This window comes from Lagenorhynchus albirostris, chromosome 6, assembly GCF_949774975.1.
Source record: "Lagenorhynchus albirostris chromosome 6, mLagAlb1.1, whole genome shotgun sequence".
Classification (NCBI taxonomy): domain Eukaryota; kingdom Metazoa; phylum Chordata; class Mammalia; order Artiodactyla; family Delphinidae; genus Lagenorhynchus; species Lagenorhynchus albirostris.
The window spans coordinates 34,154,435-34,225,600 of NC_083100.1; the positions used below are offsets into that span (position 1 = coordinate 34,154,435).

At 37.0% G+C, this 71,166-nt stretch overlaps 1 protein-coding gene across 1 annotated transcript; it reads left to right on the plus strand.

The window, feature by feature from the left end:
* The first annotated feature begins 22,176 nt into the window (after nucleotides 1–22,176).
* On the plus strand, nucleotides 22,177–58,643 carry TRAK2 (trafficking kinesin protein 2). Its single transcript, XM_060151357.1, has 15 exons — nucleotides 22,177–22,401; nucleotides 29,242–29,436; nucleotides 37,625–37,701; nucleotides 39,246–39,362; nucleotides 40,353–40,562; nucleotides 41,230–41,308; nucleotides 42,738–42,868; nucleotides 43,299–43,373; nucleotides 44,312–44,449; nucleotides 46,933–47,012; nucleotides 47,317–47,514; nucleotides 49,170–49,468; nucleotides 50,833–51,099; nucleotides 54,659–54,764; nucleotides 57,291–58,643. The coding sequence occupies exons 1-15, from the start codon at nucleotides 22,311–22,313 to the stop codon at nucleotides 57,967–57,969; spliced, it is 2,742 nt and encodes a 913-aa protein (XP_060007340.1). The 5' UTR covers nucleotides 22,177–22,310; the 3' UTR covers nucleotides 57,970–58,643.
* Nucleotides 58,644–71,166: the final 12,523 nt, after the last annotated feature.

A 71,166-nucleotide genomic window follows, 5' to 3' on the forward strand; every position in this document is an offset into this window, starting at 1 on the left:
CAAAGTATGTTTAAACACTAATATAAGGAATGAGGCAGATGATATTATTTCATGTTTATTTTGATCTTTGTTTATATCATCCGTACCAGTTTTTGAACCTCTTTAGTTACTATCCTGTTTAGTGGTAAGAAATCTGAGGCATTAAAGTAATATTCACATTTAAAATAACTTCATAATTGAATGAACTAAATTATTCATGATTTCCAGTCATATTAGTTCAGATCTGCAGTGATCATATAATAGGAAACATTTGTATAGTACTTATAAGTGTTAGATACCCGTCTAAATATTTTACCTATATTAACTTATCCTCACAGTAGCAGTGTGAGATGTTCTTAATAGATAAGCAACTGAAGCAGAGGATAAGTTAACATACCCAAGGTCATTCAGCTACCAAGTGGTGGAATTGGGTGTCAAACCCAGGCAATCCCAGAATCTGTACTCTAACATTTATTGAGCACCTACTATGTACCAACCCTACAACTGGATGCTTTTATTATAATTAAGTCATTTATCTTTATAACTGCCTTATGTAGAATGGAAGGTCAGCATTTAGTGACTTGTCGAAAGCCACAAGATAAGTAAATGGTATAGCCAGGATTTGAACTCACGCTTGCCTTTCTTCAAAGTCCATGTTCTTCTACTTTCCCTAAATAATCAAATCCTTAGTAAATACCTTCAGTGGAACAGACACTGTGCTAAGTGCTAGAGATTTAGTCTCTGCTTTTAAGGAATACAGTCTGAAGAAGGAAGAGACAACTGGGATAGTGTGTTAATGGGATAGCAGCATACAGAGAGCAGCATGCAGAAGTACTATGGGAACACAGAGACAGGGCAGTGAAATCTGCCTGGATGGGAAGGCTTGGGCCAGTCTTGGAAAAACAAATGGGAATTAGCCTGGCTAAAGAAAAGGAGAAGGGGTTGTTGTGGGCTGAACTGTGTTTCTCCAAAATTTGTAAGTTGAAGTCCTAGCCCCCATAACCTCAGAATGTGACTGTATTTGGAGATGGGGCCTTTAAAGAGGTAATTAAGTTAAAATGAGACCTTTAAGGTGTGTTATAATTCATTCTGACTGGTAACCTTATAAGAAGAGGAACTTTGGACACAAAAAGACACCAGGGACATGTGCATATAGGAAAAAAAAAACCACGTGAGGACACATTGAGAAGGCAGCCATCTGCAAGCCTCACGAGAAACCAGTGTTGCTGACATGTTGATCTTAGACTTCTAGCCTCCAGAACTGTGAGAAAATAAACTTCTGTTGTTTAAGCTACCCAGTCTGTGGTATTTTGTTATGGTGGCCCTAGCAAACTAATGGAGAGATGTTCTAGCAAAAGGAATGACATACAAAAAGCTTTTGAGATGTGGCCGGGTGATTAGGTTTTATGGTAAAAAGTGTTGAGAGATGAAACTGGAGACTAGGCAGGGTCCATATTTGGAGGAATTTGTATGAGACTCTAAGGATTTTAAACTTTATCCTAACGGGGATGGAATGGAGGGGGTTTGTAGCAGTGGGAAAACATTAGAAAGATAAGAAAGATGCATTAGAAAGATGCATTTTAGAAAGATACTCTTTGAGCCATGGGAGGATGGATTAAAGGGGGTAAGACTGGAGGCAAGAAGATCAGTTAGGTGTCTTATTGTCACAGGAAGCTGAACTAAATATTTTCTCAGAAATTGAAATGTCAAACTACAACAGAACCATTGTTAACATAAGGAAGACTTTAAAGGACACAGCTAACCCTTAGGGAATACATAAGAAGATTTAGGAAGAATTTGTATATACCTATTTAGTACCTAGAGACTGGCTTCATTTTGCTTTCCATAGATAAATAAAGCTTTACTCACGTATCACAGAATATTCAGTATTTTTCCACTGTATTTAATAGATACTTTTATGATGCTTATACTGTTCTAAGCCAAGTTCTCTGACAACTTTATGAAATATCTACTCTTATTATCTCCATTTTATACATAAAGATATTGTAGCATACAGAGATTAAGTAACTTGCCCATGGTCACGTAGCTAATAAATGGCAGTATTAAGATTCAGATTCAAACAGTCTGTCTTCAGAGTCTGTGCTTTTAGCCATTATACTGTGCCGTTGCCATATATTATTTATCAAGATCTTCAAGTACCTATGAAAAGAGAAGGAAGGAATACAGAAATAAATTGGCTATGTTTACCATGGGGAGTATATAGTTTACCAGAGGAGATAAGGAACAATTGCAAGGTTTTTTGAAAAAAGTGTTTCAGAGAAAAATGGAGAGTATTGGGAGACAACACTTACTTTGAGTTGGGGCCTCTGAGAGAGCTTGGTGGGAAAAGTGGCATTGACCTGGGGTGTGAAGAATGTCTAGACTTTGAGTACGAAGAACAGAGAGAGGACATTAAAGACAACATAGCATGAACAAAGTCATTGGTTTGGGAATTTCCTGGTTTGTCTAGGGAACTAGTAAATATAGTCCTTTGTTTTGGCTGGAATATATTATGTGGTTGGAGAAGCCAGTTTGGGGGATGGTAGGTGGGGGGCAGCAAATGTCTGAGAAAGAGCACTCTTAGGGGAGTGAGGGACAAGGAAAATTGTGAGGTTTTTAAGCCAAATGATTGAGGTGTATACTAGAAGTAATTATCTTTTAGGAGAGGATCAATAAAGTTCATCTAGTCCCAACTAAACACGTAAGTCCTATTTTACTGTCTCACAAATTCCACACATCCTTCTTACTGTTTCTATTCACCTAGTTTATGCCTTTATTAACAATAATTCAGGCATAACGTGGTAAAATTTCTTAATTATTTTTCTGTCTCTAATCTCTCCATTCCTGAAATTTGTCCTGTATTCTGACTCCAGATTTATTTTTCAAATGTCACTTTCCACTTAGAAACTTGTTCCCCCTCCTACACTGTTGGTGGGAATGTCAGCTGGTGCAGCCACTGTGGAAAACAGTATGGAGATTCCTCAGAAAACTAAAAATAGAATTACCATATCATCCAGCAATCCCACTCCTGGGTATATATCCGGACAAAACCATAATTCAAAAAGATACATGCACCCCTATGTTCATAACAGCACTATTCACAATAGCCAGGATATGGAACCCACCTAAATGTCCATTGACAGATGAATGGATAAAGAAGATGTGGTACATATATACAATGGAATATTACTCAGCCATAAAAAAGAATGAAATAATGCCATTTTTAGCAACATGGATGGAACTGGAGATTATCATACTAAGTGAAGTAAGTCAGAAAGAGAAAGACAAATACCATATGATCTCACTTATATGTGGAATTTAAATGATACAAATGAACCTACCTATTAAACAGAAGCAGAATCGGGGACATAGAGAACAGACTGGTGGTTGCCAAGGAGGAGGGAGGAGGGAGAGGGTTGGAGTGGGAGTTTGGGGTTAGCAGATGCAAACTGGTATATACAGAATGGGTAAACAACAAGGTCCTACTGAATAGAACAGGGAACTATATTCATTATTCTGTGTTAAACCATAATGGAAGAGAATATGAAAAAGAAGGTACATATATGTATAATTGAGTCACTTTGCTGTACAGCAGTAATTAACACAACATTGTAATTGAACTATACTTCAATAAAAAATAGATTAAAAAAGAAAAGACTTAGAACCCAGTTGTGACCAACTGACCAAACAATATTGTTTCATGGTAGGAAAAAAAAAAGTTTTAATCGAAAAAAAAAAAAAAAGAGGGGCTTCTCTGGTGGCACAGTGGTTAAGAATCTGCCTGCCAATGCACGGGACACAGATTCAAGCCCTAGTATGGAAAGATCCCACATACCACGGAGCAGCTAAGCCCGGGCGCCACAGCTACTGAGCCTGCACTCTGGAGCTCACGTGCCTCAACTACTGAAGCCCACACACCTAGAGCCTGTGCTCCACAACAAGAGAAGCCACCACAATGAGAAGCCCATGCACTGCAATGAAGAGTAGCCCCTGCTCGCTGCAACTAGAGAAAGCCTGCATGCAGTAACGAAGACCCAACTCAGCCAAAAATAAAATAAATAAATAAATTTATTAAAAAAAGAAAACAAAGAAAGGAAGGAACTTGTACCCTGTGTAATCAAGTTCAGACTTCCTGATCCTTTTTTTCTTCTTTTTTAATAGATCTTTATTGGTGTATAATTGCTTCACAATACTGTGTTAGTTTCTGTTGCACAACAAAGCGAATCAGCCATAAACATACACATGTCCCCATATCCCCTCCCTCTTGAGCCTCCCTCCCTTCCTCCCTACCCCACCCCTCTAGGTCATCGCAAAGCACCAAGCCAATCACCCTGTGCTGTGCTGCTGTTTCCCACCAGCCAACTATTTTACATTCGGTAGCGTATATATGTACACGTCGATGCTACTCTCACTTCACCTCGGCTTCGCCCTCCCACCCCATGTCCTCAAGTCCATTTTCTATGTCTACTTCTTTATTCCTGCCCTGCAACTAGATACATCAATACCTTTTTTTTTTAAGATTCCATATATATGCGTTAGCATACAGTATTTGTTTTTCTCTTTCTGACCTACTTCACTCTGTATGACAGACTCTAGGTCCAGCCACCTCACTACAAATAACTCAATTTCGTTTCTTTTTATGGCTAAGTAATATTCCATTGTATATATGTGCTACATCTTTATCCATTCATTTGTCAGTGGACATTTAGGTTGGTTCCATGTCCTGGCTATTGTAAATAGTGCTGCAATGAACATTGTGGTGCATGTCTCTTTCTGAATTATGATTTTCTCAGGGTACGTGCCCAGTAGTGGGATTGCTGGGTCATATGGTAGTTCTATTTTTAGTTTTTTAAGGAACCTCCATGCTGTTTTCCATAGTGGTTGTATCAATATACATTCCTACCAGCAGTGCAGGAGGGTTCCCTCTTCACCACACCCTTTCCAGCATTTATTGTTTCTAGATTTTTTGATAATAGCCATTCTGACTGGTGTGAGGTGATACCTCATTGTAGTTTTGATTTGCATTTCTCTAGTGATTAATGATGTTGAGCATCTTTTCATGTGCCTCTTGGCCATCTGTATGTCTTCCTTGGTGAAATGTCTATTTACGTCTTTTGCCCATGTTTTAACTGGATTGTTTGTTTTTTTGATATTGAGCTCCATGAGCTGTTTGTATATTTTGGAGGTTAATCCTTTGTCTGTTGTTTCATTTGCAAATACTTTCTCCCATTCTGAGGGTTGTCTTTTTGTCTTGTTTATGGTTTCCTTTGCTGTGCAAATGCTTTTAAGTTTCATTAAGTCCCATTTGTTTATTTTTGTTTTTATTTCCATTACTCTAGGAGGTGGGTCAAAAAAGATCTTGCTGTGGTTTATGTCCAAGAGTGTTTTTCCTATATTTTCCTCTAAGAGTTTTATAGTGTGTGTGGTCTTACATTTAAGTCTTTAATTCATTTGGATTTTATTTTTGTGTATGGTGTTAGATAATGTTCTAATTTCATTCTTTTACCTGTAGCTGTCCAGTTTTCCCAGCATCACTTATTGAAGAGGCTGTCTTTTCTCCATTGTATGTTCTTGCCTCCTTGATTGTAAATTAGGTGCCCATATGTGCGTGTGTTTGTCTCTGGGAATTCTATCCTGTACCATTGATCTATATTTCTGTTTTTGTGCCAGTACCATACTGTCTTGATTACTGTAGCTTTGTGGTATAGTTTGAAGTCGGAGCGCCTGATTCCTCCAACTCTGTTTTTCTTTCTCAGGGTTGCTTTGGCTATTCGGGCAGACTTCCTAATCTTAACTAGCCAAATTTAAAGCTCCAAGTATCTTCCCCATAATCATTCCCACTTAAGTTTGTCTGTACACTGCTGCCAAATTGGCTCTGCCTGCTGTTTGCTTTGGGGCCTCTTTTTCTTTCTATGTCCTTTACCTACTGGATACCCCCATTCTCACTATTGAAATCTTTCCATCCTTGAGGAGCCCTGTATTAAATCTTACTCCTGTGTGAAGCCAGGCTACTTCAGCTAGAAAAGAACTCTCCCCCCACTGACTATCTATACAACAGTTCTGTTCTAATACTCATTAGTTACTTATTTCTTATCTGGTGGTATTCTCTTAAATTCTTACAGTTCTTTGATCATTAGATCTTAGATCTAATCTAGATCATGGAGATCATTGGAACTTTCCCCATCAGATTTTAGATTTCTTAGATATTCATCTTCCCTTAAGACAGAGACTGTTGTATATTACTTTTTATCCCTTTCCAGTACTTTTAGTTTAATTCAAGAGGCATTTATTGAAAGCTGTCCTGTAAGCAGCTAGTTGACCGGTTGTTAATTGAAATCATTTATTGAAATTTCTTTTGGGGGGGTGTGGTGGGATGAACTGGGAGATTGGGATTGACATATATACACTAATATGTATAAAATAGGTAACTCATAAGAACATGCTGTATAAAAAATTAATTTAATTTAAAAAAAGTAATTTCTTTTATAACTGACTTCTTAATATGTAATGCTCTCACTTTATTGCTAGCTTTACTACTGACTCATGTAACCTTGGGACGTTCTGATTAACTGCACCCTGTATTATGGTTTATTCATGCTAGAAAATGAGCACACAAAGTCTACCTGTGGTATAGAAGTAGAACTAATTCATGTTGTAAAGATCATTGAGATCTTTGAAGCTTATCCATATATCTCTGTCATTTTGCCAAACTGTGAGTTCTTTCTTTTTAGAAAGGTTTCTGACAAGTCATGAAGAAGGAAGGAATAGTTCAAATAAAATAGGGTCTAATTTAAGAGTGTCTATGACTATGTTGTTTAACAATGGAGTTGATAGTTATACATGTTAATGGTGAAAGAATTCACCCACCAATTCAGTTAATAGTTCATTTCAACAACAAATATTTATTGAGTTGCTTGAGCTCCTGCCATTGTATTTCCATTCTGATCAGCAAGGAGGTGGAAAGGGAGAAGATAGCACTTTCCCCCTTCCTGTCTGGAAGAGGACTTCCAGGAAGTAAATTGTAATATATGTTGGGAAAGAAACATTAGATGCTAAGTTAGAAAATAAAGGTGGTAGGGGAGGCTACTTCAGACCAGGTGGACTGGTAACGTCTCCCAGAGGGTGACTTTTCAGCTGAGACCTGAGGGGTGAGAAGTAGTTCCATATAAAGAACAAGAGGGGAGAGTATTCTGGGTACAGTGAACAGTTGCAAAGGCCCAGGATAGGAGAGAGTATGATGAGGAAGCGGAAAGAAATGACAGGAGGCCTGTGACTGAGTATGAGCAAAGAGGAGAGTGGTGCAAGATGAGGGAGGAGAAGTAGTCAGGGGCCAGACGGGGCTGAACCTTGGAGACTGATTAGAAGTGTGGATTTTATTCTGCATATTATGAACACCTTGAATTTTTTTAAAAGGAGTTTAGTTTTAAAAACTTTATTCTTGTTGCCTTATGGAGAATAGAGAGGAGATTAAGCATGGAGTCTGTTAGGTTTTTCATATTCTAAGAAATGATGATGGCTTGAATTAGGATGGTAGAAGAGGGGATGAAGAGAAGTGGGTGTGTTTGAGATATATTGGTATTAGACTATGCAGGATTTGATAATGGATTGAATGTGGCAAGGTGAGAGAAAGGAGGTATCTGCTGTTCAGTGGATCAGTTCAAGGGATCATAATCAGTCTGTGAGAGATTTGAGTGGAACTCAGGAAGAAGTCTGGTCTGAAGAGCCTGATTGGGAGTTATTAACACGAAAGAAGTGGTTAATCTGTGGTCGTGAATGGTTTGCACAAAGGTACATTAAAAACAAGTACATGGTCACAACTGGAACTCTGGCATCAACAACATTTAATAAGGATCAAGGGGAGGGAGCTGGGTGATCCAAAGGAGGGATTTGAGAAAGAGCATTCATTGTAAGATGTAGGCTCCAGGAGGCCACAGGAGGAAAGTTGAAGTAAGGAATGGTCAGTAATATTGAACCAGAGATGACCTAAGATAACAACTAAGAAGGTATGATTGGATTGGTTAGCAGGGACTGTTGGTCACTGAAGGGAAAGTGGTTTCAGGAAAAATCAGATCGCAGTGAGGTTGAAGGATGAATGAGAGGTGAGGAGAAGGGCATGAGAGTCATACTCTGTGAGGAAGCTTGGCTGAGGAAAGCAGCTAGAGGGGAACCCAGAGTCTTGGGGAAGGGAGATTTTTAAACTTTTATTTTATCTGTTTTTAATAAAATAGAAGACTTTGGACATGATAATAGGCCAAGGAAGAGGGTGAAGCTAGTGGAGTATAGGGATAACCAGTAGAGCAAAGTTGCGAGAAGGCAGGAGTAGAGACTTACAAATAACATACATTTCATTATTTTTTAACTGGATGGACATATACACATGGTAGGAAAATTGGAAGGAAATGATGAAAAATAAGTTTCTTTTCCCCTTCTGTCTTCCAGCCACGCAGTTCCTCTTCTTAGAGGATTGCTAATTTCCACTGCCGTTAATAAGTGTATGACTGAGATTATGTTTGTACTTAATTCTGAGAGTTTGGAGAGAAATCTAGCTATAGATTATGTGGGTTTATTGGTGGGAGGAATGAGAGAAAGAGAGATGGAGGACAGATAGGGGTTCAGAGAAGAGTGAGAAAGGTGTGGTATGGAATTGTCTCAGAAAAGAAGGCCATTGAAGAGGATGATGGAGGGCATGTCTATGGGGTGTCGCCCATGGGTGAAGAATTTTCAGCAGCCCCTCTCCACATGGTTTTGTGACCTTTTCAGGAGAACTTAACTACTTTATATTTAAAATCTGTGTCAACTTAGAAAATGGCTTTCTCAAAAATTCATCACTTGTGTAAAGTAAGTACATGTTTGGGGTCCAAGTGCCAGAACTCTGCTTTCAGCTCTTAATTGCTTTCAGTCATAGGCATGTTGCGTGGTGCTTTGGGGTTATTCAGACCAGTGGTATAAATCAAAACAAAGGGAAGCTTGTTGGTTAAGAGAGAGCACTCTCTGTCTGAAGGCAGAAAGGAAGAGGAGACTGGAAACCAACTACAATGTCTCTGAGGTGGCACTACTGTTCCTAAAGCCTTTAACAACCTAAAAAAAAAATTTCTTTTCAACCATTCTCTTTTTAGCTACTACTAGGCTAAATGGCTGAGTGTGACTTTGTTTTATTTTTAGTCACAAAATTGAAAGATTACAAATGAGACATATTATTGATTGTGAGTTTCTTAAAGAAGATATTTGGTCATTTCTTATTTGATATGGGGCTTATTTTAAATGTATTCATAAACAGCTGCAAATGCTTTGTGGAAAACATGATAAAACTAAGCAGTGAGCCAAAGGTTCAGGTTTAGGTTTCTGACAAAACTGACAACTCATTCTCTTTAGTTATTACAAGAAAAGTGGGTACTGTGTCACAGCTATAACAATGATATATCACCCTTTTATCAACAAACTCCTATACAGAGTTTTCCATAAAGCAAATACAGTGCTTTCTTTCAAATATTCAATCTTAGCTTGATTTTGTTCTTCAAGGCAATTCATTTAGTTGATGCTGGACTGAAGTGTATTAATGATCAATTTTGTTCATTCAGTTACTTCTGTAATTCAGTGTGTTGACATTTTTAATCATTAAGCTTATAGTTGGGCATGTATTGCGAGCCTACTGTATGTCAGTTGCTTTAAGGTTTGGGGCATACAAAAATAAGATAGCTTCTTTCAAGGAGCTCATAGTGTAGTGAGGAAAAAATTGAGCATACAGTCTTCTGGGAGCATCCAAGTAGGGGAGTCAGTAAATACTTATTAAGGAGCAAAGTCACAATAAAAAATTTTAAGATTTCCTAAACCATTTTCTCCGTGTTTCCACCGTATTTCTCTATAGTGATTAACAGTAAAATTCTCACAAAACAGACGAGGACCTATACTTTTCTTAGGAGACAGTAAAGAAAGGACAGAGCATATTCATAGCCAGCCTAGAGAAAAGAACACCAGATGAGAAAGGCACTTGGTAACAGTGCCAAAGGAAGAGAAGCAAGCCAGCTGAATCCCTAGTGCTGAAGGGATGAAAGAAAAGGTACTTGAGGAACTAGCCAAGGGTCAAAATACAGGTCCTAGGGTTCCGTCTCAAGCAGACAACTTCTGGATTCTCTGATAATCTGGTTTCTGAGCCAACAGCAGGTTAGAAAAGGGAGAGGCACACTGGCAACAAAGGTTGATAGCCTCACAGTGAGAGAGAAAAGAAAATTAGAAGTGGACTTAAGTCTCCAAAAAATTAGCAATTTGAGATCATTTAGCGTAGGGAGAAAGAACTCTTTAAAAGCTTATAATCCTGGAGCATATCGCCATAGTCACCATAATACAGTAATTGCTAGTCATAGTTATGCTCCTGAGTCATCAACTTCCTTTTATTCTATTCTATCTAAGGACTTTTTCCCCCTTCCCATTGCAGTCTGTTGGACCTTTCTCATTACCATGTCTTAACTTTAAGGAGAAAACATCTTACTATCAATGTTTCTAAAATAAAATGGGTATGGGGTGGGAGGATTGGGTACAAGTTTCCCCTGCTATCAGAAAGTAGAGCGTTCCTATGAAACCTTTTGGAAAGCCGGTATAAAGCGAAGTAATTACCTTAGGACACATCTTACTAACAGCTGCACAAAATAAGTCAGGATAAAGCGCAGATGGTCACAGACACGGTTCAAGGCTATAGAGGCTTGATGCTGAGATGCTGAGTGTAGTTCCCTGGGAAGGAGCTTGGTGGTGCCCCTCTCACTGCTCAGGGTGACCACTGCCTCTATAACACTTTTCTGCCAAACAAATGTCTTTTTTTCATTTTTTTAGTTAGAGAAAACAGGTACTAATGTAGGTCTTTCATAAAAGCAAAGTGGCATAAAGTCAACTTTCAAAAAGCGGGGGATACAAGTATTAAACGTTTTCTGGTTTTTTGCCACACTGTTGTCAAACCCGTTTCTAGGGGATGTTTTCAACTTCAATGTAACTGATGGGCTTAACTGATATAGCCCTGCTTGTATGCTCACATTTCTTACTGAAACCCATGGGAGGCCTATGCAGATCTTTGTAAATTGGGTTAAGAAAGCCTTCAGTTTTCAGATGCTCTAACTGTCTTCTGTTTCTCATGTGGCTCCATTTTCTCCCTACTGCAGATTGCAAGGGTGTAACTTGACTACAGATTGATTCATTCATTTAACAGATGTTTATTGAATGCCTGGCATTTGCAAGGTATTGAGATATAGGTGGACTTAATTTTTTGGAATAAGGATTTATTTTGATCTGTAGTCCACTTATTATTTTTAGCAGCTCAGAACAAGTAACAGATTGATTGATTCCTGAATTTCATTGGCAAACCAAAATCATCCACTACATGTCAATTCTCCCTCAAAAGATAACCTTATCTTGAAGTCCTGGAGTTGACTGTGACAACTGATTCGGAAAACAGTGAGTTTTGTGTCTAAACCATAATATAATTTGAATGTCTCTTGCCTAGTAGAATTATATTACTAACATGGTTATATGTCTTAGATATGCAGAATTCTAGAATCATTCGAGAATTATATATGTTTATAAATGTGTTTATAATAAATATTCTATCCTGACCATCACTCACCCCCATTTTAAGTTGCACCCTGTTCCTGGTCAGATAAGATTGCATATCCTGGTGCCACTGGTTACTTCATTGATCTGAAGAGCTATCTTGCCTACAGTTTTTCTTTTGGCAGCTTTTGGAAACTTTTACTTCTAAAGGCTTTAAGTATTTTAATTTTAAAATAACTGAAGGCTTTAGGATCACCTTAAGCCACCAAAAGCAAGTTTATGTTTGATTGTTAGAGGAGACAGAAATGAGGACACAAAAGAATCTAAAAAAGAGAGGCTATATGTATGTGTATAACAGATTCACTTTGCTGTACACCTGAAACTAACACAACATTGTAAATCAACTATACTCCAATAAAAATTTTTTAAAAAAATGAGGACGTGGATTTTGAACTTCTTCTTGAATTTCTGTTTCTAAAATTTGAATTTACCTTACTGCTCTGTGAAAGTGCTGTTTCAGGGCATCTTCTTGGCTATTTGATTTGAAGCTAAGTCTGGAAGAGCAGATTATACAGAAGTATTCTTAAGTCTGCCAGCATGATTATATCTGTTTGGTTTATTTCTTAACCTTCTGTGAAGTGTTTGTAGGTTTTCAGGTGATGTGTCTTTTGATTTACTCTACTACCTAAATTTTACCAGTTAACGTTGAAAGAAAATGCTTTCTGATTTGTTGTGGAAGGATTTATTTGGTTCTAGAAGTATAGTACATATTTTAGTACCCACATAATCTATTATGTAAAATGCCTCTGCTCGAGATGTTTCCCCCCATTTTTGGTTAAGAGAATAGGAAATCCACAAACTTTATAATGCCATTTCCTCTGCATTATCCAGTTTTGAAGACCTATAATTGTTTTTTTTTCTTTTTTTAATCATTACTTTAGTCAAAAGGACATAATTTTCTATGTTTAAAAAAAGATTTAAAATATAGCTATGATGACTTTATTAATATCCTGGAATATAAATTCCTGATAGCAACCACTCTTGTGACTATTTTAACATGTCTATACCTAAATGTCATCTGAGTATCCAGACCGACCCTTTAAGAACTAAACAGTTGGCTTGAACCTTCAGTTTCATGTTATGGAGAAGCCAAAAACCCTCCCTAAGACTTCTGCAAATTCCTAGTGTTCTGTGGCCTCTGAGTTACTGCCATCTGGATGGGATTTCTTCCCCTTGCCTTCTCTCTCCCTCTCCAGAGGGGAAAAAACAAACAATTGTTTCCCTAGTCTTATGCAGAGCATCTTTGCCTTCCTTTGATGCTGCAAGGCCTTACCTTCCACCCTAAGTGCCTTTTCCATGTATTTTCCTGAACAAAAAGCATTTCTTTCCTAAGAGGAGCTCCACTGTTGATGTTAAAATGATGAAATGTGTGCCTTGTTAGGTTTAATTTGATAATAATAACCCTTAAAGTAACTTATTTTCTCCATTTACCAAACTTTCAAAAATTTCAGTAATTCACACTAAACGCAGTCTCCATTCTTTAAAGAAGTTATAAGAAAACCCTATGCTGAAAAAGCTTTTGCAGTGTTAGAATTGATTATACTATATAACATTATGTAGCTCTTTTGCCAGGTGGTTCAGAGAAGATAGTGCCCTCTTAAAAGGATACAGAATTTCAGATAGAGTTCAAGTATGGAGTTGATCTTTCTCTTAGAGAACTAAACCAAGACTATTTTGTGAATGTGTGCAAGAAGACTACCCTTCTGAGGTTTGCATTTAGTAATTTTGAGCTACTTTCTATCCGATTTTCTTTGACTAAACTACATATGACGTCACTAAATTATTTTTGACTGCCAAATAATAATTTGCCATGGATTTCACATTTCTAAGCCAATCATGATCTTTTACAGAAACAAGTTTGAAAAAAATGGGTTATGGGAAAAAGGGATAAAACTAGAGATGTATAACTAGTAGCCTATGCTGGTTTTAGGATTTTTATATATCTACTATCTTTTTTTTTTTTTTTTTTTTTTGCGGTACGCGGGCCTCTCACTGTTGTGGCCTCTCTCGTTGCGGAGCACAGGCTCTGGACGCGCAGGCTCAGCGGCCGTGGCTCACAGGCCCAGCCACTCCGCAGCATGTGGGATCTTCCCAGACCAGGGCACGAACCCGTGTCCCCTGCATCAGCAGGCGGACTCTCAACCACTGCGCCACCAGGGAAGCCCTCTACTATCTTTTTTGATACTCACTGTCACTGGGAAATCATGCAAAAGTTGGAATTCCTGTCTAGAAGTCGAATTTTGAAAATATGATGTTGATACTATTATACTTATTCAGTTACTTGTTGCATTTTCTTTAAGAGTTTTGTGTCATTGTTTTCTTCTGTGGTGCAAAAATACTGTGATTTAAGGTATAGACCAGAGGTCAGCGAACTATAGCCAGTGGGCCAAATCTAGCCAGTTCTATAAGCTAAGAATGGTTTTTCCATTTTTAAAGGATTAAAAACAATAACAACAACAAAGATAATAGATGACTGAAGGATTACATACTACCCAGCTTTTTACAAAAAAGTTTAGATTCTTGAGTTTTAAGTGGATCAGCAATTGTTAGAAAGTCACTGATGGAAAAAATTGGTGGTTATATTATTGTATATTCTGAATACTGTGTAATTCATTACTAAGTGAGTTACATTAAAAAGATGGCGTAGATTGACAATATGTTGGCATGGAAAGATAAATGAGTAGGCTACTAAACGCATATCAACAGTCTATCTCCCAGTGAATGATGGTAAAAGATTACAAGGAGCTTTTATTTGATTGCCCATATTTATCTACTGCCTGAATTTTTTTTGAATGAACATATGATTTTATTTATAATGAAAGACAAAGGTGCACACACGCATATGTGTGTGTTGTGTTTGTGTGTTTTAAAGAAAAAGAGAGAAACAGAATGGAAATTTCAGTGTCACTTGTGGCTGATTTTCATCAGATGATAAATAGGTTTGTTTAAGGAATGTAACTTATTATGTACCACTTTTAAACTCTTGTCATCTTTGAACTTTAAACATTTTTCTCTTCAAAACTTTTACCAGATAACCAAACACCTGAAGATGTCAACATTGAGGCTTAATCTCACTTGTATTTTTTTTTTAACCATTTCTTTAGTTGAAATCTAATTACACTGCTTTAGAGCAGCTAGGTAGTAATATAAAAGCAACATGGCCTTTTAAGAAATTGTCAGGAACTGTGCCCCACATAGTTTACATTGCAGAGATTGCTAGTTCTGCATACACTGTCTCCAGAAAATGTTTTCACCTCCAGGCACATGTTCAGACATTAAGGATTGAAGAGTTGCAATAATGATTATACGATAAGTAGCCTGCCAAAAGAACAGTAGGACTTCATAGATTTTTTTAAAATTTCCCTTTTATCCCCATACCTTGCTCCAAATTCCCCTACTCTCCTCCCCGCAAGGCAAGCATTTTCATGTATTCATAATACAGAAAAAATTTAATTTATGTAAATTGCATTATGGTGTCTCTCTCCTTTTGCTTCTGCTTAATTCACTCAGCACTGTACTTCTAGTGCTGTATTGTTCCATGGTATGTATCCACATTTTACGTATTGCTCTAGAGGGAGTAGGCCCTCAGCTTACTACCACAAATAGCAATGCAGGAAACAATCTCACACCTGTCTCTTTATGGGCTGATGTGAGAATTTCTTTGAGATAGATATACCTGGGAGCAGAATTGCTGGATCAAAGGGTACGTGTGTACTTAATTTGACAACATAGTTTCCATGGTTCTTTTGAACGGCTGCACTAGTCTGCATACCCATTATGGGCTTTTTATTTGGATAAATTTTTGTAAGAGTTTCTCTACGGCCAGTAGTCAGTGACGAGAAAGGATTACCTTAGGTAAGAATAATTGTTAGAACTCCTGAATTATTGTTAGGTGGCAATTCCAGATGAGATATAGAGCCATGCTTTTTATAAAAGCATGTTCTTTTTGAGAGCTAGAGCTGTTGACAATGTGGAAGTGTAGGAACTGATCTGAATCCTGTATCTTCTAAGTCTGCGTCCCATGACCAGGTACCATGAAATGGTGTTGTTTGTATTTTATAATGCTACATCCTTATCTATTTAACTTTTAAATTATATTAAGCACATAAGTAATGTTCACTGTTTACAAAATACTATTATATATGCTTTATAAGTATTAACTCATTTAAGCCACATAAAATAGGTACTATTATTGTTCCCATTTTATAAATGAGGAAACTGAGGCACAGAGAGATTGTTTCAATATTACCAATTGGTGAATGTGGATAACTAATGAAAAGTCTGTGAAAATAAATGGGTTATGTGGTATATGTTATTTCATAGTCCATTACAAATACAAAGGTGCTATTTAACTTTTCTGACTTTAACTTTTGAATACCAATATGTGTAACTCATTGAAATGCCAAATGGGAAAAGGAAGCATATCTATTAACATGTTTAATACTATACTTCCAAGAATTTGAAAATAAAATCCACAGATAGTGATAACCTTTGTTAGGTGCCATAGTTGTTACTCTAGCACACTGGGTGTGTAAATTTTCCAGACGGGTAAAACTTAATTATTTAAACACCATAAAATATTATCTTTTAACATTTTCTTTTAAATCCTGCTTTCCTAACTTCTTAAAGCGTAGGTATGAAAGCATGATTTAATGTTTTCCTCGTGATTGGGGTCATATTTTAATAATTGTCATTGCACTTTGATGAGGATGTAGATGTAAAATATGAAACATAAGGATTCTAGTAATGACTAGACCTGGCTTTCGTGAAAAAGTGCCTAATATTCTTTTTCTTTTGGATTATTTGCCTAATTTTAGAAAAGGTAAAGTACAGAATATACAATCACAGTTGTACAATGTGGCTGCTGTAAAATTAATCATCAGCTCACAGATGGTTCCTTGCCTAGAAAACCTTCTTCAGTGTTGCTGTGGTAGTTTTAGCTCCTAGTAATTTGAAGACCCTGGTGAATCAGATACTTATTAGCAGTCACCCATTCTCTTGCTATTTACTGTTTGTTGAGGAAGTATAGAGAAACAGTATCCCTTTCCACTGCAATAGTTCAGACTGGATTACTGGAATATAAATTCAGTATCTTTGCAAACAAGACAGCAGACTAATTTTTTCTTCAAACCTTCTTTAGTATTTGGCTTGAAACCAAATGCCAAGCACAAGCAACATCTAAAATTATGCCTCCAGGGCTTCCCTGGTGGAGCAGTGGTTAAGAATCCGCCTGCCAATGCAGAGGACATGGGTTCGATCCCACATGCCACGGAGCAACTAAGCCCGTGCGCCACAACTACTGAGCCTGCGCTCTAGAGCCTGCGAGCCACAACTACTGAGCTCGCGTGCTGCAACTACTGAAGCCCGCGTGCCTAGAGCCCATGCTCCGCAACATGAGAAGCCACCGTGATGAGAAGCCCGCGCACCGCAACAAAGAGTAGCCCCTGCTCGCCGCAACTAGAGAAAGCCCGTGCGCAGCAACAAAGACCCAATGCAGGGGCTCAAACCCGTGTCCCCTGCATTGGCAGGCGGATTCTCAACCACTGTGCCACCAGGGAAGCCCCCCATTTTATCTCTGAAAGCAGTACTAGTGGTAGATGGATGAACACTAAAATAGAAATAGTGTAAAACATTGAAAGTGAGGAAATTATACATATTAAATATATGTCTGGACAATAAGAATGATTACGAAGGACAGTCGCAGGATGTGTGAAAAAAGATGTGCCTGTGCAGTTGAGAGTCAGCCAAAGGTGAAGAAATATGCATGTCTGAAATGGTTTCAGCAGAGGATCATCTCTAAAATGGGATGCCTGTTTAGTCAAAGGTTTGAAATTCAGGTTAAAGTTGTAGTTCAAGAACTTAAAGGCTGAGCGTGGTGAGTGAAAGTGGTGCTGTGGAAACTTATCAAAAGCCACAGATGCACCATGGGTTCAAGGCCTTTTCTAATCTGCAGGTGAAACTCTGGTGTGGATTCCTTAGCTGCCAGAGGTTGCCTCCCTTCTGTTGGTGGAGATTGTGGCAGGGAGGGGTTGCCTGCCTCAGTAAATGTTCATTGTAAACAAAACAGGACACTTATTTTTTTTAATGCCAAAAACATACCAGCTCGGAGGAAATACAGACACCATAAACCTAAATTTCACTCATGGTTTTGGACTTTTAGATTAACGGATTTCTTTTAGACTAACGGCTTTAACAGCCTTTTGGAATTTGTCCTGCTTGTAAGTAGAGCTGCCTCCATGTAGTTTATATTCTGAAAACCCTACTGGTCATTAAATTGAACGATACAAAAAAAGAGGGATCAAATGTTTGCTAGGACCAAATAGCCCCTCAGGGTGAACTTTACAGTTGCTGGTAGAGTAACTGTTTCGGAATGTAGTGACTGTGGCTCACCCATGAAGCTGGCCTTGGTGTTGGTGTGTGGGCTCTGCCTTTGTAAGATCTGCTTCTCACTATCCAGGTTGGATTTCGGGGGTGACACCCCCTGCCACCCTTTTTTTCAGCTTTTAGCACTGAAGCCATTGTATAGTCTTCTTTTTTTTGTGGTTCAATATCTAATTTTAAAATTATTGTGTATTTTTTTGTAAATTTTGTCTTTGATGTAGCCAGATACATTAAAAATTAGTGAGTCTCTGTCTTTGTTGAAAATCTATTATTTAATATAGGAAACGTGGTCCATTTATTTTATGTTTTAAATTATACAGTTTATCTTTTGTCTGGATGAAGGTTGACACTGTCTACAAGAGCTGCTGCTGGAGTTGGTGATTGGCACTGTTCCCACTTCTGCATTCAGATGAGCAGCCAACATGTATTTTAAATTAATCCCCAAAGTATTGTTTGTACAATAAAAATTTTAAATATATTTTTCCAATTTAAATGTTTGTCACATCATTATATTTACTGTATTTCTAGGCTCTGAACTCTTGTCAAAGTGAAGTGTCCTGAATTGTTTTAGCCTTTTCTATAAGTCTGTTTTGGCCAGAGTATCCCGTTTTAAGGAAGTAGCAAGCTTTTTTTAAGGCACAGGGCCTATATTTAGGCCCTCACTGTTGACCATTTTAGTTTCCATGGCTAGGCTAACTAAGTCATCAGCATGTTGTATTCTGCCAGCAATGTTTATATCAGTGACATGTTTTGTTTGTTCTTTTTAAGTCTCATTCTTATTAAAATAAGTCACTTAGCTGGTTTACTTTATTTTTTCCTAAATGTGCAAGAATTACAAAGGCTGGCTTCTTGTTAAATAACGCATGCTTGGCTGACTGTTTTATTAAAAAAAGCCGTGAAGTTGTTCCTAAAAAGAGTGAATAAAGATCCAGCATAGCAAGTAGATGATACTCAAGGAGTTACTAAGAATAAGTGTGTACAAACTAGAAAATGCACTGAATATGTGTTGCTTGTGCTTGCCAAAGTTTAGTTTCTACTACATTTAGAACTCTGACTCTGCAAGCTTTCAGTTTGTTCATGAATCACAGAGGTAGAAAGAAAATGATTAAGGACACAAAACTAACATCACTCATCAGAGGGCAGGAAGTAAATGTGACTTCTTAGGTTGCGAGCAGATTGTATTAGCAGTCAACAGTAGGGTTTACAGTGTGCCCAAGTTTGTGTAAGGTACAATAATAATAATGATAAAATTGTACTATTTGGTGGTGGTAGAAATAATAATAACATTTACATAGTATTTACTTTATTCTAAGGTATTGTTCTAAGAGCTTTACATGTATTAACTCATGTAATTTCCCCAGTGACCATCTGAGGCAGGTGCTACTGTTATCCTCTCATAACTCACTTAATCCCCATAGTAACACCATAAAGTAGACCATGTTATTAAGCCCATTTTACAAATGAAGAAACAAGGCTAAGTAACTTATTCAAGGTCATGCAACTAGTAGTAGAGCTGGAGTTCAGAATCCATGTTCTTAACCACTCTGGTAGGCTCAATAATGGCCTCCTCCCAACCTCACTGGGTGGGGGTGGGCAAATCTTTACTGGTTTGATGCGCTTTCGTTCCATTGCCCTTTCAGTGGTTAATTTGGGAATGGCAGTTTGGACAATAAGATAGCACATGGGGAAGAATTTAATTGCACACAGTAGACTGATCTTGGATGTGAAAATGAATTTTTGACAACTGGAATTAAAATCAAAGTACCTAAACAAATACTTTTGAGCTTTACTTCATGTTGCACTGGCTAGTACAGATTGCTATGTTGGCAAACATGTTTCAAGAGAATAATTGTTTATATAAAATAGAATTTTAAAAATTTATAAGAATTTTCTGAATTCAAATATAGGAAAATTTTTATGTCAACATAAAATTATAAACTTTTCTGGGAGGGAATGTTGTTTATTATGTGTTTTTCCTTATACATTTTTTTTCATTTATGAAGTATAAAAACAGCAACCCTATGCCAATAACCACAGAAGGTTTTGAAATTTTACTTGTCCACGGAAATCCATGAAAGCCTGGATGTTGCAAATCTTGTTGTATACTCACTAAACTCCATTCTTACCATCTTGCTTCCTGATCACTTACAGCCTGACTTTGGGCCTAATCTCTTGATTGAACTGGTTTCTAGAAGGTTACTGTTGATTTTATGGTCTCTGTATACCACCTTTTTTAAACCAAAGATCTTTTTTGACTTTTCTGTAATGTTTAATTCTGTTGCCCGTTCTGTCTCTGAAATTCTCTTCCCTAGTAGTTGCTGACAGTGTGTCTCTGTGCTACCTCAGTGACCATTTTCAGTCTCCTTTAGTGCTTTTATTTTGGTCTTTTCTATTTCTTGGTGGTGACTCTTGTAAAAAAAAAACACATCATGTTTATAATGCCTGTAAATAGTAGGCATGAGAATGAATTAGCCAGAAATAGAAGCTGCATGTTGCTAAGTAGACACTATTTAGTAGAGACTGTCTTTTGATATAAAGCTAAGTTTATAATTAATATTGAAGTTTTTTTGATTGCAACAATTGGGTTTTTTAAAATACACACATATATTTAATGCATTATATTCCTTTGTATATACCATTATTAAACTATTTCTTTATGGATATCTTGATTCCAGTTGTGTACGTATGCTTTAAAAAAAGAAAATACTGTATGGGCATCCTTATGCCTACATCTTGGCATACTCTGTGAGTATCTCCATCATATAAATTCCTAATGGTAGAATTGTTAAATTATGGTGTATATGCATTGAAAACTTTGGTAGGCATTGCCAAATAGCCTTTCTAAAAGCTTGTATCAATTTGCACTTTTATCAACAGTATAAGTACCACTTTCTCCGTACCCCTCCAACAATGAATATAATAAAACTTAATGTTTGCTGATCTAATGGATGAAAAATATTTTCTTTACATTTTATTTATTTTAATTATAAGTGAGGTTGAGCATCTTTTATATCAGTAGTTTTCAACTGGGGGCAACTTTGCCCCCCGCAGGCGACATTTGATACTGTCTGGAAACATTTGGGGGCTGTTAAAAGTGGGAGAGGGTCTGGGAAGAGGGTTCTACTGGCATGCTGCTAAACATCTTACAATGCACACAACAAAGTATTATTTTCCAGACCCAAATATCAGTAGTGTCAGGGCTGAGAAACCCTGTTTTATATTATTCCGTTTCATCTTCTTTGTTGGTTTATATCTGTAATTTCTGAGTTATTTTATTGTTTGCTTTAGAGTTTATAGTATACATTTTTAATTTATCACAGTTCCCCTTTGAGTGATATTTTACTATTTCATGTATGGTATAAACACCTTGCTATAGTATATTTCCATTTTTCTCCTCCTGGCCTTTGTGCTATTGTTTTAATATGTTTTACTTCTGCATATGTTATAGACCCCACAATACATTATTATTATTTTACTTTAAACAGTAGATTATCTTTAAATTTTTAAAACAGCTTTAATGAATTATAATTTACATTAGATTGCACATATTTCAAATATACAATTTGATAAGTTTTGACATATGTATATACTTGTGAAACCATTGTCACAATCAAAATAATGAACATATTTATCATCCCCCAAACTTTCCTCCTGCCCCTTGGTCATCCCTCCCCAACCCCAGGCAACCACTGATCTGCTTTCTGTCACTATAGATAAGTTTACATTTTCTAGAATTTTATATAAATGGAATCATAAACTATGTGCTTTTTTTGTCTGACCCTTTCATCCAATATATTATTTCTAGATTTATCCATGTGGTGTGTGTACCATTAGGAAAACATTCTTTTTTTTTTTTTTTTTTTTTGCGTTACGTGGGCCTCTCACTGTTGTGGCCTCTCCCGTTGCGGAGCACAGGCTCCGGACGCACAGGCTCAGCGGCCATGGCTCATGGGCCCAGCCGCTCCGCGGCATGTGGGATCTTCCCGGACCGGGGCACGAACCCGTGTCCCCTGCATCGGCAGGCGGACCCTCAACCACTGCGCCACCAGGGAAGCCCTAGGAAAACATTCTTAATGACAGACGTTCTGGGTAATTGGACTGCTGTTATTAATGAGCATGCTGAATTCTAAAGTCACTTGATGTGTTCTTTGTTTTAGGTCATGACCATCCGAGGAGTGATAATCACATGAGAGCACTCATTGCTCCAGATGTCATTTGACCATCAAAAAAAAATCTGTTTAAAAGAAAATATCCATTTGACCAGAACCTTTCTTTATTGAATGGCTTGATGGATTTCCTTTACTCTGATTCAAACCAAAGCTGTCCTGCTCAACCAAAACAAGAAAGGACCTTGCATGAGTCAATCCCAGAATGCCACTTCTACATCACCGATGGGTGAAGAAAACCTCATGAATATCAATCACAGAGACTCAGAGAGCATCACTGGTGAGTCCAGTTTAATAAATGAAGTGCTGTTGCTTACAGGATAAAATGCATATAAGACCCACCATGATGGAACTCAGCCTCTCCTTCCAGCCTGGTCTCCTCAGAGACCACTGAATTAATCTCTCTATCCCCAGGTCTCCTATCGCATTATCAAAATCTGCCTTGGGTGCTGTTCCTTATCTGCATCTGACTCCCTGTACTGTGTGAGCCCTGGCCAGTAGGAACTGCGTCACACTCGTCTCCCTTATCTTGTCTTCCTATTCCTATCTTCCTGTCTCCGCAAGAACAGGGTTGCTTGTGTTTCTGTGCCCTGCAGTCACCTAACAACAGTATCTGGCACATAAGAGGCTCTCAGGACATATAGGGTATGCAAACACAGGTACAGCCCCATAAGTCCTTATCTGCAAGACTAAATTTTAAAAACTCTGTACACCCAAAATTTTTTCTAAACTTTGGTTCTAAAACTCACTGGTCCACAAAACCTGACCTGTCCAGTTGTTTCTAGACATCTCACTTAGTTGGAATACTTGTTTGCTGAAATTGTATTAATGTGTTTAAATATGGGATACTGCTACAAAACCAGTTGGAGGTGTTATATAACATACAGTATGCACAGTTCTACTTTTCTAAAACTCCATAAAATTCTGCAACCCATCTAAACCTAAAGTTTTTCCCATTTTTTGTTCAGTTTTATTGAGATACCTGCATTAAGATACTATAAAATGCACCCATTTTAAGTGTACAGTTTGGTTCAGTATGGCCTGTGGGCCATAGTTTGCTGACGTCTGCACAACAGCATCAACACTTGATAATGTCAGTGTTTTTGATTTTAACCATTCTAGTAGGTGTGTACTGGTACCTCTGTGTGGTTTCACTTTATTTTTCCCTGATGACTAATGATGTTCAGTGTCTTTTCATGTGCTTATTGGCTATTTCTAGATATTTTGAGTTGTCTATTTAAATCATTTGCCCATTTTTATATCTGTCTTACTACTGAATTGTGGTAAATATTCTTTTTATATTCTGTGTAAATCCTTTGTTAGGTAAAGGGGTGCAAATATTTTCTCCCAGACCATGGCTTGCCTTTTCATCTTCTTAATGGTGTCTTTTGAAGAGCAAAAGTTTAAAATTTTGGTGAAGCCCAGTTTATCAATTTTTGCTTTTATAGTTCATATTTTTTGTGTCATTTCTAAGAAATCTTTGCATACTTCAAGATCACAAAGACATTCTCCTTTGTTTTCTTTGAAGAGTTTTATAATTTTTGCTTTTACATTTAGGTCAATTTTATAATTAATTTTGAATATATAATGAAGTTAGGGTCCAGATTTCTTTTTCCCAGTTGAATGTTTAATTGTTCCTGCACCATTTGTTGAAAATATTATCTTTTACACTATTGAATTACCTTGGTAATTTCATTGAAAAATCATTTGATTATGTATGTGTGGATCTATTCCTGGACTCTCCATTCTGTTTCTTTAATCCCTAAGTCTATCTTTACATAAATACCACAGTGTTTTGATTACTGTAACTCTGTAGTAAATCTTGAAATCAGGTAGTATAATTTCTCGAAGTTTGCTCTTCTTTTTAAAAAATTATTTTGGCCATTCTAGACCTTTCACATTTCTATATAAATTTTAAAAACAGCTTGTCAATTTCTGCCAACAAAGATTAATGGAATTTTGAATGGAATTATATAGACTTTGTAGAGAATTGACATCTTAAGACTATTGAGTCTTCTAATCCGTGAACATGATATATCTCTCCATTTATTTAGGTCTTCTTTAATTTCTCTTAATAGTATTTGTAGTTTTTATTACACAGGTCTTCCACATATTTTATTAAATTTAATCCTAAATTTTTAATTTTTTTCTGCTACTATAAATGACATTGTTTATTTAATTTTATTTTCCAGCTGTTTATTACTAGTATGTAGAAATGAAATTGATTCTTTATATATTGACTTTGTATTCTGCAACTTTGCTTAACTTAGTTTTATTAACTTTCTTGTAAATTCCTTAGCATTCGCTACATAAACCATAATGTCTGCAAATGGAGACAGTTTTACATATTCCTTTTCAATCTAGATGTGTTTTGTTTCTTTTTCTTGCCCTTTGAATGGGACAGGATTTCAGTATATTTTTGAATAAAAGTGGTGGGAGCAAACATCCTTGCCAAATTTCCAATATTAGGAGAGAAGTTACGGTCTTTCACCAGAAGTTTTTTGAGAATGCCCTTTTTCAAATTGAGAAAGTGTCCTTCTCTTCCTAGTTCGATGACAGGTTTTTGTCATGAATGGGTATTGAATTTTGTCAAATACCTATTTTCCATTACTGAGATGGTTTTTCTTTTTTAGTCCATTGGTGTGGTGAATTCTATTGATTTATTTTTTCATTTTAAACCAGCTTTGCATTCCTGGGGAAAACTGTACTTGGTCATGATGTATTATCTTTCTTATATATTGTGGATTTGATATACTAATGTTTTGTGTGTGTGTGTGTGTGTGTGTGTGTGTGTGTGTGTTTCCCATTCATTGGTTTGTACTCCTTTTTTTGCAATGTCTTTGCTTGATTTTGGTATTAGGGCAATGCTGGCCTCATAAAATGAGTTGTGAAGTATTCCCTTCTCTATATTTGAAAGAGTTTTTTGTAGAATTGGTATGATAACATTTTCCATCCTTTTACTTTTAACTTATCTGAATATTCAAGGGACATCTCCTATAGATAGTTTTAAGTCAGATCTTTTTTTCATCTAGTCTGACAATCTCTACTTTCTAATTGGTATGTTTAGACCATTTACATTTAATATAATTATCAGTTTAGTTGAGTCTACTGAACTCCTACTTGTTTTCTCTTTGTTCCATTTAAAAGTTCTTTCTTCCTTTTTTCCCCTCATTCCTTTCCTCTTTTGAGTTGTTCGTTTGCTGGTTTGTTTTTTTTAGGATTCCATTTTAATTCCACTATTGACCTAATAGCTATACCTCTCTTTTTTCTCAATGGTTGCTCTGAGTTTGCAATATGCATTTTTAAATTTATCACAGTCTATCTTCAGATAACATTATACTATTTCATAAAGTGACACACAGTATTCTTCCATTTCCCCCTGCCATTGTATTATTCTTGCCATGCCTTTTATATTTACATATGTTATATACATAATTGTTATTATTTTTGATTTAAACAATTATAAGTTAAATACATTATGAGAATAAAAGGCTTATATATTTCCACACAGATTTACCATTTCTGTCACTCTTTATTTCTTTTTGTAGATTGAACTTTCCATCTTATATCCTTTTTGCCTGAAGAACTTCAACATTTCTTGGAATATAGGTCAGCTGGCAATGACTAGTCAAAGTTTTTTGCTTGTCTGAAAAGTCTTTATTTCACCATTTTTAAAAGGTGTTTTCACTGGTGCAGAATTCTAAGTTGACTTTTTTATACACTTTAATGACAGTCCATTGTCATCTACCTTGCACTGCTTCTGATGAGATCATTTTTGTCTTTGTTCCCTCAAATGTAATGTGTCTTTTTTTCTCTCTCTGCTTTTAAGATTTTCTCTTTGGGTTTCTTTGTGTTTATCCTGCTTAGAGTCACTGAACTTCATTGAAATATGGATTTATAGTTTTGATTAAATTTGGAAGATTTTGACTGTTATTTCTTCAAATATCCTTGCTGCTCCCTCTTCTCTCCTCTTCTGTGACTCCAGTTGCATGTGTGTTAGACTGATTGTTATTGTGATGCAAGTCACTGATGCTCTGGTTTTTTTCCTAATCTTTTTTCACTTTAGTTTCCATTGCTATGCCTTCAAGTCTACTGTTCTTTTCTTCTGGATAGTATCTAATATGTTAATGTTATCCAGTGAATTTTTAAATTTAGATATTGTACTCTAGTTCTATTTGAATTTTATAAATATAGGAATACTTTCTGTTTCTCTTTTCATCAAATTTATGTTTTCCTTTTAAATCTTTGAGCATATTAATAATGGCTATTTCAAAATCGCTGTTTACCACGTTTATCATCTTTGTCTTTACTCGGCTTGTTTCTATTGATTTATTTTCCAAGTGGTAATGGGTTACAAATTGCTTATTCTTTGAATATCTAGTAATTTTTTATCAAATGCTGAATATTTTGAATGTTATATTGTTTGATGTTTGAATTTTCTTGTCTTATTTGAAAAACTGTTATTATTTTGGCAGGTCCTCAAGTTACTTGCTGATAATATCAATTTTTTTTTTTTTTTTTTTTTGGTGGTACGTGGGCCTCTCACTGTTGTAGCCTCTCCCATTGCGGAGCGCAGGCTCAGCGACCATGACTCATGGGCCCAGCCGCTCTGCGGCATGTGGGATCCTCCTGGACCGGGGCACGAACCCGTGTCCCCTGCGTCGGCAGGCAGACTCTCAACCACTGCGCCACCAGGGAAGCCCGATATCAGTTCTTTTGAGGCTTGTTTTTAATCTTTGCTATCTAAGTCTCTATATCACAAGACCATTCTCTAGTATGCTTTATTCTGCATTAATTTAACCCTACTACCAGGCATGACACTTCTAGGATCTTTTGATTGTCCTAACTGTTCATGAGGTTTTTCTACTCTGGTTAGATGAAATTCAGGCCTTTCTTCACTTTGTGTAGGAGAGTAACTTAATAAAGATATGAAGATGTAGAGGAAAATATGAGTGTAATGAGGACAGACCACTTTTGAGGCCATATTCAAGAGAAACAAGAGGAGGCCTTGAACCTAAATGGAGGCAATGTGGCTAGAAAGAAGTGAGCATAAGGAAGGGAGATTTGGAGGATAAAAATATTAAGACTGGACAGTCAGGAAAGCAATAAATAGTACATTTATTAGATGAACCTAAATGGAGGCAATGTGGCTAGAAAGCAGTGAGCATAAGGAAGGGACATTTGGAGGATAAAAATATTAAGACTGGACAGTCAGGAAAGCAATAAATAGTACATTATCAAAAATATGGGGGCTTCCCTGGTGGCGCAGTGGTTGAGAATCTGCCTGCTAATGCAGGGGACACGGGTTCGAGCCCTGGTCTGGGAGGATCCCACATGGCGCAGAGCAACTAGGCCCGTGAGCCACAAGTACTGAGCCTGCGCGTCTGGAGCCTGTGCTCCGCAACAAGAGAGGCTGCGATAGTGAGAGGCCCATGCACCGCGGTGAAGAGTGGCCCCCGCTTGCCACAACTAGAGAAAGCCCTCGCACAGAAACAAAGACCCAACACAGCAAAAATAAATTAATTAATTAATAAACTCCTACCCCCAACATCTTCTTTTAAAAAAAAAAATATATATATATATATATATATATATATATATATATATGGGAGCAAATAGGATTTGCTTCTAAGGATGTTATTTGAATCTACTAAACCTTGATTGTGTACTCACTTTTAAAATTATTTTTTTGAAGTAGGGAATTGGTAATCTTGAATTTTCACAGAATTTTATTATTGCTTATTAAAAGAAAATTTCTAGGGAATAGTAGTTCTTTTAATGAATGTTACTTTTTTCTTCATTTTCATTATACCCTTGAATGCCTAAGAGTCTGTTTTTAGCTCTGCATGTATTTATAGTCAACTTCTCTTCTTGCAGATTTATAATGACAATCTGTATGTGATATACTTGTGGCAGGAAAAATTTGAACAGTCGCATAGAATTCATAGTAATATTATTTGGATGTATTTTCAGAGCTCTTATTTAAGAGATCTGCTAAGGGTTGAGAGGAGCTTCTTTAGATCCATATTTAAGGTTTTAAATGTACCTCATATCTGTGATTATATACCTCATCTTTGTGGTTATGAAGCCACTGCTTGTCCTTCTGGGTGCATAGGATTGTCTGATATTGTCAGTCTCCTTGTACTTGATTTGATTAATGTCAGCCTCCTCATTGTTAAGATCAAGTAGTTGAAATTTACTCTTTTAAGGTATGTTTTCTTAAAATTAACTTTGTCGTTCTTTGCCAGAGTTAGAACATGTTTTTTATGCCACCCCCAAAGGAAATACCAGATCTCTTTTAAAAATGAAAGGGTTGATATGACATCCTGTATTTTCTCTATTTTAAGCTGTAGTATTTTAAGCATATTAAAAGAGATAACTGTTTTTTTTTTTTTTTTTTTGTAAACTGCTAAATTTGGGAGGTGTTAAATGATGGGCAGCATTTGGAACAAGAAGCCAGGAGCAAACACATGAAGGTGGAGAAGCCCAAGCGTGTTCAGAGAAATATAAGCAGGGGGAGTTAGAGGTGTGCAAGTGAGCGAGTAGTGATGTGAAAGGTATTCAAGACTTTAAATGTATCACATCTTCAGTAAGTGTTAATTTTTTTTATATCTAGCTTCTGTGAGAATGTAGTAAAATGTAATTTTTCCAGATTTTGAAGAATCCTCCCACAGAGTTCAATTCTGTTATTAAAGAACATGTCATTTTATTCCTTTTGAACTCCTTTTCTTCTGGTTGTTTTGTGTTGCCTTTTTTCCCCGAAGCATATAAGTTATTTGAGATCAGATCTCTTGTAAGCAGCACTAAATATATCGATAAGGAAGAAATAAGAAATTTTAAACTTTAAAAACATAGGTGTATTCCCTAAGCAATATATTTTTAGATAGGATACAATTAAAATTCATGGTAGTATTTTTACTATAGAAGTTCTCGTATTAAAGAAACCTAGAGAAAGGCCAACTTTCGTACCAGGATACAGTAATAAAAATCATCGGAGACATGGTATTGGCTAATGTTTCTTTGATTATCCTACTTTGACAAAACTAATTTCACCGATTTTTCTCTGTAGCCTAGAAAATTGAAATATATTGGATTCATTTACATGGAATCTCCTCTTTAGATGTGTGCTCCAATGAAGATATCCCTGAAGTTGAGCTGGTGAGCCTGCTAGAAGAACAGCTACCCCAGTATAAGCTAAGAGTGGACTCTCTCTTTCTATATGAAAATCAAGACTGGACTCAGTCCCCACGCCAGCAGCGACATGGATCTGATGCCCTCTCTCCAGTCCTTGCTGAAGAGACTTTCCGTTATATGAGTGAGTATTTTAGAGTTTGTCCATTGAACTAAAGATCATGAATATCTTGGTGTTGACTTTTAAAACATTTGACATCCCTAGCCATTGTTCAGTTTGTACCTACTTTAACTTGAACTGATTTAACAACATGAAGAGATGATTCTAATTGTGTTATGTCTGAATGCAGAAAGTTTATCATTTTTAAGACTCTGAGTGTCCAGGGTTGCAAGCATACTCAGAGGTTTCCATTTCTCTCATCTTTTACTTGATACTTTCTTCCAACTGTGGAGAAAAGGGAACTTAAAAAAAAAAAGTAGTGAAAGTATTTAAAATTTAATATCCCTTTATATTTCACAGCATTTATTATCCTAATACTTTAATATGTTGAGCCATCAGCTTTTTGACTCTAATCTACCTTACTAAACTGTGACATAGTCACAGGAACTTGTCAAGTCATTAAGAAACGGAGTTCTTAGATACATAAGTAGCTTTAAAATGCCGAGAAATACGTGCACACTATATAGTAATCTTCATCATTTACTTAAGGATTCAGAGAATATTTCAGTGAGAAAGTAAGCCAAATTTGTCCTGAAAATAAGTCTGTTTTACACCACACTCTTTAAAAATGACAAAATTAAATAGGACACCTTTTTTTTTTTTTTTTTTTTGCGGTATGCGGGTCTCTCACTGTTGTGGCCTCTCCCATTGCGGAGCACAGGCTCCGGACACGCAGGCTCAGCGGCCATGGCTCACGGGCCCAGCCGTTCCGCGGCATGCGGGATCTTCCTGGACTGGGGCATGAACCCGTGTCCCCTGCATCGGCAGGCAGACTCTCAGCCACTACGCCACCAGGGAAGCCCCAGTAATCATTAACTTTTAATGGTACTTTCCTATAACCAGATTACTTACTGCTCAGAAAAAGAATTGTAAACATTGTTTAAACTTGAATTAGGAACTCAAATAGAACTGTATTTCTGTCCTCAACAATTCTTATAATTAGCTGAATATTAAACTCAAATAGAACTGTATTTCTGTCCTCAACAATTCTTATAATTAGCTGAATATTAAATTAAGGCCCTTAAGATTTTCTTAACTTCATAGTTTGAGAAGTTACTTGCTTGAGATTTTCTCGAAAATGCTTTTTAAATGGAACACTATTTTATTTCCATTTCCCTTTGTTCCCTGAGTTTTTAGATTTGTGAGAAAATTTCAAACTGAAATTTCAATTTCATTGGGATAAATTTAGTTTGTCATTATTCTGATAAAGCAGCATAGAAAGTGCCCCTTAGTTTACATGTTCTTTGTTCTATATGCTGCTGGAGGGGACAGTGAGGGAGACTAGCTAGAAAGATGTCTTAGATCATGATTTAATGGAGTTACTTTTAGGATGAATTTTAAGTAAAAAGACTGGGAAATAAAAGGTAAACAGATTCTAAACTACTTGGTTTATAGGACTTTACATAAACAAACCATAGTGTTCAAGGGAGCAGTTTAAAACTTGAGATTAATAGGATGTTACAAGATCCATACTTCCAAGATCTGGAAAAGTGTCCTATTCCTTTCATCTAATGGTACTATTTTCACTTCAACAATTTGAAAATTAAACTACATATGATACACCTAATATCATGAAGCATAGAAGCTAGGATCATCATCCGTTCACTGATACTTTATCTCTGTACTGTACTTTAATTTCACTGTTATTTTAAAGGTATCAATTCTTTGGGTTAACAGTTCACTCAAATATAAATAAACTTCATTATGAATTTCTATCTTATGAATGTAAAAGATAAGTGATTTACTTTGTTTAGCAAATTGACCAAGATTTTAAAATCACGGGGACTTCTCTGGTGGCACGGTGGTTAAGACTCCTCCTGCCAATGCAGGGGACAAGTGTTCGATCCCTGGTCCAGGAAGATCCCACATGCCATGGAGCAACTAGGCCCGTGCACCACAACTACTGAGCCCTCGTGCTGCAACTACTGAAGCCCGTGCACCTAGAGCCCGTGCTCTGCAACAAGAGAAGCCACCTCAATGAGGAGCCTGCACATCGCAACGAGGAGTAGCCCCCGCTCACCACAACTAGAGAAAGCCTGCGCACAGCAATGAAGATCCAACGCAGCCAAAAATAAATTAAAAAAATTTTTTTAAAAAAAGAACTTTAAAAAGCATGATACAAACCATTCTCTTACCCTTTTCCACAGTTTTCTATCCCCTTGAGATGTCAAGATTTGTGGTTTAGAATAGTTACTACAGACCCCGGCAAGCCATCCTAGGGTTCAGCTCCCTGGTGCTGTTTCAGCCCCTTCTTATCCTGACTTACCTCACATGCCAGTAGATACTCATGCTCATTAAAATGAATTATAACAGCTAATAAAAAGAGGCGGCACAGGCAGAGGCACTTTCTCTTTTATATAACACAAAGAAATTGAAAGAGCCATGAGAAGAAAATAAAGAAATTTGGAAGGAAACATGGGCAAGGTTTTGGGATGGGAACCTATCTCACATGAATAAAAGGACACTGGTTGTTCTTTGAAGCCCCTACCAAACCAGAAAGAGATTGCTCTCAAGTGTTTTATTTTAAAAGTAAACAATGGGTAGGTCCAAAAAAGTAATTCTCTCCTAGTCCCTGCCTTACACACACAAAGTTTAAGATAGTCAAAGAATGTTTTGCGTGCAGGGTTTTCTTAATTTTATTGAGAGCCCCACAGTGACATGGGGCAAGCAGTGCGATCAGATCACACTGTGACAGAAAGTACCATTTATTTGTTCGTGTGAAGGCTAAAAATAGAAACCTGATCTGCCCTTCAGGGTATTTTTTATTTGGGAGTAAGGGATCACCTGTACCACTTCCTAATGCATAAGAAAAAGGGGGGTGGTTATATAAATTGTAATTAAGGCATCATTAATTACACGTACCAAGTGATATTATATGTCATTAATGATGTGTAATAATTACACATCATTAATGACATATAATGTCACTTGCTAAAAACACAGATCCTTGTGCTACCATCCCAGATCTACTGATTCAGAAACTCTGGAGGTGGGGCCCGTCTATTTTAACAAGTCCTCCTGATGGTACTGGTGCACACTCAGATTTGAGAAACACTGATCTAAATCTTTGTCACCAAAGCCATATGGCCATTTCACAGTGACATTAATTGGAGAATTTTAGGAATTAGGGAGGGTGTAGAATTTTGCAGAGAAATAGATTGTAGAAATTATTACTTCTGGCTGATAGTTATACTTTTCCTCAACTCTGCCCTTGAAAATCATTAACCTGTACTGGCAAGAAAGGAAATACAACAGATAATGTTCAGGAAGCATTAACCATAAGTCAAGTTGTAGAGGTTAGCGGATTCATAATTCCTCGCAACCAGTTCCACAGAAGAATTAAGCCATATGCCCTAAGACATCTATTGTAGAATGAATTACCTTTTCATCTCTACATTATGTACTAGGTAGGTATTATTTGTCAGAGAATTGAGAACATTGTCACTCAAAGCATTATCTATGGGGCTTAATTCTCGCCTGGAACCCTGTTGAGAAAGGCTGTCCTAGACCGTATATATCACCAGCCTCCTTTTTGTTCTGCCTCAGTTCTTTTGAAGGCAGTTTTTTGTATTGCAGAAATGTTCTCTGTATTATAGTAGCAAGAACCACTTCTTTGGGGTTAAAACCTCAAGACCTGTCCGTAGTTATCAGGAGTTATTCTAGCTTTTACTCTGCCATGTGAAACTGTGTGTTTCATTTTTGTTTTTTGTTGTCTTGCTTTTGTTTTTTGGTGTGGGAGGTTTGGAGAGTGATGAAAGATTAGAAGTCTTTTAAAAATTAGATAATTGGGGTAAAAACTCTAGACCTTGTAAAAGGACATATGAGAACTATTCAAGAACCATCTCATATAAATAACAGGGATATCAAAATGGATTAACATTGGCATTTTCCATCCTGAAAATGATTGGGGGATGGTTGATGTGAAATTACGCAGATATAACATAGAGTAAGAATTAGTGAAGTGCTTATATATATCTCCCCATGTTTTTTCAAGAATATTAGATTCTCCAAATATTAACCAAAAATGTTGAACATTAACTAACAACCTTAAGAAACCAAAAATGTTCTGTACAAATGTTTATTTTCTCCCTGATATATAATTTGTTCTTAGAGAGTTAGAAAGCTCATGTCTGGAAACAAGCAAGGAGCATTGGTAATTTCTGTACCATTTAACATATTTTATTTTAACCTCTGAGAACTGAAGGAAAAATAGTATTTGATAGAATTATAATAAAGTCAGCCTGCTTGGCCCTGAATTCTTGGTTACTACAGTGAAGAATTAGTCTATCACTTTGGAAGCATTTAATCACAATACTTAAATGCCAAGAGAATACTTAAGAGCTTTGCCCTGAGTACTTTTGGAATCATCCCAAGCAGCCTATCTTTATCAGGAGTATTGTGTTAAAGAAGAGAAGACAGAACTGATTAGGCTGCAGAGAGGAATCCTTTGTGTTCCTCTATGAATTGAGCAGCTCGGTGCAGTTGAGGTGGCCCAGCCTTTGGGGCTTGGTGGTCTATAGACTGTTTCACTTAAAACATAAGAATTGGAGAATTCTGTTTGCATTATCTAACTACTTTACTGTAATAAATATTTAAGCATTTGAAAATTCATTTTTCCTTTTTGAAACCTCTTAACAAGAGCTGCTACTTTTTGATTGCAATGATAACATTTGTTCTTCATGGAAAATTAGCAAAAAACTGAACAGAAAACAACAGATCAACCATAACCCCCACTCAGAGATAACCACTATTAACATTTTGATTTATAGCCTTCCAGCCTCTCTCGTGTATAGACATGTATAGATATACTCACACGTTAAAAACAAAAATGGGGCTTCCCTGGTGACGCAGTGGTTGAGAGCCCATCTGCCAATGCAAGGCACACGGGTTCGTGCCCCGGTCCGGGAAGATCCCACATGCCACGGAGCAGCCAGGCCGGTGAGCCATGGCCGCTGAGCCTGCGCGTCCGGAGCCTGTGCTCCGCAACGGGAGAGGCCACAACAGTGAGAGGCCCGCATACCCCAAAAATTAAATAAATAAATAAAATGGTACGTATGTTGTTTTATAACTTGTGTTCACAGATAAATACTCTAATATTTCATCAGATAAAAGCCTTTTGATCTTGGTGGGACTGTGGTAGAAACAGCAACATCGTGCAAAGAGCCCATTCCCGTCACTGAGAATGAGCAGACCCAAGTTTTTTCTTATGACCTTGTGAGACGGGAGTTGTTATCACCTCATTATTGTATTGGTTTTGCCACTAATAGTTTGCTTTGCTGTCTTGGACATGTCACATAATTCCTCTTAGTCAAGGTTCCTCATATAAGAAAAAGAGATCATTAAACTAGGTAACTTATTAAGGTTCAGCTTTAAATTGTCAGACTATGACAGATGTTAAGCACTTATGGGAAATATATTTTAGTTTCTCCTCACTAAAACATATTTTATTCTAAACACTTCTTTTCTATATTACTGTGTCCTTCATTTTCTTTTCCCCTTTCATCATGTGTGACTGGTACCTCACAGCATTTTATTACATCCTTAATTTACTGGTTTGACTTCAGATTAAATTTGCCACTTCATCTTCAACTCTTATCAGTCGTATAATATAAGCCATGTCATGTATTTTTAAATTAGTTGTATAAAAACTGTTTTTAACTGAGTCTCCAGAATTGCTGGTTCTTGCTTTGAGTGTTAACCCTGGATCAGTAGTTTCCATCCCTAGCTTCACGTCAGAACATCTGGCATATTTTACGTACTACCTGTGCCCTGGACTTCCTCCAAATGAATTAAATTAGAATCTGGAGTTGAGACCCACTGCCCTGCATTACATTTGTTTTTGCAACCATTGGCTAGTTTTCTGTAGTTTAGAGTGTAGATATATTGACTTGATTTTTTTCCCGTGTATTATTGAGACAAGCAGTAGAAGAGACCACACACTGTTAGTATCTGCCTTAATTTTTAATCCTTTGTTCCTGCTATGCTACCAAGTTAAACTGTGAAGATTCCTGGCCCAAAAGCCTATTTCCCTTATCCCTGAGGTTAAATTATAGTTTAATTTATACTAATAAGTAAAAATTCTCTACTTGTAAATAAAAATTCTTTGGGAGTAAAAATGTTTCTTTCTAGTGTTTTTGTTGTTGTTGTTTTTAGTTTTCTTATTTTCAATTTAAAACTTTTTCAGCTATCTCCTAACACTATCAACCCAACACTTTGTTTTACTTTTAACTAGAAGTAAGACTATCATTAATAATTAAGCTCTGGGTAATTCCCAGTTTCATATTTTTTAATTTTTTTTTTTTATATTTATTTATTTATTTTGGTTGCACCGGGTCTTAGTTGCAGCAGGCAGACTCCTTAGTTGGGGCTCATGGGCTCCTTAGTTATGTCACATGTGCTCCTTAGTTGTGGCCAGCAGGCTCCTTAGTTGTGCATGCACATGGGATCTAGTTCCCTGACCAGGGATCGAACCTGCGTCCCCTACATTGGAAGGCAGATTCTTAACCACTGCACCACCAGGCAAGTCCCAATTCCCAGTTTCATTTTAAGCAGTGGTGCTAAGAAGAAAAATTAAAAGCTCAGATTAAAGTAAAACCTATCTAATGGTGTCTTTTGAGCAACCTTAAGTGTTAAGATGGGACTAAAGAAGTATAGATGACTTAAATCATAGTTTCTGCTGCCAACTCAGTGCATTATTTACAGAGAATTTTAAATCAGGGCTGTTTCATACATACCAGTTGTGTTTAAAGAGTATAGCTGTAAATAGTTACATGATACTTAGCAGTTTACTAAATACTACTTAGTAGATTATCATATTTGAACCTCCTAATGACCTTGTGAGAGGTTATCACTTCATATTATAAATGTGGAATCTGAATCTCAGAATGGGTAAGTGACTTGTTCAAGCTCACTCAAATATGTGAATTCAGCTTTTCTGCTTCAAACCTCTGATTTTTCACACTTCAAGGCAAACTAATTTTAAAAGCAGTCTAAGTCAAACACAAGTCTGTTTCATATAATGTACTCCAAAGTCAAAAGATCCCTCTTTTATTATGCATCATTACCTTAAAAAGGTATTGCTTATTGTGATTGTGGAATCATTAGGATCATATCTGTTCTTTTCTTTGGAGCTAAATTAGTCAAGTGCAGTTCCTGAATTTATGGAGTGCCAGAAATAATGGGTTTGAGTTATGCAAGGAATACTGTAGTATACAGTTTAGTTTATAGCAAAGGCCTACATATGATGAAGCTTATCATAAAGAGAAAGGATTTTTAATTAAGCTAAAAAGTGTTATGGTTCATAATAGAATTACAAGAAGTCCTACAAGTCCTATTCCTTGTTTATTGATATTAGCTCACATGACAGGTGATCATAGATGTTCAAGATAATCACAACAGAATTCTAATTAAATTCCTTTATACATAACTCCTCGTGAACTCGCCCCTCAATAACTTTAATTTAGATTAGGATGTAAAACAGTTGGTGGTTCAATTCATTCTCCAGTCCCACATTCTCTAGTGTGAGTGAACCAAAGTTCCAATCTTTTTTTTAAATTAATTAATTAATTAATTTATTTATTTATTTTGGCTGCATTGGGTCTTCGATGCTGCGCACAGGCTTCCTCTAGTTGTGGCGAGCGGGGGCTACTCTTCACTGTGGTACACAGGCTTCTCACTGCGGTGGCTTCTCTTGTTGCAGAGCATGGGCTCTAGGCGCATGGGCTTTAGTAGCTGTGGCGCATGGGAAGCGTTGCTCTGCGGCACGTGGGATCTTCCTGGACCAGAGCTCGAACCCATGTACCCTGCATTGGCAGGTGGATTCTTAACCACTGCGTTACCAGGGAAGTCCCCAAAGTTCCAGTCTTACCAAAGGAAGAGGAGACAGTCAGGAGGTAGCTGCCTCGTGATCATTTGATACTTTCTTAATTTATTGTATGATGTACATTTTGTTTGTAGTAATTGGTCTATTTCCTGAGTGTCTAACACATGAAATATTTCTTTCCCTTTTCTTTTTTCACCTATTTTTTTATTCTGAATGGCTTTTTGTAAAAGCCCGGGTTGTTTGTTGTGTTGTTATCTTTCAATTCTTATGACTGTTTAAAACTTTGTGTTATTTCTATATCCTATAAACTGTTGTTTTTAACTATCTTAGTTCTAGGCACAGACAGGGTGGAGCAGATGACCAAAACTTACAATGACATCGACATGGTTACACATCTCCTGGCAGAGGTAGGAATATGTCTTTTTTTTCTCCAGTACAAAAAGCTAAAACTTAAAGATCATTTCGAATCTATCAAATTTGCATATCAATGAAAAATGATGATGTCTTTGCTCTAGGTTGTTCTGTATAAGGTTGTTACGGATAGAACAACTGGCATACCACCTGGCATTCCAAAGAAGATGGCTCCTGAAGTTTATTGTTATGAAATTGTAGAGGGCTTAATTTTTTGTTGTTGTGTTATAATGGTGCTGGCTGGCTTCTGAGTCCTAGAAAAGCAATCTTTTAAAAAAATTTTTTTAAAATAAATCCTTGGTGTCACTCACCCTGAAAACAGAGCTGCCCATTCAAGAAGCAGCTCCATTGCAAATCAACACCAATAGTTTGAAGCGTCTTCCCTTTTCTACTTTTATTCAGGCTATTATTTGAGCTCACTTTGTCCATGACATTTTTAGTGTGTATAGTATATCTCTTCGAAGTGGCGGTCAAGAGGTCTCTCCCTATGCTTCAATTTCAGTTGATCTGATGGAAATTTCAGTCTTTCTCTTTGAAGTACCCTTCTCCCCATATGCCCCCCTAACCCCCAGCAGCTCCCCAGAATGATTTTGTGTATGCCACTTAGCCTATGTTGAAAATGAGGTAAGTGGGCCTTGAAAATTTGGAGATAATCCATCCACCTGTTTTCATGTTGCTGTGGACCAAAAAAATAGAAGCATAATTTTATTTTATTTACGGTGATTAATGTAAGTGGAACCCATTCTCATATACTATAAGGCACTCAGATGTATATTGATAGTTTTCCACCTTACAGAATACAATCCTCACCACCACCATGTCGAGGATTCCTATGCCTTGCTAAGTATCACCATCTACCCAGAAAGAGTAACTCTTGCCTTGCTTGACTTTTCTCTAGGCTTCCCTGCATCATTACCACCAATTTCTTTAGACTCCTTTCTTTTCTACACTCTAAGAAGAACCCTGTAGCCTCAAAATGTCCAGTCTATTATATCCCCTATTTTATTTCACATCATGATTCTTATACCAGTTGACAATAGGGCTCTTGATTATGCTTTCCTCTAAGTCTCTGGCTCAGAATGCATATAAGCTTTGCCCTAATTGGAACTGTATTCAACCTGCCTACTGTATCATTACCATGCTTAATAGACAAATGCATTCAACAAATATTTATTTGGCTTTTACTGTGTGTCAGGCCCTGTCCCCATTTTTAAAGACTATACTGATTTTGTAATTCCCTAAAGTCATAAGTTGAAAGGTTGGGTTGCTCTATCCTAATTAATGGGGTGATCAGTAAACCTCACTTGATATCAAGAAATGCCCTCTTGCATTTATAACTGTGGTGGTCATCCATTTGACTAATGTATACTAAACATCATTTGTGTGTCAGGCCCTGTATTCATTTGTAATATCTGGGCATTAAAATGGATCTTGATGCTTTCTAGGACATTGCTTTTGAGTTTAGCAAAAATGACTGCAGAATTTTAAACTACCACTTAATTTTGTTTGTACTCAGAAGATGTGTTTGGTATTTTAACAGAGGGATCGTGATCTGGAGCTAGCTGCTCGAATTGGACAAGCTCTCTTAAAGCGGAACCATGCCTTGTCTGAGCACAATGAAGCCCTCGAGGAGCAACTGGGACAAGCCTTTGATCAAGTAAGTCTTGGATCAAGTATTTGCAGCATGAAGCAATTAGGTCTTGGGAAATGGAGAATTTATTTTCCTGGGTGTCCCTAAAGTGATGACAATAGTATCCATTAAACTAACCAGTAGAGAAATGAAGTGTTATTGTACAGAGGAGTACTCAGTGACTCTACCTTAGTCTATATAAAAGCTTGTATTCAGTACCTACAGTACTTGTGGCATCCTGCTTAGAATCTAACACTTTATCCTTACTCCTTCCTATAGACTTTTTGTGTGATCTTATCTTAAATTTATTTTTTAAAAATGTACCCCCAAATAATAGATACCCAAAGGAAGTATCTTTATTCAGAAACCCAAACAAAAGGAGAAAAGGAAAGAAATTTTTGAAACTATATTTATCCCATAGCAATAAATATTTTTAGTGAGAACTGATTTATTATTAATTTGAATGGTTACATTTTAAATCTTCCATAATTTGTTATTATCTGGTTTCATTTATATTTTATAAATCATCATATTTAATAACATTCAAGTCTTTGTGTTAAAAGTACTTATTCCCTAGAACTAAAGTTGGGAAGTCATGTATAGTTACACAGCTTAAAAAATACAAACCTTTAGGATGAGAATTTGAAGTAAGGTTCTATTCTGATACTTTGAAGTTTCTTCCATTTTGTTTTGTTTTGAACTGTGAATGTATCATCTTATGTGAAATTTTCCTCCTATATTCCCATTATATAGAATATGGAAATTGGCTTTTCTTTTCACCTAGTATAGAAAAAGCTGTATTTGTTGAGTTAATGCTCTAAAATTATAGCTTAGGAAGTATCTGAGGTTTGTTACTCTCTTTGTAGCCCTTGTTACTTTAGTCAGTAAAACCTAACAGCTGATTTTATGACTTTGTTGTATGGTGAGAAACAATTGCTCTGTGAATTAGAAGCTATATTACTTGTAAATAATGCAAAATAAAGACCATTTTGTAAATCAAACCCTTTTGATGTACAGGTTAATCAACTGCAGCATGAGCTGTCCAAGAAAGATGAGTTACTTCGAGTTGTCTCCATTGCTTCTGAAGAGAGTGAAACTGATTCCAGCTGCTCTACACCTCTTCGCTTCAATGAGTCCTTTAGCTTATCTCAAGGTTTGCTGCAGTTGGACATGCTGCAAGAAAAGCTCAAGGAACTGGAAGAAGAGAATATGGTTCTTCGATCCAAGGTACAGTCAACTTAATTCTCACTCTCCTTTACCTTAAAGGCTATAAGGTTTAGGTCCAGGTAGTATTGAGGTGAAATATGGCATAACTAAGGACTTGCTATTGACATTCCAGTGGGGGGGGGGGGGCGGTGACAGCCAAGGCACAGGTGCTTGCCCTCCATTGTTACTTAGATCCCACTGAAAAGTGGATAATAGCAAGCTGACAGGTGGAACAGAGAAAGGCACAGCATAGAATATATAGCTTGTGGAGTTTACACAAATAACTAAATAATTACAACTAAGTTAGGAACTATATTGGAAAACTACAGTGTTTCATGAGCTTATATAATGGGGGGTTGGGGAATGGATCAAAGAAGTCCTACTTAAACATGTGACATTTTAGCTGAGGCTAAGGGTTAGCCTATCAGAGATATATGTAGTGGAGGGGAGGGGTTGGGGTGGGGATGAATAGACATGTGCAAAGGCCCTGAGAGGAATAAGGGGGAGATATTTGTCGTATCCTTTTCCATGGTCTTTATTTTATGATAGATAAAGCTTTATGAGTTTTTGTTTTCCTTTGTAAGTGATGAACTTTTATCTTTAAATAAGTAGTAAAGATTTTTTTAGTTAATACTATAAAATCATTAGAAGGTAATATCACATACTGATTTTTTTTTTTTTCTTGAAGGCTTGTCACATAAAGACAGAAACGATTACCTATGAAGAGAAGGAACAACAGCTTGTCAGTGATTGTGTTAAAGAACTTCGTAAGTTAATGTATTCTGTTTTATAGCCTTTGGGCAGTTCTTTGGTAGGATATCACTAACTCAGAAATTAGGTCAATGGTTTCAATAGAAGCATCTCAAGAAACAGTTTTAAATAATTGCTGAAAATCTTGGAATATCACATTGAGCCCACAACTCTAAATAAAGTACCATATGTACTTTTAAGAAGTATCTTTGTTTCAAATTGTCATCATCATTAAATAAAGACCTATATTTCTACCCATTATAGCGTGTTAGAATGAAAGTAACCAAAGCTCTTATTTTGTTGATGAGGAAATAGTCCTATAGAGAATATGATTTGCCAGAGTCAGAAAACTGATTAGTAGCAAATCTAGGGCTTAAATGATGGTGTAAAACGTAACACTCAATGAGTATTTGTTAAATGCCAGCTCTGTGTCTATAAAGGAATAAATTTTACTTTCTTGTATTGTTACCTAAAATTTTTAAAAGTAAATCAGTTGGAAAAAGATCAGCTTTACTAGAGAAAAAATTTTAATCTCTTTATAAATATTGATATATATAGCCTTTTATGTTGAAAGAGAAGGTATGATAACAACATATCAGATCATTTGAGCTGTGGGCTTCAGAATGTGGTACCTTGCACAGAATATTAGAGAACCAGAGTAATGTAAATTGAATCTTCTCCATCAACACTATCATTACCCACCTTTTACACTTTAAAAACAAAAAGCAATGACTTACCTAAGAGCTTATATTCTGGTCTCCTGTCTCCTTATTGCCATCCTTTGAATTGCTATAGACTTTCCATCGATTTAAAAATAGTTTTATATAACACTTAGAAATAGCTTTGCCACTTGGGTTTAGATGTCAAAATTTTTATATGAAACAAAGATTTATTTCCCCAGTGGAATTCTAAAGCATGCAAGAATGCTGCATTGTAAGAATTGCTTTAGAGGCCCTACTCAGTTTGCTGGGTATCCCAGAAAGTCTCTCCTACAGAAGCATCTCAGTAGCTTTTACAGATTGTGACTGTTCCATTCTGGAAATATTCCTTTGTTAGATTTGTTAAGTTTGATTTTCATTTCTTTTGGGATCTTATTTACATTCCTGAAGAGTTTTCAAAGACATAAATGTCTTGGCCCTTGCAAAGATATATAATTCACCTATCTCTAAAAGATTGAGGCAGAATCTTTAGCTTGCTTGCCTTTACAAGTTATCTCTTTTTAGCTTCAGTGCCTCCTATTAAATTCCCAGCATTAGTCTATTTCAGAAGAATCTTTAATTTTCTCTATTGGGTTATCCGGGTTTATTATTTTAAATTATGTTAGAGAAAAAGCAATTCGCGATAGTCCAGTGCTTGTTACAAAACAGGATTTGGCCCACAGGCCATAGTTTACCAACCTCTGCCCTACATTTATATTAATTTTAAGTTTTTTATTTTGTTTTCCAGGTGAAACAAATGCTCAGATGTCCAGAATGACTGAAGAATTGTCTGGGAAGAGTGATGAACTGATTCGTTACCAAGAAGAGATTTCCTCTCTCTTGTCTCAGATTGTAGATCTTCAGCACAAACTTAAAGAAGTAGGTTCATTCATTCAACAGATGTTTGTTAAGCACTGACCTAGTACTATGCACTCTGCTAAGTGCTAGGTACATTAAGCAAAAGAAACATAGTCCCCACCATTTTACATTGCTTTAGTCTGATTGCTGTTTTAGTCTTCTGTCTTGAAATATCATGAATAACTACTTTCAAATCACTATTTCTTTCCATAAAATGGATTTTCCTCAGAAAGTTGTGATATGAACTACTGATTCATGCTCATCGTCCTCTGAACACCTTGATGAATTTTGTATTCTGCCCATTTTATTGCACTTATTTGGCTTTTGAAAGGTTACCTTTTGATAATCCTCTGGACTATACCCCTGAAATATGTCTTAAGATGTCTTAAAAAGAGAGTAACCTGTATTTTATATGGGAAGGCTTCACATGTCTCTTTTAATATGTTGTTAGCATGTGATTGAGAAGGAAGAGCTGAGACTTCACCTCCAAGCTTCCAAAGATGCCCAAAGACAACTGACGATGGAGGTAATGAAATCTTCCTTTATCTTGTGCTATATGGGAGGGGAGGAATGAATAGTTCCTTTCTTCTTTGTGAATAAGAATGGCTAAAGGTGATAAACAGATTTAAAACAACAACAGAAGATGAAGCTGAAAATTATGAGATCTAAGAAGTAAAGCTTTTTAAAGATTCTGTCTCTAAAATAATAGTAACAAGGCAACATCCTTCTTGATTAATAAGAAAATCTTGAGTTTATAAGATTCTTTAGGAATATATTACCCTTTTACAGGTCTATATTAACTAACCCAACAGTTTTTAAAATAAGATAATCTGCATTTTTTAATAAGCACCCCTAGCCCTATTGATGCTGATGATCTAGCCCACATAACACACTTGAAGAAATTTTTGAAGTTAAAATGTTCTCTGAAAATTATGTACTCTTTTAACATGCTTGTGTATCTAACTATAAGAAAAATTTTGAAACAAGGGAGAAGAAACTACTTGTTTAGGATGATTGAGCACCCTGACATCTTATTAAATACTTTGTAGACTTGATCTTGTCATTTACAGACTTCATAGTTCATTCATGTTCATTATGTTTAAAAATATACATATCTAATATTCCACTAAACTAACTTGACCATAGCTATTATACTTCCTCTAAGTTTTTTTTTTTAAGGATAGGAAGCATTAAATATTGAATTGACAGTTATGGTTGTCTCAGCTACATTTCACGTTTTTAGGAAATCATGCATATATATAATTCTGGCCAAGACACCCCTAAATCTGGCAGCTTGAAATATATATACTTTCCTTGCTTAGTCTGTTTCAGAGTCTTTGTCTTAAATTTAAATTCATAAAATTAGTCCTCTGGATAAAATTTAAATTTATCCCAATGGGATTTTTTCCCCATTGTCATTTTGAGAATATAATAAGGAACACTAATTGCCATCCTATCTTTCAGCTGCATGAGTTACAAGATAGGAATATGGAGTGTCTGGGAATGTTACATGAATCGCAAGAAGAAATAAAGGAACTTCGGAATAGATCTGGCCCTGCTGCTCATCTCTACTTTGCCCAGCCATATGGAGTTTTTCCTGGGGTAAGGAACTGAGAAAGAAACTTGAGATTAGATGGTCCTGAGAATAATATGGTTTCTAATGGTGTAAAGCATCTTGAGAAGAGGTAACATGGTTTGTCCTTGTTGATTGAATTTAATTATTGATTTAGGCCTTCATTTGCATATCTGTATCTACCTTAATAGTCTTTATTTATTGTAGCCTTCCTTCTAACAGTTGACCTTCCAGATTTATTGTGTGAGATGAACCCTAAGGAAATTAAGTTTAGGTCTGTGTCCCATAGAGTTACTTAAACTTCAGTCATCCTCCTTACCCTAATCCCACCACATACCACTTATTCAAATAGTGCTCTGAACATTTAAAACCTCTTTTAACAGATCTTGAGTTTCTTGCTATATTTAACTTCAGTTAGAGTGTAAGTCCCATGAGAGCAGGAATCATATTGATTTGATTCCTCAATAAACAATCTTTTTTTTTGAAATAAAGAAATTAATGAAAACTTCTGAATTTATGCCCGAATTTGTAATGTTGGTTCAAAGAGTTATTTTAATAATCTAGTTCTTAACACTTGCAATCCTGTGAAATTTTTTAAAAGACTGAAACTATAAATTATAATAGATTTTCTAGAGAATATTGGGACAGAATATTTTTTAATTTTTAATTTTGAGGTAATTTTAAACTTAGGATAACGTTCCAACAATAGTACAAAAAACTCATATATCCGTCATCTAGATTTCTCAAATTTAATATTTTACTACATTTGTCATATTGTTCTCTTATTTTTCCTGGACCATTTAACAGTAAGTTGCAGATAACCCTATTACCCCTTAATAATTCTGTGTGTATTTATTAAAAACAAGGATACTCTCAAGGACATTCTCCTACATGACAACATATAACCATCAACTTCTGGATATTGACATTGATACAATACTATCTCTGTCTCATCCACAGAACCATTTAAATTTTGCCAGTTGTCCCAACAGTGTCCTTTGAAGAATACATTGCATTTGGTTGTTTCAATCGGGGACAGTTCTTCTGTCTTTGTTTTGTCCTTCATGACCTTTGTAGAATGTCCTCAGTTTGGGTTTGTCTGTTGTTTCCCCACAATTAGATTTAGGTAATGCCATGTTCTTCTCAGAACATTGTATTACAAGGCACACATTGTCTCTTTTTCCCATTGCTGATGATATTAATTAACTTTGATCGCTTGGTTAAGGTAGTATCTGCCAGTTTTTTCCATTGTAAGGTTAATCATTGTTAATAGTTAATTGAATTAATGTTACTAAATTAACTTTGTATTGATGAAAATTGTCAGATACTACCTTAACCAAGTGATCAAAATTACTATTTTGGGGGTGATACTTTGAGACTGTTTAAATATTCTGTTCCTCATCAAGCCTTTACCCACTAGTTTTAGCACCCATTGATGGGATGTATCTGACTCAGTTATTACTATGATAATTGCCAATGGTGACTTTTTAATTCCATCATTTTTTCAACTTTTTTTAATTGGCATTCTTTTATAAGTTAGAGCTTTTCTGTGTCATTTATTTATTCATTTGTTCATTTGGTTATGTCAATATAGACTCAGGGATTCCTATTTTAATCAGTGGATTATAATCCATTATTACTGTTTTTTATTTTGATACTTAAATTGTCTAAGATATGACCAGTGGGATCTCCTTCAAGCTTCTCTTGCCCTTTCCCTGGCCCAGTCCTGGGATCAGCCATTCTCCAAGGAGCTCTGGTTATTTTTAATGAGAAATGATATTTAGAATCCAAAATCTGGGTGCTAGGTATCCAATGCCACTAGAGTACCATTGCTTTGAGGTCCCCTCAACAGATAGAGCTAGGAAATATGTGTAGGTTCATATACACCCACATAAACACATCTATATCTGTCTTTACATTCATACCTATGTTTATATGTATATTTAAAATCATGAGTTCACACCAGTACCTCCAATTCTAGTCATTGTTAGCACAGCCCCACTGAGCATGACACCCATGCTAGTTGAATCTTCATCCCTGACCAGGGGAAGGGGAAGCTTACTTATTTTTCTTTTAACAATTTTTTATATTATAAAAGCTTTACATGTTTATTATAGAAAAGTTAGAAATTACAGAGAAGCAAAAAGAAATTGCTAAATACCATCAAATCGTGACCTCCACAGAATCACTATTAACATCTTGGTTTATAGCCTTTCAAACCTTTTATTTTTGTGTGTCTGCGTATGTAATACTTTTATTTATCATAATTGGTTTTTCCCACTGCTTTCTTGTAAAAATATATCATGAAAAAGTAGTCGGTTCTTGTTTAAAAGTTCCATTTCCAGAACGTCTCTTTTCTTCCCCTGCATTTTAGCCTGTGAATGTTTTCTTTTATTATAACACCGAAAGTATTGGATTCTGGAAACTCCGTTAAATAATTTAAAGATAGTTTATTTCTCCTAACAGGCTTCTTAGATAATAACTGTTAGTAACATCAAACTCTTTTTCTTAGGAATCTCTGGCGGCTGAGATTGAGGGGACCATGCGTAAGAAGTTGAGTTTGGATGAGGAATCTTCTCTCTTTAAACAAAAGTAAGTTCAGATCACATGTGTTGTTACTCAACCATTGGGATGGAAATTAAACAGAAGCCACAATCCATAGTGATTGGTATTATGGGATTCAGTAGTAAATCTGCTTACTATTCAGTTTTTTCCTCGTAGTGCTTGCATCTGTGAGAGCATTCTCTTGTTCTGAAATTTATTTTCTAATAATTTCTCCAAAACTTCAGATGCTCTTCAGGGTGGCTTTATTTTTAATTAACTACACTTACATGTCTCTTTTCTAAAGCATTCCAGTGGCAGGCAGTGGCAATAATGAACACTTCTCTTTTGACAGAGCCCAACAAAAACGGGTATTTGATACTGTCAAGGTTGCCAATGACACACGGGGCTGCTCTGTCCCATTCCCAGCTCTGCTACCCATTCCAGGCTCCAACCGTTCAAGTGTCATCATGACAGCAAAACCTTTTGAATCTGGTTTACAACAAACAGAGGACAAAACAATCCAGAAGAGTAACTTGGAGGAAGATCCAGGGTAAGAAACATAGATTCACACACTCAAATTCCAGCATTGCTCTGTGGTGTCCCAAGGAAGTTCTGGAACTGTCAGTTTTCATTCAGTAATGATTCCCTGTATCATTATTTGTTAGATCATTGGAGTGAAAAAGTTTAATTAAGTGTATTCAAAATGGAGTTTTCATTGAACTATAAAATTCTTTACTACTTTCGTCTCTGGTTTGGCAAAATTTGAGTCTAAATCTTTGTGTTCAAAGTCAAATTTGTTTGAATCTGTTTGGTCATTGGCAGTTATGCATAGCATTACATGACACTTTCTCATAACCCATGGTCCTAATTTCAGTTGCTTTGGTGCCATTAGGATAAGCAATAATCTGGAATACCTATTGAGGAAAACTAGGTTGCTCTTAATTTCCTATTTGTTTAAATATAGATTTTTTTTCTGCTTTTTATTAATTCAGTTCATTGAATTTTGTATAACTATAAATTAAAGAGAATGACTGGAAAGTCAGCTGAAAGTTTTTGAAAATTAGATGTTTGGCATCTGAGGGAAGTCTTTCTTAATGCAGAAACCCATTACCTTGGGTTTTCAATTGTATTGCCTGGTTTTAGGGGTAGATTCTATACACACAATAGCTTGATGTTTCAATACTACCTCATTGTACACAGTTACCTTAGGAAAAGATCTAACAAACAGATCTGTGTGAATTCACACATGGAATAACTAAAGCTTGGCTTGCTACTCTTTCTTTTGGTATCAGTTGTAAGATACCTCCAATTTTTTAAATGTTAATAAGTGAAAAACTGTGTATTGCAGAACTGTGAAAGTGCGGTATTTACAGATCTTGTTGGTTTCTTTTAAATGTTTGTAATATTCATAGAGGATTCTATGGCCTAAAGTAAATTTGTTCACATTTTAATATTTTTGAAATTGTTTATCTTTTGCAGCTAATGACATGTCATAGTTTAATGGGTAGCATTTTTTTCTTTCTTAGTACATAAAATAATGGTACCTCTTGCCTTCAATGGTATTATAGATTCAGTGAAATATAATAATATTTAGTTTTTTGACTACCTAAACTGAATTTATAGATGGTCATTATCTGTAGGTTCATAAATTAAGTGAAACAGAAAAGTTAATAAATACAACTTAATAAAGTATAGTTTTGCCTATCTGAAGTCACTTGAAATGATCTATAAAAACATTATATATATGGGCTTCCCTGGTGGCGTAGTGGTTAAGAAGCCACCTGCCAATGCAGGGGACACGGGTTCAAGCCCTGATCCGGGAAGATCCCACATGCCATGGAGCAACTAAGCCCATGCGCCATAACTACTGCGCCTGCACTCTAGAGCCCGCATGCCACAACTACTGAAGCCCGTGCACCACAACGAAGAGTAGCCCCCGCTCACCGCAACTAGAGAAAGCCTGCATGCAGCAACGAAGACCCAGTGCAGCCAAAAATAAATTAATAAATTTATAAAATATAAAAATATTATATATATATATTAGAGATTTGGGTTTGTTGTTACTACTTCTGTATTCCAGCTATCTAAGAAAAGATATGTGTTTTTAAGATCAATCTCTTGAACATTCACCATTGTGGAAAGGAGAGGTCTATGCTTTGCTTATGCCCCTCACAGATCTAGTCAGTGAATGTGTTTTTCCCATAGGAACGTCCAGAACGTCTGTCAACCAGGACACTCTGAAGAGAGCGATTTGGCTACAGCCCTGCATCGCCTGAGTCTGCGGCGACAGAACTACTTAAGTGAGAAGCAGTTCTTTGCTGAAGAATGGCAACGGAAGATCCAGGTTCTGGCTGGCCAGAAAGAAGGGGGAAGTGACTGTGGCATCCGCACAGAGAGCCTTGCCTCCCTCTGCACCGACCAGTCGGAGATCACAGACCTGAGCAGTGCCAGTTGCCTTCGAGGTTTTATGCCTGAAAAATTGCAAATTGTCAAGCCCCTTGAAGGTAATAAGTAAGGAAGGGCTGTTTCTAAACCATGTTGTTTGTTGGCTTTGCCTTCCCCTGGAATTGAGATTTCTCTTGTAATTATAAGAACCCTGAGTGCAGAAGACGTCTTTATTATCCCTAAATCTTCGCCGTTTGTGTGACCGTGCAGAACTTTGTGGAAAATGAATGAAGAGATTTGCATTCTCCAAGCCATCAGCTGTCAGTTCTCTTCTACTGATACTGTTTTTTTACAAATGTGAGGGAGGAGGAGTAATCTTTTCTTGTCCTTTGCTAAGGAATATCCTTGATAGCAGTTTTCATGGTAAGATAAACAGGATATGATAGATGAATAAAAATAATCTATATGTAATGCTTCATCTCTACCTTCCTTTTCAAAAAAAAGTTCTTTACCCAAAAAGTGTCAGTTACTTACAGATATGTGTGTCTATTTTTCTTTTGTTCAGTTCTGTTAATTTCAGGTCAGTTTCTATTCTCTCCTAAGAACTTGAAATCAAAACAGATCTCTTTGTTTTATGGAATATTGACAATATTCAAATGATCCTCTACTAGTATCATGAAAGAGTCTGCATTAGACAAAATTTTGAGTCAGTAACCTATAAGGACCCCTCAAACTCAAAGGTGCTATAAGTTCGTTTTATTCATTAATAGTCAGTACAGGTATTTGTCAGAGTTGCCATTTTTAGGATTATATGACTATTAGTGACAATTAGACACTGCAGGTACTTGGGATGATCATTCACCAGTATTCGTAGACAGAAACCATGAGGATTGATCCTCCTTTTTTTATCATCTCCTTCGCTTTCCTACTCTCCCCAAGAGCCTGGTGAAAGGAGAGTCATGAGCACATATGAGTCTTGAGAAATATACCAAAAAAACCCATGGTAATTCAAGGTGCCTTCCAACCTAGGAGCCTGGCTTTTGAGTTCAAAGTTCATAGGCATAGTTCCAGGACAAAGGAGTATTAATTTTTGTCACCTGGGAAAATACAACCCGACGTGATACGTATCTTCTTTCTCATCACTGCCTCAGCATCCTAGTTCCTATTAAGGGTGTTGTCTTGGTTTTTTCACCCCTTTGGGAAATCTTAAAAAGATTTCACCCCTTCACCCCTTTAAGGAAATCTTAAAAAGATTTCCTTTTTAAAGTTAACTTTTGAAATGAACAGATTATTATTCATACCTTTATCATCTTGTTAATCTTCCACAGATAACTTTAATTTACAAATTTTACCAAAATATTAAGACCAAATAAGGAGTTTTATTATTATCATTACTTTTTTACACATACAGTTTTAGCTGCTTTCAAGATTTAATATTTGTGGGAAATTTAAAACATGTTCTTTTTTTGGTTTGCGTACTCAGGATCACAAACTCTGCACCAATGGCAGCAGCTTGCTCAACCAAATTTAGGAACCATTCTTGACCCACGACCAGGTGTCATCACTAAAGGCTTTACCCAGTTGCCCAAGGGTGCCATCTATCACCTCTCAGATTTAGAAGAAGATGAAGAGGAAGGTATCACTTTTCAGGTTCAGCAACCTCTTCAAGTGGAACAGAAATCATCAATATCCCAGCCAGTCACAGGAATCTTCTTGCCGCCCATGACTTCAGCTGGTGGTCCAGTTACAGGTGAGAAGAGTGCTTGGTTGAGTGTAGTCCAGTAAACAGTGGTACTTTGCTTTCTGCATAACTGTATGGTCAGCTGACTGCCTCTATATAAATCTTACTGGAGTGTACTCAGTCTTGAATATAAGACAATAGAAATCTATAGCATAAGTGCCCCTTCTAATTCTCTCCACTTCTTAGCCAACCTGCATATATAGATAGGCAGAGAGAGAGCAATTCAGCCAGAATTGCTCTCTGGCGGAGCAGCTAGGCCCATGAGCCATGGCTGTTGAGCCTGCGCATCTGGAGCCTGTGCTCCGCAACAGGAGAGGCCACAACAGTGAGAGGCCCGCGTACCGCAAAAAAAAAAAAAAAAAAAAAAAAGCTAAAAATAGAACCACCATATGATTCCTGGGCATGTATTCGGAGAAAACCATAATTCAGAAAGATACATGCACCCCAGTGTTCATTGCAGCACTATTTACAATAGCCAAGACATGGAAGCAACCTAAATGTCCATGAACAGATGAATGGATAAAGAAGATGTGGTACATATATACAATGGAATACCACTCAGCCATAAAAAAGAATGAAATAATGCCATTTGCAGCAACATGGTTGGACCTAGAGATTATTATACTAAGTGAAGTAAGCCAGACAGAGAAAGTCAAAAATCATGTTATTGCTTATATGTGGAATCTTAAAAAAACTGATATAAATGAATTTATACACAAAACAGAGATAGACCCACAGACATAGAAAACAAACTTATGGTTACCAAAGGGGCGAGGGGGGTGGGGAGGGATAAATTAGGAGTTTAATAATAAATTAATAATTTATTTAATAATAAATTAGGGATTAGCATATACACACTACTATATATAAAATAGATAACCAACAAGGACCTACTGTATAGCACAGGGAACTATACTCAATATTTTGTAACAATACATTAGGGAAAAGAATATGAAAAAGAAAAAATATATATTTATTTATGTAACTGAATCACTTTGCTATATACCTGAAACTAACAGAACATTGTAAATCAACTATACCTCAATAGAAAAATAAAATGAAATAAAAAGAATTTAAAGTTTAAAAAAAGAAAGGAAATACAGCCTCACACAGATACATGGTTGGAAAAGGAAAGAGTATTTTAATAGCCTCTTCAGGTATTTGTGGACATTCTTTGATGTTACACCAGAACTTGATAAGTGGTAGTCTCTTTAAGGTTTGTAGCAATGTGAATCTAAAACCCTATCAGTGAATTTTTCATACTTTGTTACATTAAAATCTATTAGTCTGTCCTGCTCTTTGAATGCATCTTTTACCCATGCATGATTTTGTTAACATAATGCATTGGTCATTTGGAAAATATTGGTTCACTGAGTTATGCAGATCTTCCAAATGTTGACCCATTTCATTATAGAATATATTAAAATAATATATATCACCACCTGTCTCATTGAGTAAGTCTTTTAGTATTAGGAAGCTTTCAAGCTCTCAGCGATGGATACAAGTCTACCAAAACACTTATTTTCACTTGAAAGCTCAAATTTCGTCACTGGCAGCAAATCCTGTCAGCTATTTTCTTGAAGAGACAGGCTCACTACATTCTTTTTCAAGAAAATGTTGCCAGATATCCAAGTCTGAATAACTGTAGTTTTTGTATTAATTGTTCTTTCAAGTAAAAATGGTGTTCTGTGAAAAAAATGTAAAAATTGCATATGTGCTTTTCCTCTAGATAACCATTGTATCTCTGTATAAAGCAGAGTGCTTAATGCTTCCCATTTCATCACACAGAATATTAAAAAGTTTCAAGGGTCAAGATTTTTTTTTAATTAATTAATTTATTTATTTTTGGCTGCTCTGGGTCTTCATTGCTGCACGCAGGCTTCCTCTAGTTGCAGCGAGCAGGGACTACTCTTCATTGCGGTGTGCGGACTTCTCATTGCAGTGGCTTCTCTTATTGTGGAGCATGGGCTCTAGGCACGCGGGCTTCAGTAGTTGTGGCATGTAGGCTCAGTAGTTGTGGCTCACGGGCTCTAGAGCACAGGCTCAATAGTTGCGGCACACGGGCTTAGTTGCTCCGCGGCATGTGGGACCTTCCCGGACCAGGGCTCGAACCCGTGTTCCCTGCCTTGGCAGGCGGATTCTTAACCACTGTGCCACCAGGGAAGCCCAAGGGTCAAGATTTTTTTTTTATATATATAAATTTATTTTATTTTTATTTATTTATTATTTTTGTCTGTGTTGGGTCTTCATTGCTGTGCACAGGCTTTCTCTAGTTGCAGCGAGCCGGGGCTACTCTTCATTGCGGTATGCGGGCTTCTCATTGTGGTGGCTTCTCTTGTTGCGGAGCATGGGCTCTAGAGCGCATGGGCTTCAGTAGATGAGGCGCATGAGCTCAGTAGTTGTGGCTCGCGGGCTCTAGAACACAGGCTCAGTAGTTGTGGCACACGGACTTAGTTGCTCCGTGGCTTGTGGGATCTTCCCGGATCAGGGCTTGAACCCATGTCCCCTGCATTGGCAGGCGGATTCTTAACTACTGCGCCACTAGGGAAGCCCCTGGCAGGCGGATTCTTAACCACTGCGCCACCAGGGAAGTCCCCCAAGGGTCAAGATTTAATAAATAATTTTTACTGCTTCATCAGGACATTCTGATATGAATTTGGCTTTTTTTTTCCTACTGTAATTGGACAATAGTGATGAATACTAGTACAGCTTGGTGCCATTGCCTTGATTTGTGCTACGGAGCCAGCAGCTTTACCCACTATTACTTTTGCACCAGCAGTGCAAGTGCCAACCCAGTCAAAATGGCAGATAGCATCTTAACATTGCTATGAAAGTAGTTTTGACCTGTAGACTCACACAGGTGCAAACAACACTTCGAGAACCACTGGAGTAGTTTGGCTAGAAAGATTGGACGACTAGTTCTTGGTTTGGTATTTTTTTCTAATGTATTTTTTCAGAATGTGTTTTTCTCTTGTTTCTAAGCTATATTAAATCCTTTTGAATTACAGTTTCAAATTATTGGAAGGATTCAGCTACATACTAACCAGTGGATACTAATACAATATGTAGGGCTTCCCTGGTGGCACAGCGGTTAAGAATCCGCCTGCCAATGCAGGGGACACAGGTTCCAGCCCTGGTCCGGGAAGATCCCACATGCTGGGGAGCAACTAAGCCCATGCACTACAACTACTGAGCCTGCACTCTAGAGCCTGCAAGCCACAACTACTGAGCCTGTGTGCCACAACTACTGAAGCCCACGTGCCTAGAAGCCCTTCTCCACAACAAGAGAAGCCACCGCAATGAGAAGCCTGCACACCACAACGAAGAGTAGCCCCTACTCGCCACAACTAGAGAAAGCCCACACACAGCAACAAAGACCCAACGCAGCCAAAAATAAATAAATTCATGGGGAAAAAATGAAATATGTATATTTCATTTCTAGATTTGGGAATTTTTGTATAAAAGACACCAGATAAATGCTGTATTATTAATAGTAATGACGAACTTTTTACATTATTAACCTAGTCTTTCAATTTTGTGTTTGATTCCCTAAAACTGTCTACTTCAGCTGCAACCTCAAACCCAGGAAAGTGTCTCTCCTGCACAAACTCAACATTCACCTTCACCACCTGTAGGATATTACATCCTTCTGATATTACTCAGGTTACCCCCAGGTAAGAGGGGCTGGGCAATATGAGGCCTTACTTCTTTCCTCAACTCTGTTTTCTTGAATTTGTTTTTTAAATTACTGTCATTTTAATTCCCAGAGTTTTAATTAATGTCCTGTGATAATTTGTCTTTAGAATATTTTCACATTGTATTTTCTCATTTGATCGTTATAACTCTTTGAAGTAGGCAAGCCAAGCGAGTATGTAGTGTCTAAATGAAGAAAATGAGGCGTAGAAAGTTCAGGTGACTGGTCCAAGGGCAGGCAGGTAGTAAATGACCCAGCTGAAACTATACCCAGAGTTAGCCAGACTGCAAGATTGGAGGGACTAGTCCTCTGCACAAGACTGCCCTCATTTCTGATATGACCTGCAAGTTCAGGGGCTTCCCAAAACCATGCTCTTGTTTGATAAATTTTCTAGAAGGACTCACAGAACTCACTGAAAGCTGTTATGCACGTGGTTACTGTTTATTTCAGGGAAAGGTTACAGGATAAAATTAGCCAAAGGAAGAGACACATAAATCAGAGTCTGGGAGGGTTCCACACATGAAACCTCCCTGTCCTTAGGAATCATTACTTTCCTGGTATCAGTGTTTGATAGTGCACACAGAGTATTGCCAACCAGGGAAGCTCACCCGAGCCTTAGTGTCCAGATTTTTTTTACTGAGGCTTCACTGTGTAAGGCATGATTGATTGATTACCTATATAGCTATAACTCACTATAACTATAATAACGCACCTCCAGGTCCACTGACGCAAAGTTTCCACCCTAAATCACATGGTTAGTCTTCCTGGCATGGCCAGTCCCCATCCTACAGCTATTGGGTGTGGCCGGGTCCACTCCAAGATCTAGTGTTGGCCAGGCTCCATCCTGAACAAACACACTTCTAGCAGCCATGGCATAGATTACCTCCCAGAAGCTGAGGGCAAAGCCAGAACCCTCTGGGCAGTCCAAATTATTTACTACACAGATTAGAACAATAAGCAATATTGCTGAAATTTCTGTCCTACCAATTCCAAAAAGAATCTAAGGCAATTTCCAGAGATATGTAGAACTTTGCAGGATAATGTTAACTAGAAGTAGAGAAGAAAAATGAAGCAAAAAAGAATCAAGAGTAAGGATATAAAATGGATAGAGGAATACACCTACTGTATAAATTGTACTATAAAGTCTTATATACTTGCTAAGTAAGGTGAGCCATGTATTTGAGTCTTAGCCTTTTAGCTGCCAGTGTAGAGGGAAATAACATTATGATTCACAATGTCTATAAGATAGAAGCAAATTGGCTGTTTAGGGAAGCATTTGGGTGGTATCCTATAAAGACCTCAATAAAGTCTACAGGCATACCTGCAATTTTTCTACAGTGTTCTTATAGTCAACAAGATAGCAGGTTTTATAAAATTGGTTCCTGAGGAGGCTCTCAATACAGGTTGATACCATCATTTGGTATGGTAGTGACATGAACAGTTTAGGAAAAGACAGGCAATTCTACAATAAAGTAGGACCAGGGAGGTGGGAGACGGAATACAATAGACAGATTACATCAGAACCAAGGCGTCAAAGTTGTTTGCTTTAATACAAGTTGGTACTTTAGAAAGTTTATTTATCAATCCTAAATTTGCATCTTGTTCATAATCTTTATAAATCTTGATATCTAGATATTCTGAGTATTTTGTGTTAAAGTGAGAGTTTATGTATTAAATGCTGGTAACATTTGCTCAAGGGGGAATAATTTGCTAAAGAAGTACCCTCTCCATTCTATCACCATTTCCTTGAGTACATGATTGTTTATTTAGTTTTTTTTCTTTTTAACAAAACATAGAATAAGAAGAAAGATTCTAATAGCTGTCAAAGCTTTTAATTATTTTTAATTTCCCAGAAACCCATGCTTTAAGTCAAGACAGAGAAAAATTCGTTCCATGGGTATCCTTATAGTACTATTCTTTAGAATTAACATTCTTGGAAATTTAACAGTTAGAACTTTATTCTCAGTAATATAAAATTGACAGATTAAAAAGAAATGTGTCTCCTTAGAAAACCGTCTTCGGTTTAATTATGAAAGATTGTATTTTCTAAAAGGTTGAAGAATTGTTAAATCACGGATTATTGTCTCTTGGTGTATTTCACTTTATGGAATGGATATGTTAATAAAATCTCTAAACTTTACTTTCTTCAATATTTAAATTTCTTTGATTTTTTAATTATAAAATTTAGTTGTATTTCCACAGATACATATTTTAGAGTTAAAATTTAAGAATAATAAAGTAATTATTTGAGAATAATAAAGTTATCTAAGTACAGTAAACTCATATTCTGTGAAAAGAAATATGTTTCAATAAGTTAATGACTAAATTACAAATAACTAATCATTGAAGTAACACATCAAAATTTTCATTCCTCAGATACTGATGTGTTGCCTGTTCCTCTATATTTACTATGGATAACTACTGTAATTGCTTTAAATGCTGACTTGGGATTACTTTTTATTCTTAAATTCTCTCTCCTGCTTTTTTTTTTTCTTTCTGTGTAAAGCTCTGACTTCACTTCATTATCCTGTGGAAGCAGTGGTAGCAGTTCGTCAAACACAGCAGTGAATTCTCCTGCTGTGTCCTATAGGCTCAGCGTTGGTGAATCCATCACCAACCGACGAGATTCCACCATAACCTTCAGCGGCACCATGAGCTTGGCCGAACTTCTACAAAAGCGAGGCATCTCTGCTAAAGCATACCACAGCCCAGTTTCAGAGGACCCCCTCCTCCAGCCTCTCCCTAGAGGCCTGGCTATCCCTTCCACGCCACCAAATTCACCGTCTCACTCACCTTGCCCTTCTCCTTTGCCCGTTGAGCCTCGAGTGCATCTCTCTGAAAATTTTTTGGCCTCCCGACCAGCTGAAACATTCCTCCAGGAGATGTATGGCTTGAGACCATCCCGAAACCCTTCTGATGTTGGCCAGTTGAAGATGAACTTAGTGGACAGGCTGAAAAGACTGGGGATAGCCAGAGTGATCAAGACCCCTGCAGCCCAGAAAAATGGAAGAAGCCAAGAGGCAGAAAATGGTCTTGAAAGACCAAACTCTGCTGTCTATTTAAATTCAGGTAGCAATTTATTGAGTGGACTGAGGAGGAATCAGAGTCTTCCAGTCATTATGGGTAGCTTTGGCACCCCAGTTTGCACATCATCACCCAAAATGGATATCCTGAAGGAAGACTGAGGTTCAGCAGTTGACTGACCTCTTACACAAGTTAGCACATGAAGGAAAGATTTGCACTGATACATGTAGTCTTGTCTGAGAGAAAAGGAATGTTGCAGAAGGGTTGTGAATGTGGGAAGGGGAAAGTGGAAGAACGGAAACAGAATTGGCATGAGGTCTGTCTGATAAATTGAAAGTATAAATGAATAGGTCATGAGTGTTTGGAAGCAGAGAAAGAAGAAATGTTTAATGTGGTCCTCCAGTTGGTATTTCTTGTCTTGAAAATAAAAAGTGACTAGAAAATAAATTCAGTAATATTGGAACATACCAGAAATACTGAACTTGCTAGCACATTTACTTCTGGTGAGCATAAGCAGGGAGGACCCAGGTTAGGAGATGGGAAAAAAGAAGGAGCAGCTTTGACCGTTACCTTTAGAAAGCTGTTCTAGAAGGTTGCTGGAGTAAACTCAGTCTGTTAGTGAGACAACAGTGAGATGGCTTATCTGCTGGCCCCTGTTAATGTCTGGTTAAATTACACCTCCATCAAAGAGTACGCTCACTGCATTATCAGCAAGGAATTTTACCTTTTGCATAAGATCAGACTAGTGGAGACTCCCTTTTTGCTTTCTGTTTTCAGGCCTTTGAGCCACTGGGATCCCAAACATAATCCACATTCCTTTTGCATTTGTGATTAATAAGGGTTAATTTTTTTTTTTTTTTTTTTTTTTTTTTTTTTTTGCGGTACAACTCTCACTGTTGTGGCCTCTCCTGTTGCAGAGCACAGGCTCCGGACGCGCAGGCTCAGCGGCCATGGCTCACGGGCCTAGCCGCTCCGCGGCATGTGGGATCTTCCCAGACCCGGGCACGAACCCGTGTCCCCTGCATCGGCAGGCGGACTCTCAACCACTGCGCCACCAGGGAAGCCCAAGGATTAATTTTTTTAATTTGTATTTTTATACAATACCTCCCCCAAACAACATGAGTGGGGGGTAGGAGGGATTTACTTTAAGAAGGAAAATATGGGTACATTGGAACCAAGGAAACTTGTTTTCAGAATATTTCTTCTGAATAAGTGCATTGGCAAAGGTGTATGAACATAATTACTGTACATGTCTTTCAAATTTCCTTGGAGGCTGGATGGGTTAAACCAGAAGTGCAATCAATAGGAATTAGAGAATGTTGTGTATTTATCTTTGTAAGTTTTTTTGGAAGGAAAGTTGGTTGCAACTAAACTTTTTCCAAAATGTGCTATGCATACTTTTAATGAAAGATGACATATATTTGCACAAAAATTCTCAGGCACAGCAAATTATTATAAACTGAAGTAAAACCCAGGTGCTTTCTTTGAGATTGTGTTTTTTTAATATAAAATAAAATTAAAACATCTGCCTTTTTCTTCATACCCGCGGAAGTAGAGAATGAACTTTTTTCGATGGGAAAGTCAAATGCTTTTTCTTTTTCTCTGGGATTCCTTTTTTCTTTTTTTTAATTATGTGAAATGGCAAAGTGAAGCTCCGGGATTAGGTTTCGGCTTTCAGCAGTGTGACGCAAGGCTGTGAATTGGGAAAAAACAGATCTGTTTTCTGAGCATTGCTGACCGAGGTCCGCTTCTCATCAGATGACATGGCTTTATCTCGGCCATGCAGTTGAGAAAGAAATGCTGTTACATGAAAGGCATTATGGAGAGAAGATGAAGGAGGGGGCTAGTTCTTTTTGAAAATGGGAGGCATGTTACTTGATCTTTTCATTGCTTCATTAGCAAATGTTTTGCTCCTTCGTTCTGACTTAAACTGAAAGGCAATTTTCTGCAGAATTCTTGATGGGCGTGTTACTCCTGTGGCTCCCATCCATACACCTGTTACAGGCCAGAGGAGGGTCCTTCTCTCCTCTTGAGCTGCCTGTCCTTCAGGAAGAGCTATGTGCTCAAAACACACATGCAAGAGTAAAATGTGTGAGTTTTCCATGATTTTTAGAATCTTTTAACTTCTTAAAAACAAAAAGAGTGACCTCTTCCCATTCTCTCCCCCTTGCTCAGTCATTCTGAAATCAGCAGACCATACACAGAGATGTTCAGAAAGGATTCCAGCTGGTCTGTAAGTGAACGCACATGTCCCTGAATGTGGACCAGAAGAATTCCTGATGTTTAAATTTCTAGAATATTCCAGTTCACATTTTAAATGATATTTGAGTTGCTACTTCATAAAGTAACGCTGGGATGCTTATTTTAGACAATTCTTTAAGCTTTTTATTTATTCTCTAAGAAAGTAATCTTCCTGTTACCAGTTTCCAAGAGACATCAGGAAGTAGGAAAATATAGGACCAGAGAGTAGTACAAAGTGTTAAATTATCAGATTTTATGTATATTATATAAACAGCTATAAAAATTAAGCTAGATGTTGGAGTGTTCTGTATAGTTAGTATACTTTTAAAATAACCGAGGCTAAAATGGTCACTTTGGAGGTAGGGCAAGGGTGTATTCACAGCCAAATAAGCCTGTCTGATTAAAGAGAACCAGACTTTGGTTTTTGAAAATTAAATTGATGTTGCTGTTCCACCAGAAACACAATGATTGGAAACTGGTGCATGCTCGTCTCTAGAAATGAATCCTGTTTTGAAACTGGGTTTTGTTGTTTTTGAAATTTCCACCTAAAATCATTTTTGGTTGAGAATGAGAATCTCTATTATAATGAAATTGTGTGTAAAATATAGTAAGAACTGGAGCCTTGTAGCAAGTTCCTTCTTAATTTATCTGTTATGTTTTAGCACTGTTCACATTTTAGTTTTTCTTTATCAACTGTGTATGTACTTTAATGCCAGTATAGGGAACTCTGATTCTTTTTTTTCCTTCTGAAGGGTCTCAGTGATTATACCTCAGGTATTTCTGAGTATCCTATTATCTACTAGGAGGGATACCTTCCCTGTGAACTCAGAATTAAAATTTCTTCTGAATTATGATGATCCCAAATCTTATGTACATAGCCTTAGGCATGGGTCTTGGAAAAAAGTTAATGACTATTGTTAAAGTAGTTTTTTAAAAAATTTTGTACTATATGTCCTTGATTTGACCTGAATGAACAGACTTTGGCAAAGGGAGGAAATAAGTTAAAGGCAGCTCACAAGAGCCTGTTCTTTACAAAAGGTGTATTTTATACAGTATTGAAAGCCTGTTATTTTTTCTGACCATTCTGGTACACAATTAGTACTTGTTGGTAATAACATTGACTTTTGACACCTGGAACTAGAACTCTTAGTGTTTAGTAGCCCACTCCTTTGATGTCGGATGCCTGCAAGCCTGTACTCCAAGTACAACACAGCAACATGTACACTGAGTGGTTGCATAGCCAGCACAGCTACCTGGGAGTGGCATGGTGCCCTCTGGGGCTGCCAGGGAGATACTGTAGTTTGATATCTGGGGCTTGACTTTGTCAAAGAGCTCTTTGTGTACCTACCTTTGCTTTGTCAAATGTTAATCAGATAATAAACATGAGTATCTTCTTAAATTTTCATTTGTCTTTCTGTGTTTTTGTCCCAGTTCTTTTCACAGGTAATCCTGCATTAAGTCTTTCCTTTCCATTATGTTGTTTTTGGTACAGAAAACAACTCTATTTGTCAAAACAGCAGAAAAAACAAAACAACAATAGTCATGAGTAGTAAACATCTTATTCTATTTTCTTAGATTTTAAAAAATAGAATAGCCTTATTGTTTCCTCAGCAAAGTATCAGCAACAAAAAAATAAAATCTAAAGTCAATGTAGATCTTTAATTTGAAAAGACTCAGGAAGTATGAAGCAATTCATTACTTATAGTCCACAATTTACTATTGATACTCTTAGCTATTACAAAACTGTTTCCAAGAAATTAAATTTGAGAATTGTTGGATTCTAACAGAAAAGTTCTTTGATGTTCTCTTTTCTCTCTCACAATTTAATTGGTGTATTTATTTTAAACTCATCTAATATCCATTTAGAAATATGGAGATTGGTTCCAGATAGCGGAATAGAAGGACATGCACTCGCTCTTGCAAGAGCACCGGAATTGCAACTAACTGCTGAATGATCATTGGCAGGAAGACACTGGAACTCCCCAAAAAAGATACCCCACATCCAAAGACAAAGAGGAAGCTGCAATGAGACAGTAGTAAGGGCACAATCACAAATCAAATCCCATAACCGCTGGGTGGGTGACTCACAAACTGGAGAACAATTACACCACAGATGTCCACCCACTGGAGTGACAGGACTGGGGGAAACAGAGACTCCACTCTTGGAGGGCACACACAAAGTAATGTGTGCATTAGGACCCAGGGAGAAGGAGCGGTGACCCCATAGGAGACTGAACCAGACCTACCTGCTAGTGTTGGAAGGTCTCCTACAGAGGTGGGGTTGGCTGTGACACCATGGGGTCAAGGACACTGGCAGCAGAAGTTCTGGGAAGTACTCCTTGGCATGAGCCCTCCCAGAGTCCACCATTAGGCCCCCCAAAGAGCCTGTAGCCTCCAGTGCTGGGTTGCCTCAGGCCAAACAACCAACAGGGAGAGAACTCAGCCCCACCCATCAGCAGACAAATGGATTAAAGTTTTGCTGAGCTCTGCCCACCACAGCAACACCAAGCTCTACCCACCACCAGTCCCTCCCATGAGGAAACTTGCACAAGCCTCTTAGATAGCCTCATCCACCAGAGGGCAGACAGCAGAAGCAAGAACTACAATCCTGCAGCCTGTGAAACAAAAACCACATTCACAGAAAGATAGACAAAATGAAAAGGCAGAGGACTATGTACCAGATGAAGGAACAAGATAAAACCCCAGAAAAACAATTAAATGAAGTGGAGATAGGCAAGCTTCCAGAAAAAGAATTCAGAATATTGATAGTGAAGATGATCCAGGACCTCAGAAAAAGAATGGAGGCAAAGATCAAGAAGATGCAAGAAACGTTTAGCAAGGACCTAGAAAAATTAAAGAACAAGCAAACAGAGATGAACAATACAATAACTGAAGTGAAAAATACACTAGAAGGAATCAATAGCAGAATAACTGAGGCAGAAGAACGGATAAGTGACCTGGAAGACAGAATGGTGGAATTCACTGCCGCGGAAGAGAATAAAGAAAAAAGAATGAAAAGAAATGAAGACAGCCTAAGAGATCTCTGGGACAATATTAAACACACCAACATTTGCAATTAAAATGATAAACCTTTAGCCAGACTCATCATGAAAAAGAGGGAGAGGACTCAAATCAATAAAATTAGAAATGAAAAAGGAGACAATACAATGGACACCACAGAAATACAGAGACTACTACAAGCAACTCTATGCCAATAAAATGAACAACATGAAAGAAATGGACAAATTCTTAGAAAGATATAACCTTCCAAGACTGAACCAGGAAGAAACAGAAAATATGAACAGAACAATCACAAATAATGAAATTGAAACTGTGATTAAAAATCTTCCAACAAACAAAAGTCCAGGACCAGATGGCTTCACAGGTGAATTCTATCAAACATTTAGAGAAGAGCTAACATCCATCCTTCTCAAACTCCTCCAAAAAATTGCAGAGGAAGGAACACTCCTAAACTCATTTCATGAGGTCACCATCATCCTAATACCAAAACCAGACATAGATATCACAAAAAAAGAAAATTACAGTCCAATATCACTGATGAATGTAGTTGCAAAAATCCTCAACAAAATACTAGCAAACAGAATCCAACAACACATTAAAAGGATCATACACCATGATCAAATGGGATTTATCCCAGGGATGCAAAGATTCTTCGATATATGCAAATCAATCAGTGATACACCATATTAACAAACTGAAGAATAAAAAGCATATGATCATCGCAATAGATGCAGAAAAAGCTTTTGACAAAATTCAACACCCATTTATGATAAAAACTCTCCAGAAGGTGGGCATAGAGGGAACCTACCTCAACATAATAAAGGTCATATATGACAAACCAACAGGAAACATCATTCTCAATGGTGAAAAACTGAAAGCATTTCCTCTAATATCAGGAACAAGACAAGGATGTCCACTCTCACCACTATTATTCAACATAGCTTTGGGAGTCCTAGCCATGGCAATCAGAGAAGAAAAAGAAATGAAAGGAATACAAATTGGAAAAAGAAGAAGTAAAGCTATCACTGTGTGCAGGTCACATGATACCATACATAGAGAATCCTAAAGATGCCACCAGAAAACTATTAGAGCTAATCAATGATCTGGTAAAGTTGCAGGATACAAAATTAATGCACAGAAATCACTTGCATTCCTATACACTAACAACGAAAGATCAGAAAGAGAAAATAAGGAAACAATCCCATTCACCATTGCAACAAAAAGAATAAAATACCTAGGAATAAACCTACCTAAGGAGGTAAAAGACCTGTACTCAGAAAACTATAAGACACTGATGAAAGAAATCAAAGATGACACAAACAGATGGAGAGATATACCATGTTCTTGGATTGGAAGAATCAATATTGTGAAAATGACTTTACTACCCAAAGCAATCTACAGATTCAATGCAATCCCTATCAAATTGCCAATGACATTTTTTACAGAACTAGAACAAAAAATCTTAAAATTTGTATGGAGACATAAAAGACCCTGAATAGCCAAAGCAATCTTGAGGGAAAAAAAATGAAGCTGGAGGAATCAGACTCCCTGACTTTAGACTATACTACAAAGCTACAGTCATCAAGACAATATGGTACTGGCACAAAAACAGAAATATAGATCAATGGAGCAAGATAGAAAGCCCAGAGATAAACCCATGCACCTATGGTCAACTAATCTATAACAAAGGAGGCAAGGATATACAATGGAGAAAAGACAGCCTCTTCAATAAGTGGTGCTGGGAAAACTGGACAGCTACATGTAAAAGAATGAAATTAGAACACTCCCTCTCACCATACACAAAAATAAACTCAAAGTGGATTAAAGACCTAAATGTAAGACCGACACTATAAAACTCTTAGAGGAAAACATAGGAAGAATACTCTTTGACATAAATCACAGCAAGATCTTTTTTGATCCACCTCCTAGAGTAATGGAAATAAAACCAAAAATAAACAAATGGGACCTAATGAAACTTAAAAGCTTTTGCACAGCAAAGGAAACTATAAACAAGATGAAAACACAACCCTCAGAATGGGAGAAATTCTGCAAATTCTGCAATTTGTATTCCTTTCATTTCTTTTTCTTCTCTGTTGCAAATGAATCAACAGACAAAGGATTAATCTCCAAAATATATAAACAGCTCAAGCAGCTCAATATTAGAAAAACAACCCAATCAAAAAATGGGCAAAAGACCTAAATAGACATTTCTCCAAAGAAGACATACAGATGGTCAACAGGCATATGAAAAGCTGCTCAACATCACTAATTATTAGAGAAATGCAAATCAAAACTGCAGTGAGGTATCACCTCACACCCGTTAGAATGGACATCATCAGAAAATCTACAAACAACAAATGCTGGAGGGGGTGTGGAGAAAAGGGAACCCTCTTGCACTGTTGGTGGGAATGTAAATTGATACAGCCACTATGGAGAACAGTATGGAGGTTCCTTAAATAACTAAAAATTGAATTACCATATGACCCAGCAATCCTACTACTGGGCATATACCCAGAGAAAACCATAATTCAAAAAGGCACATGCACCCCAATGTTCATTGCAGCTCTATTTACAATAGCCAGGTCATGGAAGCAACCTAAATGCCCATCAACAGTTGAATGGATAAAGAAGATGTGGTACATATATGCAATGGAATATTGCTCAGCCATAAAAAGGAATGAAATTGGGTCATTTTAGAGACATGGATGGACCTAGAGACTGTCATACAGAATGAAGTAAGTCAGAAAGAGAAAAATATCATATATTAACACATATATGTGGAATCTAGAAAAATGGTACAGATGGACCAGTTTGCAAGGCAGAAATAGAGACAGAGATGTAGAGAACAAACATATGAACACCAAGGGGAGACGTGGGGGGGGGGATGAACTGGAAGAGTGGGATTGACATGTATACACTAATATGTATAAAATAGATAAATAATAACCTGCTGTATAAAAAATAAAATTAAAAAAAAGAAATATGAACATTTTGTGAGAAATGAGTAAAGTTTGAGTCTCTACTTCTTTGATATATAATTTAGTGATATTCCCAGCATCTTTGTGTTTTCTTTCACAAATGATTTTCAATGGATGTGTTTTAAGTTCAAATACCTGATGAGGCTGAAGATTTGAGGCTTTCAGCATCCTGTTGACTTTCATCTCTGTTTTTATTATATGTTTGAGTTATGCTAGTATTGGTTTTTCTTTTTTTCATTAGTTTTTATGAAATAGGACTAAAATGCCATAAAATTTTCAAGTGAACAATTGTCGTGCAGGTTTGGCAAAGATGCCAAAGCACAACTGTCGGCTGACAGGCAGGAAGTGCTTTATTCTTTAACATAAGAAAGTATGAGTGAAGCACACCAAAGGTGAGGTGAGATGTTAGAAGAAATATATATAAATGTCAAATAAGTAAAAAAATTTTATTCCATTAAATCTATTTGTCTTACCTTCTCAGCAAAATCACTAAGTTGTTTAAAAGCAAGAACTTCACATCACATTCAGACATTACAACAAAAGGGCCAGAAAATTTTACAAAGTATTTTAATTTCATTTAATTCACTACCACTTGTAAAGCTATTTCACCATCTCTGAAAGCAATCGCCAGATCTATACAATAATGTGAAGAATTGGCGCCATGATTCATTTGCATTCCATCTAGACCTCTCCATATATATCAATTTAAAGGTAATCAGAACCCATGTTACAAAATGCTCTTCAGCTATAATATGTAGTTCTTGCAAGTACCACTCCAATAGATGAGTACCTGTGGATTTACAAATGAAAGCATGAGAAGCAAAAAATGGATCCTCAGCACCACTGGGAAACAGTTCTCTCATTATGCATAAATCTGTGCATTCATGCTGAGTGTTTTTGACAAGTTCCCTTTCCTCCCACCTCACTGCTCCTGCCCCAGTTCTACCTGAATTCCAAAGCAGGGTTTCTGACCTTAGCAGCAGGACAACCCAGAAACTTTCATAGCATGTGGACACAGTCATCTTTTGTTCTAAAGATAAAGGGCAAGAGATGGGGAGAAACATTCTCCTGGGGCCTGATGATGTTAATGATGAGGAAGCATGTTTAGGGTTACAGGTCCTGCTATTCCAGAACTGAGCTCAAAATCAAGGGCCCATGTGTTCTTTAATAAAGTTAGGGTTTTGTGTAGACCTGTGATGTGCAGAGCCGTCTAAAGCCCAGGGCTCAGGGCAACGGCCTCTCTTTCTAGGTGTGAGGGTGGCACTGCAGGCTGCTGCATGATTCCTGGGGCTCCCTGGCTAGGGGCCATTTGGAAACTGCTCAATGAGTCTGTGGGATTTAGCATAGCACCCTTAACTCAGATCTTAAAAGACAAGAAATGATCAAAGAGAACTGAAAATAATGACAAGCTCCTTAAGAGAACACTGTCTTTTCCACAGTAGGAATATTCTCATAGAGCCACCATATAGAGCCGCACGAACGGGAAGCCTCTAGATGCTCACCATTTCATGAGGGCTGCAGCGTCACACAAGATGGTGCCCATTTCTCCAGCCAATGTGCAGACTAATTTTGATGACATATGTGGATTGTTAGGTCACAGTTTCTCTCATTCATTTATTCAACTTATACTTGGTTATACTGTTGGTATTCTGGCCTCCTCCACCTTCATTCCAAATACTAAGGCACACTGCTTTGGGGAAAGTTACTGAGAATGTTAGTAGCATCAGTCCCCTTACGGGGTCTTTGGAAAGAGCCTTTTATGCAATGCCAAAGTTTCCCTAAGTTCAACCAAAGAAAGAGCAATGAACATTTAGCTCCGAAAAACTTTCATTTCCTTTCCTTCTGCTGTTTTAGAGATAACAAAGTTGTCCTAATGACTAAAAAGAGGAAAGGAGGGAAAAAAATCCCAATGTTATTAGTGCTAAGCCTTGGCCAAGTCAAGTGACTGGGGTTTTCCTTCAGCACCCACTTCCTTTGTATCTTTCTCTTCAGCCACTCTCCACACAAGACCCAAATCCTACCTATTATTTTTTAATCATAAGACAGCAGGTAAATATAAATTTTCATGCAATAAACAGACTCAAGATAAATATCCAATTCCTAAATCCAATCCCCTTGTTCTCTTGGTAACTTCTCTCCCTCCCTTTTAGTTTTTTTTTTTTTTTTTTTTTTTTTCTGACGTGGACCATTTTTAAAGTCTTCAATGAATTTTTTACAATATTGCTTCTGTTTTATGTTTTGGTTTTTTGGCCGTGAGGCATGTGGGATCTTAGCTCCCCACGCAGGGATCAAACCTACACCCCCTGCATTGGAAGGCGAAGTCTTAACCATTGGACCACCAGGGAAGCCCTCCTTTTAGCTTTTGAAGTCATCTCTACCTAGTCTGCTCATCGTACTTGGAGTCGTGGCAGCCACAGTGCAATCACGAGGCTCCCCTCCAGCAACACACTGAGGCTGACATGACAGAAAGATGGAAAGAACCCAGTTCTCTTTTTGTATATAGTTTGTATGATCTTTATACATACTTTGATGCTTCAGCTTTACTTTGGTAACTATTGCAAAGTATCAACAGAGATTTGCAAATGAAGGGCAATTTTCTCCAACTGTTCCTTATGAATCACATAAAATACATTTTTCCTCCATAGCAGGTGTCGTATGGTAATAAGATGATAATGCAAATCGTAAAATACACAATAATCCAACTAAGTGCGAATAATTAGAGTCAGTCCTAGCGTTTGAAAAATGGTCCATTTGGTTTCAGTGAATATGTTATGTCTCTCCACACTTAAATTCAAATCTTCTTTACTTAGAGACTAATTTGTTAATTAGTCAAGTCACCAAGGCTAGAGAACATATCTGTGAGAGTAAAGATTTATCTTAAATGTAGACATATTTATTTTCTCTGCTGACTAATTAAATATTCATTATGTGTATAAAGGAAGATTTATTGAAAATAAATATTCTGGAATATAATGACAGTGATAAGGAAGAGAAGGAGAAGAGCTAACAGATTAAATGGAAAGAACTGAGTTCTACAATGACATTTCTGAGTCTACATCAACTCTGGTAGCCTGACCTCAGACTTTGTATTTCATGAAATTAATGAACCTCTCTGTTTTAAGCCACTTTCACTCATGTAGTAGTTTTACATATTTTAACTAACACATGGTTCATACTTTGAGAAACACCGTCATAAACATTGGTGATCCTCAGGGCTCTGTTCTAGACCCTCTTCTCTTCTTTTTTTTTTTTTTCACACACACACATACTGTATTTTATTTTTACAAGAGATAAATAAACTGACACCAAGCATTGTAAATGGATGACCACAACAAAAGCAACGATTGCAATTACCAAACACAAAACACACTCACACTATGTCATAATATTGACATTCAGTCCAGTAATCCTCCACTGTAACAGCTCCTTTACTTTGCAGTGAAAATTGATCTGTATATTTTTTGCCCCTGAGTTCTTGTGGGATTTTTTTTTTTCAACCTCTTCTCTTTTTACACACACCCTTTCCCTGTGTGATCTCATCCACTGCCTTGGCTTAAAATAGGATCTACTCTGAAGACTCCTAAAGTGTTTATAGCCCAGACTCTTCTTTTGAACTCCCAAAACATGTAACAAGCTCTGTAACTGACCTCACCATTTGGATGTCTCCCTGGCATCTCAGACTCAGCAAGTCCAAGAAATCATGACCAGCTCCCCTGAGCCTGTCTGTCCCCCAGACTTTCCCATCTCAATATATGGCCCCACCATCTATTCAATTGCTTGAGCTAGAAACCCAGGAATCATCATAGCCTCCTCCTTTTCCCTCAATCACCAAGACCTCTTGTGTCCTCTTTCTCTCCATCTCCACTGCTACTCCCTCCTGTGGCCACTGCCACAGACTCCTAACTGATTTTCCTCCCTCATACGTATCTTGGCCCTTCCAATTGTTTTTTCCTACACTGCAGTCAAAATTATCTTTCTAATATGCAAAGCTAGTTAGATTCTTTCTCTGATTAAAACTATTTGACTCATTAAACTAGAGAGAAATCCCAGCTATCCACTCCCACTGCATGTGGTGAAGCCCTCAATATAAGCTTCATTGTGCTTTTCTTGAATTTATTAACTGTCCATTTCCCCACTAGTCTCTAAGCTCTTTGGATCCCAGAAACTGAGGTATCCACCCAGCCTCACAACAGTGCCTGGCACACAGTAGATAGTAAGTGTGGAGTAGAATGAATGGATGAACTTATAACAAAGTTTTAAAAGCTTTGGGGTGTGACTCATCAGTGAATCATGAAATCAATCTGGTGGATTTATAATCAGCTTTCATTTTAAATAGAAGAAAAAAGGATAGATTGGGAGTTTGGGATTGACATGTACACACTACTATATTTAAAATAGATAACCAATAAGGACCAACTGTATAGCACAGGGAACTCTGCTCAAAATTCTGTAATAGGGCTTCCCTGGTGGCGCAGTGGTTGAGAGTCCGCCTGTCGATGCAGGGGACACGGGTTCGTGCCCCGGTCCAGGAAGATCCCCATGCCGCGGAGCAGCTGGGCCCGTGAGCCATGGCTGCTGAGCCTGCGTGTCTGGAGCCTGTGCTCCGCAACGGGAGAGGCCACAACAAGTGAGAGGCCCGCGTAACGCAAAAAAAAAAAAAAAAAAAAAAAAATTCTGTAATAACCTAAATGGGAAAAGAATTTGAAAAAGAATAGATACATGTACATGTATAACTGCATCACTTTGCTGTACACCTGAAACTAATATAACATTGTTAATCAACTATGCTATGTTAATCAACTATTAACAACTATGATAGTTGTTAATCAACTATCAATATAAAATTAAAATTAAAATAAATAAATGAATAAAATTTATTTAAAAAAATTTTTTTAAATAGATGAGAATAGTATGTAACAAGGGTATTATTTAAAGCAATTTTTTATTATAAAATGTGTAAAATAGTGAGATGCAGCAGAATAAAAATAAAAGCCACTGGTCTTTTTTTAAGCAAGCATTTTTTTTCTGTTGGGTTGGCCAAAAAGTCCGTTCAGGGTTTTCGGTAACATCTTAACAAAAAACCCAAACGAACTTTTTGGCCAATCCAATATGAGGAAA

What these genes read in the sequence shown, in the direction of transcription:
- TRAK2 (XM_060151357.1), top strand. Translation starts at nt 22,311, where the DNA reads ATGAGTCAATCCCAGAATGCCACTTCTACATCACCGATGGGTGAAGAA. An exon ending in AGAGACTTTCCGTTATATGA is followed by an intron (nt 29,437 to 37,624) that starts GTGAGTATTTTA and finishes TAACTATCTTAG; the next exon opens with TTCTAGGCACAGACAGGGTG. An exon ending in TTCAGCACAAACTTAAAGAA is followed by an intron (nt 42,869 to 43,298) that starts GTAGGTTCATTC and finishes ATATGTTGTTAG; the next exon opens with CATGTGATTGAGAAGGAAGA.